Source organism: Carassius gibelio, chromosome A21, assembly GCF_023724105.1.
Source record: "Carassius gibelio isolate Cgi1373 ecotype wild population from Czech Republic chromosome A21, carGib1.2-hapl.c, whole genome shotgun sequence".
Lineage (NCBI taxonomy): Eukaryota > Metazoa > Chordata > Actinopteri > Cypriniformes > Cyprinidae > Carassius > Carassius gibelio.
Window position 1 is genome coordinate 10,836,119 of NC_068391.1, and position 72,089 is coordinate 10,908,207.

Consider the following 72,089-nt stretch of genomic DNA (forward strand, 5'->3'; position numbering starts at 1 on the left):
ATGACTTTGAAAAGTAAACTAACTTCATATAAAACTGGATATTTGTAGAAATATAATTTTAATAAACTCAAACTCTTGCTGTCGCAGCAAAACAAAGCCAAGCATGTGTGTCTAAGTTCTTTTTAAAGGTCTGAGGTAAAGTAGTCTACAACTCACGTTCACTTTTGTAGCAGAAAAAAAAAACACTTTTGTGAGCATGTCGTTGATTTTCTCGGTGTCATATTACCTGGCGTCGCACGTGCTATTTAGGCTGCTAAATAAGTCATGCACAATTTAATGTAACGCGTTAAGAGGCAGCTCCTGTTCGTTTCTTTAAAACAACGCGTACAGCTCAAGTTTTGCTAACTGTTAACAGGGCGACAGTTTCACTTTCGTGTTGTTATCATTTACTTTTATTATATGTTGTGCGTGTGCTATGGTTTGCATTATAACTGTGCTTGTAATTTGATCAAAGTAAGGGAAATACACGCGCACACATTGCACATTTCATTCTCCCTATAGTGGATATGGAGAGAATAGCCAAAAGAAGGAAGGACAGGGTAAAACAAACGATAATTGTTCTAGTACTACTTTATAAGTAACTCATAACCAAGCCCTCTATAAGACTCCTTCACTTAACATATATGCTTATTCTTGCCTTATTGTGCCTGTTTTTGTTGTCTAATGTAAATCTGTTCATCATATTTTTAGGATTTAAATCTAACAATGGACAAACCTCATAGGGGAAGCAAATCAAGACCCTTTCCACCAACAAATTTAAAACAGGATTTTTTTAAAAAACAGGAAATTTTCAAACAGGAGCCCCAGAAATCTGAAAGAATGCAGGTGACATACAGAATTCCAGCTTTCATCTATATCAGTGACGATCAAACATTCCTTGCCTTTACTGAAATGCGGAAAACTGCAGATGACACTGATGCAGATGTCCTTGTGATGAGAAAAGGAATATGGAAGGATCCTGTTGCGACTTATACTCAGGTGTGACTTATAGTGCAAAAAATACGGTAAAAGAAATAAACATTTGAAATATATCAGTCTGTGTGTAATGAAAATATATAATATACAAGTTTCACTTTTTGAATGGAATTAGTGAAATTAATCAACCTTTTGATGATATTCTAATTATATGACCAGTACCTGTACATTACACCTGTTCAAACAGCAATGACTCAGGTGGCTGGGGAAATTCATTCTAATGTTCATTCTCAACTGCCTTTCAAAGACACAATGCTGAACTCCTCTTCCATGCTCTTTTGCCATTCTTTTTTTGTTCTTTCAATGAATTGTACTCATCACACTTTCTTTTATTTTGTTATTTTGTCTGTTTTGTGCTCTGTTTCTAAAATTAGCTTTTGTTAGGTCAAGCCATGTGATATAATTTTGGATAAAAATGTGAAATTATGGAACTCATCTCTCTCTCTCTCTCTCTCTCTCTCTCTCTCTCTCTCTCTCTCTCTCTCTCTCGCTTTCTCATATACAGACCCAAGACTTTGCAAAGGATCCTCATTGTGTGCTTTGAGACAATGGTTAGTGGTCTAAGCAGTAAAAGTGTTTTTGCTTATTGCTCTTTATTGATGAATAAGTTCCATTAAGTGTTAAGTATTTGTTTGACTGTATTAATACATGTTGAATTTTAGTGGTTTACGTAAACACTGAGTGTTGAGGTTCAGCATTTTGTTATAATGAACAATGTATTTGGGTTAAAAATGTATTTGCTACTTTTTAAGCCATGAACATGAGAAAATGAGATTTGTTTGTGATTAATTTGAACCTATGTTTAACATTTGGAGTCACAGTGTATATCCTTGGTTTGAGTCTTTTTAGTTGAAATATAGCAGTTCAGGGAACATTAAATGTTGGGGTTTAGGGTCCTATCTTGCCCCAACACAGCGCAAAGCCAAACGCAAGTGTCTTTGCTAGTTTAAGACAGACGCAGTTGTTATTTTCCATCCAGCGACCACAGATGTCAGCAATGAACATGATATACAATATATTTCTGTGATTGGTCTGATCCATGTGTGCCTACATTTGTAAGTATTTACCTTTCAGTGTTTGTATTACAATAAAAAAAGTTAATTTCAACACAGAACTATTTGTTTTCTTTCACTTAAGTGTTATCTGATGGATTATGCCTGTTCTTGTATTAACTCAAGCTCTGTCTATAACAATCAGTGGTACACGTTACTATGCTAAAATTAATCAATAATATTTAATGGAAATAAAAGAATGGTAATTTAACAGGAAAATAATGGTACTGCTGCCTGTTGTTCCTGTTTTTTTTCTGTGATTCACAGTAAATTCCTTTTGAAAAACATTACAGGGAGTGCACTGTAAAAAAACATTAACAGGAATTAACTGTAAAAATAACAGGAAAATAATAGTAACCCTGCTGCCAGTAATTTCCTGTTATTTAACAAGGAAGTGTATGATCTAAGCATAAGCTGACAGAGACCGGACATGGCTGTCAAGCAAGTGTGTTGAGTTTTGCCCCTAATAAAGCAACTGTAATAAGATGTCTACTTTATTGCCATCCAACCAATCCAAGAAAGAGAGAATGCCATTGAACCTACCTAAATAAATCCCCGTGGGATGCCTCAGTTTGGGAGGATCATAAATTTATCATCTATGATGGTCCAAGTAGATACTCAGATTTGGCTCAATGTGGAGATGGAAAACACTTTGCCTGTCTTATGGAATGTGGAGAGATAAGTGAGGTTGAAGGGATAGCCTTTGTCCTTTTTAAACTCAGTGACGTCTTTTAGGCCAAGGGTGCTAAATGAGATGGCAAAATTCAACATTTTCTTCACTGAAGACTTGAGTAATGGCTGCTATGTTAAAAATTAAGCTTTGGCTTAACAGGGATAAATCGCATTAATAATAATAAAATCGAGAACAATATTTTAAAGGCATCTTATTTAAAATATTGTCACATTATATCACAATAAACTGTTTTTACTGCCTAATTGATCATTTAAATCTAACCGAAACTAAAAAAAATTTTTTTTTACCAAACCCAAACTTTTGAATGTCATCAAAACATCTAACCAAAAATATATTTTATGAAAAATAGTTTTGTGCCATTATTTCTGTTACATTTATGCTTTGTTTCTGTTTTCCCTGTGACCTAGTTTTTGTTGTCTGATTAGTTATCTTGTTCACTTGGTGTCTCATTAATTAACTCATTAGGTTCCTTTGTTTGCCAGTAGAGTTTGGTTGTATAGATGCTTGGTCTCCTAGTTTACCATTAAAATCTGTTCCTATTCTTCTTTGTTGTGTGCTTTGTTTAACTGCCGCATTCTGTATCAATTCCATTTCTATTGTTAATGTCAGGGTTTTTTCTTTTTACTTTTGCAAAAGTATATACTGTAGCATCTGCCTTCTTCACCACCATGACAGTTCTTCCTCCAACCCTCTGTCACCTCATCATATGCTTTATTTTTTTCTTTCATTACAAGACAGCAGTTTCATGACAGCTTGCCAAATCTGTTTCATCAAGGTTATATGAACATGCAAACGTGAAATAAAAAGTGAATCCTGAAGAGAAGTGAAAAGGTTTGATGCAGCAGAATGAGAAGCAACTGAATGTGCAATACTGATTCCCTACAGTTATTATTATTTTTTAAAGTGGTTAATGATTTCAAGAGGTAAAGTAACATTAGTGAAACTTATTTGAATTAAACTTGCACATTTGACTGCTGCAAAGAACCAAAAAACCCACACTTTAGTGTCATCTGCAACCCTTATGGATGCTTAACCATGACACATACTGTACCAACCAGAGGCATCCAATAAACGGTTAAAGAGTGTTTTTTTTTTTTGGTTTATTTGTTTTGTTTTGTTTGAAAGTTTATGATATTCTAGGCTTCTATCCACCCTGATATAGTTGTCAAGAACTGGCCCTGGTGCACAGTAAAGATAGGTATGTTTTTTTTAAAAACAATGTGCAGGGCTGTGCAACTTTAGGGGTGGAGACAATAATTCATTTTTGACATAGGAGATAAAGTTATCCCGGTGTTTAGTTCATGCACATAACATAGCTCATAAATCATTTAATAACCATTCTCTAAATGTTCCTGATACTCCGATGTCACCATCAAAAGCTCATTAAACAGTCCTCAACTCCTTTTGTATTTAGAGGTAAAATATTAGTGATAGCATCTGTCAATGCTTAACCCACCCAGACCAGTAAACATGATGGATCTGTCTGTATCTAAATCAGCAATAACTTGAAAAATCAATAGACTTTTGCCAGACAATAGCCAAATGGCATGCCAGATAAAGCTAGCCGATAGGAGTGTAATACATAACAGTTATATAAACACAATAAAAAAATAAAAGCAAGTAAAGCATATTTTTTATCCAACACAGCCCTTCAAGATTATGTCAAACACAAGAACTACAGCAGACAAATTAATTTGATTTTAATTTATTTTAATAAAATACTGGTGCTTATGCTTATAACACTGGTGGGATCAGGAAAGGCCAGAATTTGAGACATCTGAAGTGCAAAGGCCAACCAGAATACCTCTCTGATGAATACCTCTCCGATTTTGTGATACACAAAATTCTTAATCTTAGTAGGCTTTTAATTGAAATCATAAATAAATGAAAATCAATTATATGTGTATTTGAAAACAAAATGTAACCTGTGTAACAGTGCAACCAATGTAACAGGGCACAAATTGTTTTACAAATAGGCCTTTACAGTGATTACTTATTGATTATATTTTACATTATATATTTTTCTACTTTTTGCACACTTGAAAGGACAACAGTAAATGAAACAAAGAGATAGGCTGAACAAAGTTTTTCACTCTGCAGGCTGTCTTAAAAAAAAAAATAAGAAGAATAAATATTTATGACCACTAGTTGACTCTTTCTTATCATTCTGCTCTTTACCTTAGTAAATGTTTAATCTTGTTTCAGAACTTTCCTGTGTTGACAGGTTATTATAAATAAGGGATGCTCAGAATGTTTTGGTTACACCTGATTAGAGGTTTGAGAGGTGGTGACAAACCTGCTGTATAAATCTTTTGTTGCAGCTGCAAGAAAAACGATTTCTGTGAGTATTGCTTCATATAGAGATAATTGTTGACCTAATGAATGTAATTTATTGAATTTTAAGAATGAATGAGTTGTATATGTTGACTAAAGATAAAATACGATAAAGTAAATTAAAATAAATATAACCTGTCAGAATTGGGTAAAAAAAAGAGAGAGAGAGATGCTTTTAGGGATGCATGATTAGCACAACTTCTGAATGAAAGGGGTCAGCCAGTCATGACTTCTGAGGCTGCACAAAATTCTGCCGTTTTATGAGTGCAACTTTTTCCAGTGAATTACAGTGCATTTGTCTCAAATCAGTAACACTAATGCACCGTTTTTTATTTTCATACAGCAAGAATGATTAAAGTAGTATCCATAGGTTGCAGGTTGAAGTTCAAAAAAAAAAAAAAACTTATGTAACTTATGTCTGTACAGTGATAATATTATTTTTTTTGTTTGTTTGTTTTCAATGTGAGTCCAAGTGATTCTTGTACTTTGTCCTGTGCAGGCATGCTGCTTCTCATCCAGGGTGTGTCCCCCTTGACTCTTTTTATTCAGCAGTATTTTGCTTTTTGGCAAGGTTTTGATCATTTTTGTAACCAGTAGATTTTTTGAAAACACTCAGCAAGGAGAGTAAATTAAAAAATTAAAAAATAAAATAAAATAAAAGTCTATCAGCTATAACTTTGGCGGCTGTTCAAAATTCTAACATGCCATTTTTATTATTATTTAATTAATTTTTAAAATTCTATGTTCTTTACCCTATACATATTGGGGGGGGGGACTGAATTGTGATGACTTTCGCACATTTAAAAAAAGAAAATAAATAATTACATTGCATAATATGACTTGTCTATTGTCTTGTTAATTATAAAGTTCATTCTGTTTTCAGGGCTAAAATTTAACAATGGGTAACAAGACACCTTCAAGAAGCAATTCAGGATGTCTTAACGAAATAAACAAAACAACAATATTCAAACAGGAACAGCCCCAAACCTGGTGTTGCTGTTGTGAAAAACAGGTGTCATACAGAATCCCAGCTCTCGTCTATCTTAGTGTCGACCAAACCTTCCTTGCCTTTGCTGAAAAGAGAAAAACATTAAGTGACACAAACGCAGAAGTGCTTGTGCTGAGAAGAGGAACATGGAAGGATGCCAAGAATCAAGAAGTTGAGGTACAGAATGATTAAAAATTATCCATGACAGTTTTCTTAACAACTTAACAATTTCAGAGATGCTTAACACAGGCTGGTATGAACACAGTCATTATGCTTTTATATTTCAGTGGGACAGTGGGCATCAGGTGCTCTCTTCAGCTTGTCTACCAAACCACCGCAGCATGAATCCATGTCCGGTCTATGAAAGAGAATCCAAGACCCTCTTTCTGTTTTTTGTTTGTGTTCCTACTCGGGTCTCTGAATATGAACAAATACGGACAAACAAGAGCCAGGGACGACTTTGTTACGTTACCAGTACAGATGCTGGCAAAACCTGGAGCCATACTATAGACTTGACAGCAGATGTGATCGGTGAGAAGATGAAAGAATGGGCTCCATTTGCTGTTGGACCAGGACATGGTTTTCAAATGAAGAGTGGAAGACTGATTATCCCAGCATATGCTTATCGGTACACAGGCAAACCTGATTGCACATCATGTTGTTGCTTATCGTTTTGCTGTTTCACTCCTTATGCCTTAGCATTCTACAGTGATGATCAAGGAATCACATGGAAGGTGGGGAACCAAATGGATGTTGAGTCGTGTGAGTGTCAGATGGCTGAGATCATTGACGAGAAAGGTATGAGTACTCTGTACTGCAATGCCCGAACCCGTCTTGGCTACAGAACGGAGGCACTAAGCTACAACTCTGGAGAGGATTTTAGCACAGTTTTATCCCCAAACAAGCTGATAGAGACCGGAAAGGGATGCCAAGGGAGTGTGTTGAGTTTTCTAGAACAGAGTAGTCCTCCAAAGACATGGTTGCTCTATTCTCATCCGTCCAATCCAAAAAACAGAGTAGATCTTGGTCTCTACTTGAATAAAACCCCAGTGGATTCCTCAGGGTGGCCAGATGAACCTATAATGATATTGCATCATGGTCCCAGTGCGTATGCAGATCTGGTAGAGCATGAGCCTGGACGCTTTGCTTGTCTCATGGAGTGCGGAAAGGAACATGAGAATGAAGAAATAGCCTTTTTGCTGTTTGAACTCCCTGTGAAAAAGCTGTAAAAGTGTTTATTTATAGTAGTGGTAGTACCTGCAAATGAATACAATACATCTAATCACAACAAATCCATATTTTCTCTGTTTTTGTAGCTGAAAACTGCTTCTATAAATACTGATTTGGAAAATGGGATTTATATGGAACCAAACAAATGCAATATATATACAGATAATTAGAATAATAGTCATTATCAGATATTTAGAAGTTATGTATTATATATAATTATTGAACAGATCTAACAATTCACATTCAATTTATATAATAGACAATCTGATGAATATATGGATTTATATCTCTGATTTGCTTTCGATGCATTTGCGGCAGAGATATTTAAATAAACTTTCAAATAACATGAACATGGTGTCTCCTTATTTCAAAAAGTTATAAATATCTCATATTGATATTCTGCTGTGCAGAACTTATTGCTTTGTTTAAGATTTTGTTCCCCATAAAAAGGCAGTTAGATTAGAGTCTTGCTGTAATAAAATCTAGCATTTTAAACTGTATGCATGTGTAGAAAACACTAGCATTCAAAAACATCTGTTTCTCATGAGATACGTGCTGTACCACGTCCAAAGGTCAGTGAAAAACTCTTCCCACCCAAAGGAAGTATCTGATGATAACATTCCTTGGAGTCCTGCCTGGAATACAGAGGCTTCACAATTCTGTCTGCCCGTAACAATAGTACTGTGTACAGTATGTTTCACTTAACAAGTCATAGCCTACCTACTTTACTCCTATCTGAACTACTGCCTTCTATACTACTATCACTAACTCTTTTGTTTCTCCATACCTCCATTTAGTTAAGTCCATATCTTCATTCTCTCTCTCACTGTTACCATCACTACTTCCTTCCTGCAGATCAGCTTGTTGTCACTCCAGGTGTAGAAGTTAACAGGCACCAAGGATCTTAGCTATTTCTGCTATTAGAATATGTGGCATATTTGGGTGAATTAAAGGCTTTTTTTTTTACTGTTAACAGTTTAGTTGTACCTATACTTTATTAAAACATTGTATTAATAAATATACAGAGTTTGTGCTTTTTAATGTATACCACTGTCTTTTCTTCATTCATTGAGAAACGTATTTTCTTTAGCTTTTCAGTTGGGGTACAAAACACTTAGCGTGCAATTTAGTGCAAATGTGCTAATGTTCTGGGCTATTCTGCATTTCTGTAAATACTATATGTTTATTACCACAACCCCACGCTAATTGTTAAATGTAAGACCTAGATATAGAATAAATTGTATCAGATATGAGACAAATTATCAAATTATGCTTTTCTATATGTTTGTCTAATGGTTACAAAATGTAAGAAATTTTTAGAATAAAAACTCTCCAGGAGTTTGCAGCACAGACACGATTTGTTACGTCTTCGAAAGCAGGACAAAGTACAGGCTATCATGCCTCTTGTCCAAAAGGTTATTTTTTTGTCGTTTTGTCTTTTAAAGATATTGCTTGAGATTCCAATTATCAGATCAAATGAAGTGAAGTGAAATTTGCCAACAAATAATTTTAGACATTTTCTTAGAATTATCTAATATTAAAAATATTTTAGCCATTTTGCAATTACTTTCGGTCAGTTATTAAGAGGATGTATAAAGTCAGTTGTAGTAACTCTAGTAACTTGTAGTAAAAATTGAACAACTAATGTTTATTTCAAACAACATTTAAGTTGAGGTAACTAATTTAACATTTTCTGCCACTTGGAATTTCTTAGTTGTATTTACTTACAAAAAAAAAAAACAACAACAACAACAAAAAAAAACATCAAACATCCATTATAAAGGGTCAGTGTAACACTTCACAAATAAATTTTCAGACAATATGGAGCAAATGAAAAATGAAACCACATTCATTTTACCATTTTTTTTTTACAGCTACTTCACATTTTCTTTACTTTTTTATATTTTACTTTTGCTAAATTGTGCTTTCAGCAAGATCATTTTAATTAATAAAATCTAATCTATTTTCTATTTTTCCATTTCTTTTTTCTTTTTATTTATCTTACAATTTGCGCTGTGGACTGTAACATAAATGTAATAGTAAATAATAAATGTACTTTTTGCATGTTCAGAAGAAGTAAACTGCGCTTACAGAAATACAAACAGGTTGTGTACTGTAAGTAAATTAGGCAAATATAGGATTGGGGCCCTATACATTTACATTTACATTAATTCATTTAGCAGAAAATTTTATCATTTAATTTTTTAGACCATGGAATATTCATTGATTTACCATTGAGATACAAGTTTTAACAACAAAAAAAACTAAATAAATAATAAAATGATAAACCTCACAACTGAATCTTTTAACCTTTTTTAAGAAAAGTGATTAATGGGAAGTATAAATTATATAAATTATAATAAGGACCAGACTGCACAGCTGAATGACATGAATGCTCCTTCATCATTCTTCTTTGGTCTTGAAAAAAGTCCAAGGTAACAAAAGAGTTTTCATCAGTTGTAAATATCAGGTGGCGGTGTGATAAAAGATCAACAGGGAAATTCAATCTTATGCTCTTTCTTTTTATGAAGATTTATATCATGTGGAATTATGTGATGATACAGTAAATACTGAACTTATATATAACCTATCCAAATGAACAGAAGAAGAACGTAATTGTTGGATAGGCCTTTGACATTTGGACAGATTTCACAAGCTGTTCAGGAAATGTGTTCTGGGAAGTCACATGGATTAGACGGGCTCTTAGCAGAATTTTTTTAATCCATTCAGGAATCTTCTAGGACAGGACATGTATGAAGTTTTTATTGAATGCATCGATCAAGGGACCCTTCCTTTGAGTTGTCGAAGGGCAATCCTAACATTAATTCCAAAAACTGGGGATTGTGGGTGCCTAAAGAATTATCACCGGTATCACTGATATGTGTTTATTTTAAGATTTTATCTAAATCTTTGACTAATAGACGTAAGAAATATATGGCATCAGTCATTCATATAGACCAAACATTTTGATAATCTGTTTTTGATGAGGTATGTGATTACAGTGGCAAAAATGCACAATTTGGATATTGGGTTTTTCTTTCTTGTATTTCATAATACATTTATTGTATAAGATCCTCATAAGGATTTACTTTCTGGAGTTCAAAAAGTATTTGTTAATTTTTATTTTTGGGATGGCTGCCATTGGCTTCCTTTAGGTATCCTTTATCTTCCTGTGGAAGAGGGAGGACAAGGACTAATACATCTGGAATCTAAAGTCTTGGCAATGAGTTTGCAAACATTTACAAAAACTTCTGTATAGTCCAGATCCTGTGTCTTGGGGTGGGTTTGCATTATATATACTCAAGAATTTTGGAGGATTGGGTCTTGATAAGCAGTTGTTCTTAATGCAGAAGACCTTGGTGGAGAATGTTCATTCTTTACCTTTCAGTTTTTACCTTTCAATTTTAAGGCATCTTTCCCTCAGACTTTAATTTCCTTTATTAATAATGTTCTTCTAAATGGTTTTATTTCTCAGAACTTTCTTGTGTTCGAGGTAGTTCCTAAATATTTGGAATCTGATTCTAACAGTCTTATAGTGATTATAGTGCCTTGGTGTTTCACTTAGTTGGGAAAAAAAATTATGTTTGTGTATCCATGTTTGTGTCAAATCTGTACATTTGGGACAATTGAAGCAAAGACCAGATAATAAATGTAGGTCTTGGCTTTCTAGTTCAGATTAGATTTATCCATCATGGAGGTTAGTGTATAAGCCTCCTATCTAAGAGATGTGGGGATATTCAATGGAGGATGCTACATTGTATTATAGCCTCAAACTATTTTGTGTTTAAGATTAACAAGACTTTTTACCAGTAGATCCTATTTATAATGCTCTTGACAGTGTTTTTCATATGTTTTGTGAGTGTTTTAGACTTAACTCATTATTCAAAGTATTGAAGAAAATTATTGTAAGATTGGGTTTTACATTTACCAACAGTCTATTTATTCTGGGTTGCAGATATAAAAGGTCTTCTCTAAACTATAAAAGGGAATTTTGTTTTTAATTGTAATGTTTAATAATCTTATGTTTGGTTAGAATTTATTTTTAAATTACTTGTATTGATTATTATTAATTAAAGTGGTTTGAAAAGTCAAAGTCTTTCTCTCTCTCTGTGTCTATGTGTGTGTGTGTTACACACAGACTGTATAAAAACAGAGTCAACATCCATTCAGTTGAACTTAAAAATAAATGCAGATCGCTTGACGGAGAGTGAAACTCTGAAGCGCTTGGTCAGATAGTGTTCAGTGAGTGAAAATGCATCTGTGCTAAACTTATATTCCAACTCACACACTGGCAACTAAAATCGGAAAATGTATTAGTCATTGGCTAATATTAAATATAATTTAGTCATCCAGAGTGAAGATTTCGTCGCATATGCGAGTGCTTTATTCACAATGTAGGTTAAATAAAAATATGAATATGCAATATAGCACATATATTTATTGAAACACATGGAAGGTGGGGAACCAAATGGATGTTGAGTCATGTGCGTATCAGATGGCTGAGATCACTGACGAGAAACATAATGGATTTTGGCACAGATTTATCCATAAAAAAACCTGATCTAATCCGGAAAGGCATGCCAAGGGAGTGTGTTGAGTTTTCTAGAAAATGGTTGCTCTATTCTCATCCGTTCAATCCAAAAAAATTAGACAATAAAACCCCACTGGATTGCTCAGGGATGCACCTTTAATGATATTGCATCTTATTCTTCTAGCTGAATATTGAGCTTATGGATGCTGAATTGTTATTCTGAAGTATATTTTCTGTTTGATATGAAAATATTATTTCATACATAGATGCCACATTTTAGTTCTAAATTTTAAAGTGCTGTCATAATAACATTGGTGTTTCAGAAAGGTTTATCTAATTGTTTTATTTTGTATTTATATATATATATAATTAAGTAAAACAAGATTTTAAAATGCCATCACTCATCCATGCATGGGGAAAAATCTGAAAAAACATGAATGGGTGCAAGTAATGCTGAGATGACCAAATCTGGAAAATGTCCTCCCTCTATTTATTTAATGGGTGGGTAAGACTATAAGGGCTTGTGTGGTGTTAGTGGTGACAGACTTTCTGAAAGACTCAGCTGCTGATGCTGCATAATTGCTGTGAGTATTACTTCTTGTATTTTACTGGAGAATTATCGTTGGAAGATATAGACTTACATTTAGATCTTTATTTGTATTTTATGTTAGCCAATATGTTGTCATGTTGTCCAGTCAAAAGCAAAAAGTATTTAACAAGGCTAAATATATATTAAGTACAATGTATATAAAATGATTATATAAATATTATAAGCTACAGCTAATTTCAAGGTGAATCAAACAATTTACTTAATGTTTTGTTTAACGTTAACTTAAAATAGCCTAATCAGTTAGCCAGTAAATAAATAAACCAGTGAGAGGTAGTGTACTAATATGTTGTTAATGTGCAACAAAACAACAGAAGAAATAAGGAAGGTTAGCAAGGGCAAGAAGCAACATTTTCTTTTGTGCATGCTTGCTGGTGTCCTTTGGCTCAGCTTAATTGCTTTAATTTTTACCACAGGATAAAGATTAATTGTGTTTGTACAATAATAATAAGGTAAGTTTAAATGCATTTTTCTGTCTTCTGCTAATTTTATCTGACTTCAAAACTGGACGCGAGTGGCTCGACACAACACAACAAAATGAAACACACACGAAAGTAGTATTTTTCCCCTATACCCATATATTAAGTAAATGCTTACCATAAAATCGAATCGAACCGATTAAATTTATGTTAGAATAAAATATAATTGACATGAACGAAAAATCATAACATACATAGTTGGGGGCGGAGTCGGCGTTATAGGAAACACAGCGAACAACACTCTTTCCCAGAGATGCGTAGAACAATTGTAGTGTCTTTTGTTTAACTTTAATATTCACATCATACAAAAGTCCATATCGATATTTGATTCATTGATATATTAATTCAAAAATAGCCAAATTCCGTGACGTTCTGCTTTATACAGCCAGTTCCATTTGTGACTGGATTCCACAATTCTATCCATGTCGCTTCGCAAACACAGACGGGGTGAATTCATGAATGAAAGTATAAAAGTTCAGACACAAAACGTCTCGGTTACCTATGGTAACCCTGGTTCCCTATCTGTCGGTCACTACGAGTTATGTCGACCGACAAATGGGGTCTCACTTGGGAGGCCAATCATCTCTGATTTTAAGAGAAAACGCCAATGAAATTGGCAAGTGGATTAACACACCTGAGCCACTCCCCGTGCCAGCGGGTATAAATAGGGCGACAGGTGCATCCACTCATTAGATTTTTGCTTCGGAGCCGAGTAGTGGATGAAGAAACCTCTACAAAGCCATCATCTTTGTTTTGTTTTAAAACTGTTCCTGGTCGGTGTGACGGCGCATTACATCGGTGTCCCTGCGAGTCGGCGATTCCCCTGGGCGCTTCGGCTAAAAGAGACAGTTCTAAAAGAGCAAATCACGGACGATTCGCGTCTTTTTCAAGATGCCGTTTCGTCCGTGTCCTTCTGGATGCGGTCGTTTCCTGTCTTCGGTTGACGGTCACGAGCGTTGTCTGCAGTGTCTGGGCGTCCAACACACTGAGGCTGCGCTCGTGGATGATTCATGCGTCTACTGTGGGCGTATGAACATGGCAGCGCTGCGATCGCGTCTCTCACTCCTCAAGGGGAGTGCAGCAGACCCCTCTATCGCCACCCGTCCCGGTCTCTCTGGCTCGAGCAGAGGGCCGCCGGCTGGCGCTCTGGGAGATCTGAGGATCACAGTGAGAGCTTCTCCGCCGGGCCACGCCCCACGGACCTCTCACTCCTCACGCAGCGACTGTCCCGTGCAGCTGCCGATTGATTCTGCTGGGCCGTCTCACAGCGGTCCCAGCGTGTCTTTCGGTGCGCCGCCCGAAGACCAGATGTCGATTGCTGCATCGGGGGATGGGTTATCGACCTCTGAGGATGAAGGTTCGGCGGGGCTGCCCCCCTCGGGTGTTGTCGCTGCTGCCGAATCGGACTTGGAGTTGTCGGCCATGCTTGCCCGGGCAGCCGTGAGTATCGGACTGGAGGTGACTACACCACCCAGTCCCGAGCCCTCACGGCTGGATGATTGGTTTCTCGGCGCGGGACGCGGCTCACAACCTCGTTCTGCTCCGGTGCCTTTCTTCCCGGAGGTGCATGAAGAGGTGATGAAGTCGTGGACGGCCCCTTTCACGGCCAGAAGCTGCTCTTCTCCCTCTTCCATCCTCACCACCCTCGATGGCGGGGCAGCCAGGGGGTACGTAGAGGTTCCCTAGGTGGAGAGGGCGGTTGCGGTGCACTTGTGCCCACAAAACGCCGCCACTTGGAGGAATCGTCCGCGCCTCCCGTCCAAGGCCTGTAAGCTGACGGCCGCACTCGCTGCCAAGGCTTACAGTGCTGCGGGCCAAGCTGCCTCTGCCCTGCATGCCATGGCTATCCTGCAGGTACACCAAGCCAAGGCACTCAAAGCCATGCACGAGGGTGGTACCGACCCGGGGTTGATGCATGAGCTGCGCACGGCGACTGACTTCGCCTTACGGGCAACGAAGGTCACGGCGCGGTCCCTCGGGAAGGCGATGTCCACGCTGGTGGTCCAGGAGCGGCATCTCTGGCTGAACCTGGCTGAGATGAGGGACATGGACAAAGCGCGCTTTCTCTACGCCCCCATCTCCCAGGCAGGCCTGTTCGGCGACACTGTCGAGGACTTTGCCCAGCAGTTCTCGGCGGTACAGAAGCAGACTGAGGCCATCCAGCACATCCTGCCCCGACGTGTCTCTCCGGCTGCCACCTTTCTGTCGCGGGTAGCGCCTCAGCCTGCTCGTCGCCGTGGGCGCCCCCCTGCGTCCTCTACGCCAGCTCCGCCCCGTGCTGAGAGTTCTTCGAGGCCGGCGCGTCGAGCCCCGCGCAGGAGAGCGGCGCCCCCCGTGTCACTCCCGGCTGCGAAGTCCCCAAGGTTCCCACCACTCCCTTCCGAGACCAGGTGGTGAACCTGCAAGCGCTGCCCCTGGAGGAGGCAGATCCAGCCTTGTCGTTGCTGTGTCCCGTAAGAGCGCTTCGCATATACGTGGACCGCACCCAGAGCTTCAGAAGCTCTGAGCAGCTCCTGGTCTGCTTTGGAGGTCAGCAGAAGGGGAAGGCTGTCTCTAAGCAGAGGTTGGCCCACTGGATAGTGGACGCCATCGCCTTGGCTTACCATTCCCAAGGCGAGCCGTGCCCCCTGGGGGTGAGGGCCCACTCCACACGGAGTGTGGCCTCCTCCTATGCGTTGGCGCACGGCACCTCTCTGGCAGACATTTGTCGAGCTGCGGGATGGGCGACACCTAACACCTTTGCGAGGTTTTACAACCTCCGTGTAGAGCCAGTTTCCTCCCGTGTGTTGGGTAACAGGTAATTGGCGGGAAGGGCTGGCTGGGTGTCTCGCTTGCTGCGCCATTCCCCCTAACACGGGTATGTGAGCGCCTTCTTCTCCCAGTAGAGTTCCCCGGTTGGCGTACCCTGGTCGAGCATCCTCCAGCACCCTCGGCGTCAGACTTGGCGGAGCAGTCTGTCGCCAGGCCCAGTACTGGCGTTAGCATGCCCGGAGCCGGTCAGCCCCTGTACTGGGCTAGGTGTCCATATGGCTGGGTTCCCTGCGGGTAATCCCATATGTGTATTCTTCCACGGTAAGGTTTCCCTCTTGGCAAACCCGTGTCTTCCCTTGACAGATCGCTCGGTCAGTCTCTTCTGGCAGCCGTTCCATCCCTACTCCAAGGTAGGACCTGCCTCAGAGACCCTTTCCATATGTAGTACTGCCCCCTGGGTCAGTCCATATCGGTATATCCACATGTCACCTCCCTACGGGTAGGATGTGGTCTCCGTAGCGACCTTTCCTAAAGGCTCGCTTCCCCATTGTCTTGCCAGCTGAAAGAACAAATAGGGAAGATTTGAAGCAATCTTTCACTGAAGGTTGAAATCCCTTCCATTTACTTTATGTGGGCGGAACAGCAGCATGGCCTTCTCCAGCAGCGATGTACTCACCCTTTGGCCCCTTCGGTACCAAGGTCAGTGAATTTGCGCTGGGGCTTTGGGAAGGTTACGACCTTAAGCGTAGCTTTTGTGGCACGCCAAGTCTTGTCAACAATTGCAGCGCCACAGGGTTGTGACGAGGTTCAGGTTATGGCGTTTTCCATAGGACCCCATTTGTCGGTCGACATAACTCGTAGTGACCGACAGATAGGGAACGTCTCGGTTACGTACGTAACCCTCGTTCCCTGATGGAGGGAACGGAGACGTTATGTCCCCATGCCACAACCTTGAACCATTCGCTGTTGCTGTGACACGTTCTCGGCTCCTCAGCGAAAAACCTAATGAGTGGATGCACCTGTCGCCTTATTTATACCCGCTGGCACGGGGAGTGGCTCAGGTGTGTTAATCCACTTGCCAATTTCATTGGCGTTTTCTCTTAAAATCAGAGATGATTGGCCTCCCAAGTGAGACCCCATTTGTCGGTCGACATAACGTCTCCGTTCCCTCCATCAGGGAACGAGGGTTACGTACGTAACCGAGACGTTCCCTGAAGGAGGGAATGGAGACGCCACGTCGGTGACCGATGAATATGGGATGTCGCTTAGAGTCTAAACTAAACGAGCCAATGCACATTGGCATGCAATTATTGCATCCAGCTGCCACTGATCACTGCATGAGTATAAGAAGGCAGCGGGTGCAATGCATTCCAATTTTTCACTGAGGAGCCGAGCCGGGGACCCGGCAGCTCAGCGTGGGTACAGCAACCATGGTGACGGGACGTGGCGTCTCTGTTCCCCCCTTCAGGGAACAAGGGTTACCATACGTAACCGAGACGTTCCCTTTCAGTCAGTCATTCTCGACGCCACGTCAGTGACCGATGAATATGGGATCCCTATCAAAGTGCCATGGGTGCTGCCCCTTCCAGTGCACTGTGCGAGCTGCCTGCGTCCCTATTAGGTGTAGGCCGGGGCTCAGAACAAGTTTCTCCACTCACCGTTGTCAAAGTACTACCTCACTGAGTGAGATTGGATAACGCTGGGAAAACGTACCCGGTCCGCTTGGAACTGGGACGCTGCTGAAGCCCCACACTATACACTATACCGTGGACTATACACATCCGAGTACCGCTTAGGTCTCAATATGGAACCCACCCTTCCATGGTTCTCACGGATACATCATGAAGGCCCCCAGCTCTACAAATATCTGTCAGCGAGGCACCACAAGCCGGCTACCAGGAGGATGCAACACTTCTAGTTGAGTGAGCTCGCAACCTGAACTGGCAGGGCACATCCTGAGCCTGATAAGCCAGGGTTATGGCATCCACAATCCAGTGGGCCATCCTCTGCCTTGAGACGGCACTCCCCTTCTGCCGCCCTCCGTAACAGACAAAGAGCTGGTCTGAGGTCCTGAAGCTTTGTGTCCGGTCTACGTAGCACCTTAATGCTCGGACGGGACAAAGCAAAGCCAGGGCTGGGTCTGCCTCCTCCAGGGGTAGGGCTTACAGTTTCACCACTTGTTCTTTGAAGGGTGTAGTGGGCACGTAGCCAGGCTGGGTCCTCAGGATTACCTGGGAGTCAGCCAGCTGAAACTCTAGGCACGAATCGTCGACCAAAAATGCATACAGGTCCCCTACCCTCTGGATGGAGGCCAGTGCAAGAAGGAGCAGAGTTTTAAATGGAAGAAACTTTAGCTCAACTGAATGCAAAAGCTCGAATGGGCCCTATTGTAGTGATTTAAGCACTAGAGACAGGTCCCAAGAGGGTATACAGGGGGGCCGGGATGGATTTAACCTCCTGGCCCCTCTAAGGAACCTGACGATGAGGTCATGCTTACCCAAAGACTTCCCATGTGCAGGGTCATGGTACGCAGCAATAGCAGCAACCTGGACTTTGAGGGTGGAGGGAGACAGCCTTCACTCCACCCCTTGCTGCAGAAAGGAGAGCACGACCGCAATTGGGCATCTTCAGGGGTCTTCTCGGCGAGAAGAACATCACTCGACGTACAGGTTCCACTTCAAGGCGTAAGCGTGTCTCTTAGGCGGTTCTCTTGCCGAAGTGATGGTGCTCGCTACCTAGGGGTAGGTCACTCAGAACCTCCGCGTCCCGTCCAGGGACCCGACATGGAGTTTTCAAAGGTCTGGATGCGGGTGCCAAATGGTGCCCCATCTCTGAGTCAGTAGATCCTTCGTCAGAAAAATTGGTCAAGGAGGGGCTGTCACAAGGAGCACTGGTTCGGGGAACCAGATCCACATGGGCCTCTGGAGAAGCAAACAGGTCTACCTGAGCGGCTCTGAACTGCTTCCAAATCAGCTGGACTGTCATGGGATGGAGTCACCATTCTCCCAGGTGCATTGCTCGAGACAGCACGTTGGCTGTATGACTGAGCAGGCCTGGAATGTGAACGGCACGAAGTGACCTTAGAACCTTCTGACTCCAAAGGAGGAGGTGGACCAGCAAGCGTACAAGTGGGACCAGCGGAACCACAGCCGTACCCGCAATGGGGCAGCAAGGTGTAACACAGACACCCAACTCGGGCGGCTTGTGAGCAGGCCGGAGTGTGGTGCGAGTGTGGGGTGCAGGTCTCACCTGGTTCCACAGGTTGGCAGAGGATGCGTGAGTAGGGCCTTTGTTAACGCTCTCGAACCGCCCGCTGCTGCCATCTAGTGAAGGAGGAGGATGAGTGAGGTCCGGTGCTTAGCTTTCCGCAACTCTCCATGCCCTCTTGGGACCCAGAGAGGGAGAAAACTGCTCTCCTGTCAAGATTTCCAGATTCTCCGCCTGGACATCATGGACGGCCGGCAGCGAGCTCGCCCTCCCCGGCAACTCACTCCAGCCCTCCGCCTCGAGCGTCCATGGTGGCACACTTCCTTGCCTGCTCGATGGCACCGCGGATTCACCACAGCGGTGAGGGATCTTCAGCAGCACGTCCCTCCTTCTCCCGGGCTTCGGCACCAAATGTAACAATAAAAACTCCATAATCATCGGGAAGAAGGAGGCGGGAACCGGCGGACAATGAAATGAAACGTTAATAATCCAAAATAAACACAAAACAGCGCAACAGCCCCTCGCGGATGACTGTTGTGCGCAAATAAAAAGCAAAACTCAACTAAAAGCCCAGGCCTGGTCCTCTCTCATCCGTAACTGTTTTCGCTCCGGTTTTATATCGCTCCATCTCCTCCGTGGGACTCGAGACCGGTGGGTCGAGTAGGTGTCACTCATTTCCCAATCACCCCACCAGCCTCGCTCAGGTTCCCACGTCTCTCGACCCCGCCCCACTCGTCACAGTAATAAATCAATGTTATACGTCATCAGCGTGAAATGACAACATCCGTGAATAATCGGCGCTGTGACCCGTCATCTGTTTCGTAATATATCACGTCATAAGGGATTTTCCTAATGACGAGTGTGACGAGAAACCTGTTTGAAAAATAGACACCGGACCTCCGGTACGTGACCATTCAGCGACAGGTGTCCTTTATGTGAAAGATAAATCTTGTCTGTGCGTGACCATCCAGTGATCGGTGATCGGCAAAAGATTTTATGGTCTGTCCCTTGTAGGGCGGGGTTTCCCCACCAGCTGCGGCATCGGATTGGATTTGCTTAGATAAATAGGATCCCCCTCAGATTTCTGAGGAAAGCAGAAAAAGAGCTGTGAAAAATACATAGACATGGACTTCTTATACTCACCTACAACCCCCGGGAAGTGAAAATACGGACAGCGTGCAAGAAAAATGAATCAAACGAAGATAAGGTTACTTCATACTATAATACGAGTTTCCGTACCCTCAAAAATAATCTGTTGAGTGTATAAACAGTAAAATACAGTAAAAATACTGAACAGTAAGTATCAACGTGCTTTTTATATTTGCAGTGTTGTATGTGTGTGTGTGGTATATTTTACACAATGTTTGAGGGGTTGTTTGCATGTGTTTGAGTGCCGTGAAGTGCTGAGTATGTAATTTGTGGTGTTGTATGCTTTTTGACTTGCATGTGTAAGTTTTACAATGTTCTGTGGCATTAAAAATGCATTACAATTTGTATCGATTGCTAACCCACCATTCATGAGACAGTTCACCGTGTTTTCACATTTATAAACACAACCTCAAAACTACACACCAACTTGTGCAAACTTAAAACTTCCAAGTCAAAATCAAACAGTTTTGTCAAAAACATGTTCTTTTTGTCAGACTCAAACTTTGGCCGCCGATGATACACAAACCTGAAGTTCAAGGTTTCAAAACACTGTTACAAAGACCTCCTTTGGGGAAATAGGAATCCTTTTGCTAGTCAGTGACTTACAGTATAGGACATAAATAGAAGGATGCAGATACAGTAAAATACAACAATAAACTTTAAGAAAAGTTACTTTCAGTACACTAGTGTAAAGTGATCTTACAGTAAATGAAAAGCACTACGTTAAAAGTGCTAGAAGAGAAAAGGCCGAAGGCCAAACAACTGAAGGAAAACACACATTGGGGGAATACTGCCAGTTAAATATATTGTTTTAAATAAAGAATATAATATGGATAGTAAAGATACTTTTAATATAAAATTTATAAAATAGAATTACAGCTTAGATGTAAAGGTGGTCATTTTAATATAGATTATTTTTGCTTTTAAATTTGGAAAAGCTAAACAGAGGCCCTGCAAAATGTCTTTTCTGCTGTGTGTCTGAAAGTATCATAGATATGTGTAAGGTTTACGACCATAGCAAAGCACAGTTCTCAGATTACATCTTTAGGATGCATGGGTCGGCAGAGCCATCTGTCCTGAACCATCTTTAATGGCTGAATACAATCGAGGGTCTTTCTCTGAAATAATTTGTGAACATCAGATGTAGTGGGGGTACTGATTATTTAAACATTATATTAATGTTAGCTTTGAAGTAATGTACCCCACTTACTGAGATCATATGGTCTGGAACTCCACCCTTGCTGTAAGGGGTTTGTGAAGCACCCCCTCAGTTTCACTTACCGGAGAACACCGTTACAAGGTCCTGTGAGATTTTGTTTATGATTTTGGGGATATTTCATTCAGGTTTGGACATCTCTTAGCAGTCTAAAAATGTAAGGGATATTTTTTAATTTATACTTATCATCAGAAATGTTTATTTTATATAGTATGCTATATATATCACAAATATATTATCAAATGTTTGGTATTAAAATAAGATAATTTTTATTTTTTTAAAGAAGAGAATTGTGTGTTTTATAAGTTCGATTAACTTAAATGTTGAATAAATTTTTTTAATGAATGAATTGCTTTAGTAGCATGATGTCATTATATAATTATTTATTTCCATATTTATTTTCTTTAACCCCTGGAGTCTGAGTGGGTTTTGGGGGAATCTGGATCATTTTGACATCCCCCTACGTTGGTGTTTTTTCTTTATCTTAAAACTTATTAATGGCTAAAGTCTGAATATACATAAAATATGTGGGCAGCATGAATATACATGTCTGTAATTTTGAAAAGGCAGCGTCTATGACCAGTTTATGTTTAAAATACGTTTAAAATGTGTTTGTATATGTCGAATAAGCATATGTTGAATACATGATTCAAATGTATGATAAATGATTTGCTGTGGTTTAGTAACATGCAGGGACGTCGTTAGGCCTATTTTAGGAGGGCTGAAGCCACCCCAAAGTGTTCCTAAGCCTCCCAAAATGATAATAAGAAAAACAGTCAATAACAATTCGATTTATCAATAACTTTCTCCTCATTCATATTTAGACACAACAAATTATATATATATATCCAGCTACAAAAAATAGGCGAAAAGTCAGAAGTTGGACGAAAGTACAAAGAGTTGTTGTGCTATCAAGATGATGCACCGCACTGTCTCGTTATACTGGTGTGAACTGGCAGCTTTCAGAGCGTAGCAGACCGGAGCACTGCTAGTAACTGGAGGATTCATCACGTGTCATCGTTAGTTTGGTCTCGCTATGCAACCTCCCGCACAGTGTTGCCAACTTAGTGACTTTTCAGACCCCCAAAGCGACTTCCTTGGACAAACATTATTTAGTCTCTGAGACTCTTCAGTACTGCCACACGAGCGCGAGCTCTCTCTCTCTCCCAGCGTGCACACGCCTCTCACTCTGCATCTGCTCTGGTCAGCGAGCACAGAGAGGAGCAGCACTTTCAGTAAAATTTTCTGGACTATAAGTCGCACTTTTTCTCATAGTTTGGCTGGTCCTGCGACTTATAGTCAGGTGCGACTTATTTATCAAAATTAAATTGACAAGAACCAAGAGAAATGAACCAAAAGAAAACATTACCGTCTACAGCCGCGAGAGGGTGCTCTATGCTGCTCAGTGCTCCTGTAGTCTACACTGAAAACATAGAGCGCCCTCTCGCGGCTGGAGACGGTAATGTTTTCTCTTGGTTCTTGGTTCTAAATAAATGCGACTCCAGTGCGACTTAAATATGATTTTTTCCTCATCATGACGTTTTTTTGGACTGATGCGACTTATACTCAGGTAACAGTTACAACTTATAGTCCTAAAAATATAAAATATAAATATAAGCATTTGTTGGCAGGTCTAGTCACTATGCACAGCCTAAACTAAATTATTTCATTATATTTATTATATATGCTAGCTATATTCTAACTAGGGCTGAGACGATTATGATTGTGATTAATCACATCCAAAATAAAAGTTTGTATTTAATTAATAAATGTGTGTGTAGGCCTACTCTCACTGTGTATAATTCTTTTATATATATAAATACACACACACATGCTTGTATGTGAGTGCAAAGATTGTTTCACACTCATAATGTCTCTTTTTAACTTATGTTTATGTGTATGTCTGCTTGTTTATATTATTTATCAGAATACAAATTTGTATAGTGGCATAGATATTATACTGATATTGTTGTTTATGATTACATTTATTGAGTAGTCAATTCAAATCATTTAAAAACTAAATTTAATTAAAAATATATGTGCATGCAGAATTTTATTGTGTGGTGGTATGTGTACAGTAAAAAATAAATAATTATACAGCTTTTGAAAAAGATCAGTTATACTACGTGATCTTTAGAATGGTTACCATGTTGGTAGGTTTGGGGGTGGGGGTGATACAGTAATCATTAATATGATGTGAATATGAATATAAAAGGTTCTAAATGTAGAAAATGTGTTTTGTTAATGTGAATTGAATTGAATTGAATTGTGTCAATGTATTTTCATTTAAAATAAGAAAATAAGACTTGGAGACGAATTAATGTGTACACATACATGAGAGGAAGTGAGAGAGAGGGGGTGCAGAAAGAGACATGAATGCAACATAATACCCGCGCCACATGGTTCACAGATGCATTTCGATATGAGAGGGGATTTCCATTTCATTATTAGGATTTTTATTTAAAACTTTTATTATACAGCTTCTTTATTGATTGTTTTATTTCCATTTAATTATTAGGATTTTATTTAAAACTTTTATTATACAGTTTTATTTCCATTTAATTATTAGGATTTTTATTTAAAACTTTCATTTTATCACTGTGAAACTATTTATACACTCAACAGATTATTTTTGAGGGTATGCACACTTGTTTTATAATATGAGGTAACATTATCTTCGTTCTTGATTCATTTTTCTTACACGCTGTCCGTATTTAAACTGAGACACAAATTACTGTTTTATGGCTTTCTCAGTGCCAGAGTCAGTCTTTCGATCATCTCTTCGTCCAATTCCTTCTCTGGGGTTTTAGATGAGTATAAGAAGTCCATGTCTATGTATTATTCACAGCTCTTTTTCTGATTTTCTCAGAAATCTGAGGGGGATCCTATTTATCTAAGCGAATCCAATCCGATGCTGATACAAACAGATGTCATAGCAACACCTGTGACCATTAAAAGGTCATAGGTCAAGGTCAGGTGGGGAGGAGGGAGTGGGGAAGGGTTCAAGTACAAAAGATCAAGGTCAAAATGTCAAGGACGAGTGGGAAGGGGTCAAGGACAAAAAAGCAAGGTCAAAAGGTCAAGGTCATGTGGGGGAGGGGCCAAAGGTCAAAGCCATCAATCAAATTTCAACAGCTCGTGCAGACTACATACTACTGATGAAGTGTACCTGAAACCAATTTTTTTTTTTTTTTTTTTTTGGATTTTGTAGTTCTAAGAGTACACTTTACACTCTTCAACCCCTAAAAAATATAAGTGATGAAAAAAAGTGATGAGACATCCAAAGTGAACACACACACCGTGAACACCCGGAGCAGTGGGCAGCCATTTATGTTGCAGCACCTGGGTAGCAGTTGGGGGTTCAGTGCCTTGCTCAAGGGCACCTTAGTCATGTTATCGACTTAACTCCCCCCACCTACAATTTCTGATGGCCCGATACTCGCAACCACATATGTTGCTGCCTAAATTGTTTTCAGTATTTTAGAATAAAAAGTGTCAGTGAATTTTTTATTCACACTTTGACAAACATATTTGTCCTGTAAATGTTGAATGTCTCAAATTTGTTTTTATTTTATTTTTTACTTCTAGAACCCAGATTTGACAGCACTGCACAACCATCTGAGGCCTACCTGTTTACTCTGATACTTCTACAACTAACTTGCTTTGTAAGTCTCAATGTTACACATATTTGAGAAGCACATAATTGTTCCATTTGTATTTGGTGGTATATTATTAAGATATTTATATAAAGATTAATGATTATATTCCTAGTTCACCCATAAATAAAATTCTGAACCCTGAAAAATTAAAAATCTTCTAAACCCTGTCTTTTGATATTGTTGTTTAAGGCAGTATTGCAAATAACAGAATCTACCTCAACCATTTGCTTTCAGACTGTCATACGGTATGTTTGAATGACCCCAGTGCCATACAAAAACACTTATCGGTTCATTCAAAGTGTGAAATGTGTTGAATGAAACATTGTTTTCATTAAATTATAATGGATGTTTAAAGTACTTAAGTTATTGGAGTAGCACTTGTTTTTTTTTAAGAGAATCAGTTTGCGTGTTTTAGCAAGTAAATTAGAATGCCTTTTAAGTAAATACAACTAAGAAATTCCAAGTTGCAGGAAATGTTAAATTATTTAGCTCAACTTAAATGTGTTGTTTGACATAAAAACATAGTAAATTGAACTTTATAATTAATTTCTTGAAAATAGTCATTCTGAGTTACCAGAACTGACTTCATACATCCTTTTGTGCCCTTGAGCAAGGCATCGAACCCCCAACTGCTCCCCGGGCGCCGCAGCATAAATGGCTGCCCACTGCTCCGGGTGTGTGCTCACAGTGTGTGTGTTCACTGCTCTGTGTGTATGCATTTTGGATGGGTTAAATGCAGAGCACAAATTCTGAGTATGGGTCACCATACTTGGCTGAATGTCACTTCACTTTTAAAATTTAAAATAATTACAACATGGCTAAAAGGCATAAAGATAATTAAAAATATATATATATATAAAATTATTTGTTGGCAAATTTCACTTCATTTGATTTGATGATTGGAATCTCAAACAATGTCTTTCAATACAAAAACATTGTTCAAACAAGTGTGAAAAATCTAACTAAAAGAGGAATGAGAGCCTGTACTTTGTTCTGCTTTCGATGATGTAACAAATCTTGTTCATGCTGCAAACTGAGTTTTTATTCTCACATTTAAAAAAAAATTGTCACCATTATACAAAAATACAGAAAAACAATTCAATATTTTATCATATTAAAAGTATAATTTGATAATTTGTCTCATTTGATACTGTTTATTCTATTTCTAGGTCTTACATTTAACAATGGGTGACAAAAGAACAACAACAATATTCAAACAGGAACAGCCTCAAAGTTGGTGTTGTTGGCCAAGTTGGTGTTATTGGCCAAGTTGGTGTTGTTGGCCAAGTTGGTGTTGTTGGCCAAGTTGGTGTTATTGGCCAAGTTGGTGTTATTGGCCAAGTTGGTTTTGTTGGCCAAGTTGTTGTTGTTGGCCAAGTTGGTGTTGTAGCAAGCAACAGGTGACATACAGAATTCCAGCTCTTCTCTATATCAGTGAAAATAAAACCTACCTTGCCTTTGCTGAAAAACGGAAAACACCAAGTGACACAGATGCAGACAAGCTTGTGATGAGAAGAGGATGGAAGGAAGACAAGAAAAACATAAAGGTATAGACATGTTTAACCAAAATCATAGGATACTATTACTTACTATTTTCTTACAACTTCACTATTTTATAAATTATTTTCCCAGTCTTGCATTCATTAGTTAATAGAAGGCATTAACACTGTCATGATGTCATCAATTTATTTCAGTGGGACAGTGGGCATCAGGTGCTCTCTTCAGCTTGTCTACCAAACCACCGCAGCATGAATCCATGTCCAGTCTATGAGAGAGAATCTAAGACCATCTTTCTGTTTTTCATTTGTGTTCCTTATGGGGTCTCTGAAGCTAGTCAAATTGAAGCAAAAAAGAACCAGGCACGGCTTTGTTACATAACCAGTCAGGACAAAGGCAATATCTGGAGTGATATTACAGAACTGAAAGATGTGATCAGTGAACATGAGAAAAACTGGGCCACCTTTGCTGTTGGACCAGGACATGGTATTCAAATGAAGGACGGAAGACTGATTATCCCAGCACATGCTTATCGGTACACAGGCAAACCTGATTGCACATCATGTTGTTGCTTATCGTTTTGCTGTTTCACTCCTTATGCCTTAGCATTCTACAGTGATGATCAAGGAATCACATGGAAGGTGGGGAACCAAATGGATGTTGAGTCGTGTGAGTGTCAGATGGCTGAGATCATTGACGAGAATGGTAAGAGTACTCTGTACTGCAATGCCCGAACCCGTCTTGGCTACAGAACAGAGGCGCTGAGCGACAACTCTGGAGAGAATTTTAGCACAGTTTTATCCCCAAGCAAGCTGATAGAGACCGGAAAGGGATGCCAAGGGAGTGTGTTGAGTTTTCTAGAACAGAGTAGTCCTCCAAAGACATGGTTGCTCTATTCTCATCCATCCAAACCAAAAAAAAGAGTAGATCTTGGTCTCTACTTGAATAAAACCCCAGTGGATTCCTCAGGGTGGCCAGATGAACCTATAATGATATTGCATCAGGGTCCCAGTGCGTATGCAGATCTGGTAGAGCATGAACCTGGAAGCTTTGCTTGTCTCATGGAGTGCAGAAATGAACATGAGAATGAAGAAATAGCCTTTTTGCTGTTTGAACTCCCTGTGAAAAAGCTGTAAAAGTGTTCATTTATAGTAGTGGTAGTACCTGCAAATGAATACAATACATCTAATCACAACAAATCCATATTTTCTCAGTTTTTGTAGCTGAAAACTGCTTCTATAAATACTGATTTGGAAAATGGGATTTATATGGAACCAAACAAATGCATTATATATACACATAATTAGAATAATAGTCATTATCAGATATTTATAAGTTATAAGTATATAATTATTGAACAGATCTAACGATTACACATTCAATTTATACAATAGACAATCTGATGAATATATGGATTTATATCTCTGATTTGCTTTCGATGCATTTGCGGCAGAGATATTTAAATAAACTTTCAAATAACATGAACATGGTGTTTCCTTATTTCAAAAAGTTATAAATATCTCATATTGATATTCTGCTGTGCAGAACTTATTGCTTTGTTTAAGATTTTGTTCCCCATAAAAAGGCAGTTAGATTAGAGTCTTGCTGTAATAAAATCAAGCATTTTAAACTGTATGCATGTGTAGAAAACACTAGCATTCAAAAACATCTGTTTCTCATGAGATACGTGCTGTACCACGTCCAAAGGTCAGTGAAAAACCTTTCCCACCCAAAGGAAGTATCTGATGATAACATTCCTTGGAGTCCTGCCTGGAATACAGAGGCTTCACAATTCTGTCTGCCCGTAACAATAGTACTGTGTACAGTATGTTTCACTTAACAAGCCATAGCCTACCTACTTTACTCCTATCTGAACTACTGCCTTCTATACTACTATCACTAACTCTTTTGTTTCTCCATACCTCCATTTAGTTATTTAAGTCCATATCTTCATTCCCTCTCTCACTGTTACCATCACTACTTCCTTCCTGCAGATCAGCTTGTTGTCACTCCAGGTGTAGAAGTTAACAGGCACCAAGGATCTTAGTTATTTCTGCTATTAGAATATGTGGCATATTTGGGCGAATTAAAGGCTTTTTTTTTACTGTTAATGGTCTAGTTGTACCTAAACTTTATTAAAACATTGTATTAATAAATATACAGAGTTTGTGCTTTTTAATGTATACCACTGTCTTGTCTTCAGAATTAAACATTTTTAAAAACGTATGATAAAGTGCAATTTCCAATGTTTATTTCAAACAATATTTAAGTTGAGCTAACTACTTTAACATTTCCTGCCACTTGGAATTTCTTGGTTGCATTTACTTACACAGCAATCTAATTTACTTTGTAAATCATGCAAACTGATTGTCTTAAAAAAAAAAAAACAACAACAACAAAAAAAAACATCAAACATCCATTATAAAGGGATAGTGTAACACTTCACAAATCAAATTTCATACAATATGGTGCAAATGCAAAAATGACACCAAACATTATTTTTACCATTTTTTTTACAGGTACTTCACATTTTATGTCCTTTTTTAAATTTTACTTTTGCTAAATTGTGACTTTAGAAAGATCATTTGAATGAATAAATCTAATCTATTTGTATTTTTCCATTTCTTTTCTTTTTTTATCTTACAGTTTGCGCTATGGGCTGTACCAAATGTAATAATAAATAATATATGTACATTTTGCATGTTCAGAAGAAGTAAGCTGCTCTGTCTTGCGGAAACACAAAGAGGTTTTGTACTGTAACTAAATTGCTCAGTGCAAAGAAAGAGAAGTAATAAGAACATGGTATTTCTGTTTTTTTTTTTTTGTTTTTTTTTTATGTGTGTCTAATAGACAAGTTCTTTGAAAAACATCTGAAACTTGTCTACTCTTCATGCTCTATTAACTATGGTTTCACTAATATTTAAAATATATAACATGGGGGGGGGGGGGGGTAGTGAATTGGAGGCCCCAGGCAAATATAGGATTGTGGCCCTATACATTTACATTTATTCATTTAGCAGACACTTTTATTTTTACACTTTCATTTTTAGACCATGGAATATGAATTGATTTACCATTGAGATACAAGTTTTAACAAAAAAAACTAAATAAATAATAAAATGATAAACCTCACAACTGAACCTTTAAATCTTTTTTAAGAAAAGCGATTAATTGGAAGTATAAATTATGTAATTTAAAACGGATTTATGTGAGTGAATTTTAGCATTGGTCTGAACAAAAACTGCAGACTGGATTATAGAAAATGCACATTCATTCTCTGCCAGTAGGAGGTGTTTTTGGAATGTCAGAAATATAGAGGTTTCTCAGGTAATGAAAAAAGAGTGGAAAAATATAGCCTATATTGACGAGGAAAGTCCACCGATGAATTGCCAGCATAAGCCTACATTTTATTTTAGTAATTTTAACTTAAGGCTGTCAATCAATTACAATATATAATCGCAGTTTATTGCATGATTATCATGAGTTAACTTGTGAATAATCGCAACAGCCCTTCTAAGGACCAGACTGCACAGCTGAATGAGATGAATGCTCCTTCATCATTCTTCTTTGGTCTTAAAAAAAATCCAAGGTAACAGAAGAGGTTTCATCAGTTGTAAATACCAGGTGGCTGTGTGATAAAAGATCAACAGGGAAATTCAATCTTATGCTCTTTCTTTTTATGAAGATTTATATAATTCGAAATTATGTGATGATGCAGTAAATACTGAACTTATATATAACCTATCCAAATTAACAGAAGAAGAATGTAATGAGTTGGATAGGCCTTTGACTTTTGGAGAGATTTCACAAGCTGTTCAGGAAATGTGTTCTGGGAAGTCACAGGGAAGTCAAGAAATATATGGCATCAGTCATTCATATGGACCAAACATTTTGATAATCTGTTTTTGATGAGGGATGTGATTACAGTGGCAAAAATGCACAATTTGGATATTGGGTTTCTTTCTTGTATTTCATAGTACATTTATTGTATTAGATCCTCTTAAGGATTTACTTTCTGGAGTTCAAAAAGTATTTGTTAATTTTTATTTTTGGGATGGCTGCCATTGGCTTCCTCTGGGTATCCTTTATCTTCCTGTGGAAGAGGGAGGACAAGGACTAATACATCTGAAATCTAAAGTGTTGGCAATGAGGTTACAAACATTACAAAAACTTCTGTATAGTCCAGATCCTGTGTCTTGGGGTGGGTTTGCATTATATATACTCAAGAATTTGGAGGATTTGGTCTTGATAAACAGTTGTTCTTAATGCAAAAGACCTTGGTGGAGAATGTTCATCCTTCACCTTTCAGTTTTTACCTTTCAATCTTTCCCTCAGACTTTAATTTCCTTTATTAATGTAAGACTGGAGCCGGACCATCTGGACTGAGGGACGACTTCTCTCTAAGAAAACAAAGAACTTTCCTGATAATTAACATTTGAACACTCTCTTGAATACCCTCCATCATAAGTTACAGTGCCATCGAAGATGCACCACACCTAGTAGTTCACACCTCACCATCACACTCCCTCCACTTAAGGCGGGCGTACATGGTGCGAATTCGGATGGTCGGAAGATCGTATGTACACGCACACGGCACAAGTGAGTTTATCTGAAAATCGTACGGACGAGATGATATACGACACGATTTTTACAACCTGCGAATTCTAGAAGCAATCGCACGAAGTTGATAGACGCCTTCGACTTGAAGCACCGCTGCACACACACAAGGATCACTGTATGAAATTAAGTACCGCGAGAGCGATAAGACAGCACACATATCCAATGCATTCGAATTGCTCTCGCGGTACTTTGATGTCATACAGGTTATCATTCTTTGCAGCGCTGCTTCAAGTGGAACGGACCTAATATAACTGCTCTCCCTCTCTCATAACTGCATATAAAATATTGATACGAACCGTGACTGTTTCCTACACGTGCAGGTTATTTTTCATCAATAGGAAACCGGGACGTTTGGTTACCCTGTGTGTGTGTTCTTGTATATGGTTTATAAATATCTAAAATAGGTATTACAATGTAAACATGGTTTGTGAGGACAATTCCTGTGCCCTCGTAAACCAAATGGCTTTAAAAAATACTATACGGTGTTAATAGAAATTTTAAACATGCATTTTCCGTGATGGATTGAGGTAGTGTATGGGGATATACATTATAGAATACCGTTACGTCTATGGAGAGTCCCTGTAAATTACATATGCGTGTGTGTGTGTGTGTGAGAGAGAGAGAGAGAGAGAGAGAGAGAACTAAAATGGCATTGGAATACGTTGCTAGGAACATCATACAGCGCTTGCTGTTCCTGTCAGACTTCAGCGAGTTTATCCTCCTGGCGCTGCCATCTTCGTCTTTCTTCTTCTGTGGTTTTCCTAGTTTGTGATTGGTCAACTTCAGATAAATCAACAAATCGGCTCGTTCAACTGCACAAATGGCACAAATTCAAACCGATAGCTCACAAAAATGTTTAAAAATGAACGGGAGGTCGGGAAGTGCTCGTAAGCTACTCTGCTTAATTCATCGCAAATGATACGAGCCGCGACCATACGAGAATACGCAATTTCCACACGATTGAAAAAAAACGCATGCGAACTCGTATGACAGCAAAAATCGCACCGTGTATGCCCGCCTTTAGTTTCCCTCAGAATTGCCAATAGTATAATATTCTGCATTAATGCAAGTGATATTTACAGTCATGTTTGGTGTCATTTGAATTGTCTCAGGGTGACTGGTACAATGTTCTCAACCTTAGAAAAGTAGATTAAAAGATAATACAGATCCTAAGAGTAAAGAGATATTTTGATTACTGTAATGGGAGTGCCCTTTTCCAGGGTCTTCCATGTAAATTACCCTCTGTTCCCATTGAGGTGTAAACTACCCTGGTCTTGGACCTGACCTAATCAAATTCCAATTGTAACTTTCTGTCTTCATCTCGGGGGATGTTTGCCTTTGTCTGAGGTATTTAAAGGATTGCAGCAAAAAGATCAGGGCAATTCTGTAGCCAGAAAGCCAGTAGTGTGGTGTGTCTCTTCACTTCATACTATGTATTTTGTATTTATAGGTCAGGCATGCATATTTTACTTTGATTAATCTTTGACAATTTGATGTTTTCTAATTCTATTATTTGATATGTTTCAATTGGATATGTAATTGGCAGAACACATATTTACCTGACTGATAATAAATTGTTACATTGGATTTTATTCTGTTTTACTCTGTAATTATTGACTCTAGTAGATTACGTTGTATCCTTGTTAGCAACATGAGCACCCCAATTAACAAGTTGATATAAATGTAGGAGTTAACTACAATAATTGTCAGAAGAGTACTAATTAAAAAGTGACGTGAATTTGTTCTCTTCATTTAACCCATCCGAAGTGCACACACACAGAGCAGTGAACACACACACACACACTGTGAACACACACCCGAAGCAGTGGGCAGCCATTTATGCTGCGGTGCCCGGGGAGTAGTTGGGGGTTCGATGCCTTGCTCAAGGGCACCTAAGTCATGGTATTGAAGGTGGAGAGAGAACTGTACATGCACTCCCCCCACCCACAATTCCTGCCGGCCTGGGACTCGAACTCACAACCTTTCAATTGGGAGTCCGACTCTCTAACCATTAGGCCACAACGTCCCCGCAAAAAAAAATAAAAAAAAAAATAAAGCCATACTACCAATTTGCATTTCAACCTAAATTCAAGGTCATACTAAAATGGAGTCAGATTAAATAATGAAATGGAGTCAGATTTGAGTTTAGCCTAAATTGAATAACTGAAAAGACCGAACACGCAGGAAACCTTCATCCAGCACCGGATACCTTCCTTGGGCCGAGTGCCTGGACCTTACGTTAATAATGTTCTTTTAAATTGTTTTATTTCTCAGAACTTTCTTGTGTTTGAGGTAGTTCCTAAAGATTGGGAATCTGATTCTAACAGTCTTATAGTGATTATAGTGCCTTGGTGTTTCATTTAGTTGGGGAAAAAAATGTATACCATGTCTGTGTCAAATCTGTACATTTGGGACAATTGAAGCAAAGACCAGATAATAAATGTAGGTCTTGGCTTTCTAGTTCAGATTAGATTTATCCATCATGGAGGTTAGTGTATAAACTTCCTATCTCTAAGAGATGTGGGGATATTCTATGGAGGATACTACATTGTATTATAGCCACAAACTATTTTGTGCTTGTTACAGTGTTTTTCATATGTTTTGTGAGTGTTTTAGACTTAATTCATTATTCAAAGTATTGGAGAATTGTTGTAGTTATTGTAAGATTGGGTTTTACATTTACCAACAGTCTATTTATTCTGTTTTGCAGATATAAAATGTCTTGGCATCAACAGTGTACACTTGACTGTGTGACTGTGTGTGATTCAGGGCATTTGGTTTTTAATTGTAATGTTTAATAATTTTATGTTTGATTAGGATTTATTTTTAAACTTGCATTGATTATTATTAATTAAAGTGGTTTGAAAAGTCAAAGTCTCTCTCTCTATCTGTGTCTCTATGTGTGTGTATGACACACAGACTGTATAAAAACAGAGTCAACATCCATTCAGTTGAACTTAAAAACAGCAGACAATGAAGATCGCTTGACGGAGAGTGAAACTCTGATTAAGCAAAAATATGAATATGCAACATAGCACATATATTTATTAAAATGCTCCAAACACATGAAAGGTGGGGAACCAAATGGATGTTGAGTCATACGCGTATCAGATGGCTGAGATCACTGACGAGAAACATATGACTCTGCAATGCTTAAAGACGCTACAGAACAAAGGGAGTAAGCTACAGCTTTTAAGAGGATTTTGGCACAGATTTATCCATAAAAAAACTGATAGAATCCGGAAAGGCATGCCAAGGGAGTGTGTTGAGTTTTCTAGAAAATGGTTGCTCTATTCTCATCCGTTCATTCCAAAAAAATTGGAGAATAAAACCCCACTGGATTACTCAGGGTGACCAGATGCACATTTAATGATATTGCATCTTAATCTTCTAGCTGAAAATTGAGTTTATGGATGCTGAATGGTTATTCTGAAGTATATCTTCTGTTATATCCTCTAAATTTTAATGTTCTGTCATAACAACACTGACTGGTGTTTCAGAAAGGTTTATCTAATAATTATTATTTTTATATATATTATTAAGTACAACAAGATTTTAAAATGCCATCACTCACTCAAAATCTGACAAAACATGAATGGGTGCAAGTAATGCTGAGATGACCAAATCTGGAAAATGTCCTCCCTCTATTTATTTAATGGGTGGGTAAGACTATTAAAGGCTTGTGTGGTGTTAGTGGTGATAGACTTTCTGAAAGACTCAGCTGCTGATGCTGCAGGGAAGATAATTGCTGTGAGTATTACTTCTTGTATTTTACTGGAGAATTATCGTTGGAAGATATAGACTTACATTTAGATCTTTATTTGTATTTTATGTTAGCCTATATGTTGTCATGTTGTCCAGTCAAAAGCAAAAAGTATTTAACAAGGCTAAATATATATTAAGTACAATGTATATAAAAATGATAAAATCCTATATTTACTTTACTTCAATATCATTAGTTATCCATACTTTGTTGATGTACTCACTGGGTTTTATTATAAGCTACAGCTAATTTCAAGGTGAATCAAAGAATTTACTTAATGTTTTGTTTAACGCTAACTTAAAATAGCCTAATCAGTTAGCCAGTAAATAAATGAACCAGTTTGTAAAATAATAATACAGTAAGTTTAAATGCATTTTTCTGTCTGCTTGCTAATTTTATCTGACTTCAACACCGGACGCGAGTGGCTCAACACAACACAACAAAACACAACGATTCCCATAATAAATAATAATAATAAAAGTTTAATAGAACTAATATCAGTTCCTCTAAAACATGGTCCTCTCTTTCACCCCTCTTAAAGTCTCTCTGCGTGTGAGTTTATCTGTTTGTGTGTGTGTGTGTGTGTGTGTGTGTGTAGCTCCTGACAATTTTGCGAGATTCAACCCCCCATCTCTTTACACTCTACCTTTGTGTTAGAACATGTGAGGTATCCATACGATGTGACCATTTGTCGTTTTTCCAGGTAATTGTTGGTGATTTGTCAATGTTATCCGTAGCACTCTCTATCCGCTCTCATGTCGAAATGCATCTGTGAACCACGTGGCGCGGGTATTAGGTTGCATTCATATCGCTCTCTGCAACCCTCTCTCTCGCTCCCTCTCATGCATGTGTATACATTCATTCCTCTCCAAGTCTTATTTTCTTCTTTTAAATTAAAATAAATACATTTTACCTGGATCGGGGGGAAAATATATACAGTACAGACCAAAAGTTTGGACACACCTTCTCATTCAAAGAATTTTCTTGTCGGGTCTCAGGGCTAATCACCTGCCTTTTTTGGTGTGTGTGTTTATCACTTGTCAGCTCACCGTGTCTACCTGTTTGAGTTTTCCCCGCCCTCCTTGTTTCTGTGTTGTGAACCTTAATTGCTCGCCACCTGTTTTCTATGTTCTTCTAATCTTACACCTTTATCATTCCCTGTGTTTCTCTGCCTATTGTCAGACTGTTGTTACTCGTTTCAATAGCTCGGATCTTCTAGCTGTTCTTCACCTTTGTCGTGTCTTGTCCTCAGGCTCCAGTGTGTTTAGCTGATTTCTCTGCCCCCTGTTCTTACAAAGCGCAGAGCTCTTGGAAGCTTCCTGTCCTCATCACTCCGGTCTCAGCGGTCATACGAATTGCCGTGGAGTGTTACTCATCGGCCGTGATTCATATGCTTCGACTATTCATCCAGTCGCTACGAGTAATCCAGTGATCGTGACTCATCTGCTCTGACTCCTCTGCTTTAAATAAAGCCTTGTGTAAACCCGCATTTGAATCCTGCCCATTTCTCCTGACATTTCTTTATTTTCATGACTATGAAAATTGTAGAGTCACACTGAAGGCATCAAGGGCTATTTGATCAAGAAGGAGAGTGATGGGGTGCTGCGCCAGATGACCTGGCCTCCACAGTCACCAGACCTGAACCCAATCGAGATGGTTTAGGGGTGAGCTGGACCGCAGACAGACGGCAAAAGGGTCAACAAGTGCTAAGCATCTCTGGGGAAATTCCTTCAAGACTGTTGGAAGACCATTTCAGGTGACTACCTCTTGAAGCTCATCAAGAGAATGCCAAGAGTGTGCAAAGCAGTAATCAAAGCAAAAGGTGGCTACTTTGAAGAACCTACAATATGACATATTTTCAGTTGTTTCACACTTTTTTGTTATGTATATAATTCCACATGTGTTAATTCATAGTTTTGATGCCTTCAGTGTGAATCTACAATTTTCATAGTCATGAAAATAAAGAAAACTCTTTGAATGAGAAGGTGTGTCCAAATCTTTTGTTCTGTACTGTATAATTGAAAAGAACGAAGGATATGGGCTATTGAAGAACCCGGACATGTCATTGACACAATCCAATTCAATTCAATTCACATTAATGGTCGCAACACATTTTCCACATTATATTTAGAACCTTTTATATTCATATTCACATCATATTAATGATTATTGTATCAACCCCCCACCCCAAACCTACCAACATGGTAACCATTCTAAAGATCATGTAGTATAACTGATCTTTTTCAAAAGCGGTATAATTATAATTATTTTACTTTACACATACCACCACACAATAAAATGCTGCATGCACGTATATTTTTAATTAAATTTAGTTTTTAAGCAATCTGAATTATGGCTACTCAATAAATGTAATCATAATACACATGTACCTTGTAATATTAGTATAATATCCATGCCACTATACAAATTTGTATTCTGATAAAGCAGACATACACATAAACATATCAAGTTAAAAAGAGACTTGTCTCTATTTTAAACAATATGAAAAAAATAAATAAAATATTAAATTATATATGACAACATGTTACTAAAGCAGAACATCCATTTAAAGTATTCACCATCTAAGTTTATCAAACACATCCCAGTAACAGACATGTTACTAAACCAAAGCAAATCATTTATTATACATTTTAATCATGTATTCAACATATACTTATATGACATATACAAACACATTTTAAACGTATTTTAAACAAAAACTGGTCATAAACGCTGCCTTCTCGAAATTACAGACATGTATATTCATGCTGACAACATATTTATGTATATTCAGACTTTAGCCATTAATAAGTTTTAAGATAAAGAAAAAACACCAATGTAGGGGGATGTCAAAATATCTCCATTCCCCCAAACCCACTCAGACTCCAGGGGTTAAAGAATATGGAAATAAATAATTATATAATGACATCACGCTACTAAAGCAATTAATTCATTTAAAAAAAAAATAAAGTATTCAACATTTAAGTTAAACGAACTAATAAAACACACCATTCTCTTCTTTTAAAAAAGAAAAATTATCTTATTTTAATAACAATTATGTGATAATAAATGTGATATATATATATATATAACATACTATATAAAATAAACATTTCTGATGATAAATATATAAAAAAATATATCACTTACATTTTTTATATTTTCACTTACATGTCGTGGGGGTACTGATTATTTAAACATTACATTAATGTTAGCTTTGAAATAATGTACCCCATTTACTGAGATGATACCGTCTGGAACTCCACCCTTGCTGTGAGGGGTCTGTGAAGCACCCCCTCAGTTTCACATACAGGAGAACACCATTACGAGGTCCTGTGAGATTTTGTTTATGATTTAACTTTAATTTTTTTATTTATTTTTTACATTTTATTATTTTATTTTGGGGATATTTCATTCAGGTTTGGACATCTCTTAGCAGTCTAAAAAATGTAAGGGATTTTTTTTATATATATACTATATTTATCATCAGAAATGTTTATTTTATATAGTATGTCATATATATCACATATAAATTATCACATTTTTGGTATTAAAATTATATATTTTTTTCTCTTTTAAAAGAAGAGAATGGTGTGTTTTATAAGTTCGGTTAACTTAAATGTTGAATACTTTTTTTTTTTAATGAATTAATTGCTTTAGTAGCATGATGTCATTATATAATTATTTATTTCCATATTCTTTAAACCCTGGAGTCTGAGTGGGTTTGGGGGAATGGAGATATTTTGACATCCTCCTACGTTTTTCCTTATCTTAAAACTTATTAATGGCTAAAGTCTGTATATATGTGGGCAGCATGAATATACATGTCTGTAATTTCGAGAAGGCAGCGTTTATGACCAGTTTTTGTTTAAAAATACATTTAAAATGTGTTTGTATATGTCGTATAAGTGTATGTTGAATACATGATTAAAATATATGATAAATGATTTGCTTTGGTTTAGTAACATGCAGGGATGCGTTTGGTCTATTTTAGGAGGGCTGAAGCCACCCCAAAGTATTCCTAAGCCTCCCTGAATGGTAATAAGATCAAAAGTCAATAACAATTAGATTTATCAAATAACTGTATCCTCAATCATATTTAGACGCAACAAATTATATATATATATATCCAGCTACAAAAAATAGGTGAAAAGTCGGAAGTTGGACGGAAGTAAAAGAGTTGTTGTGCTATCAAGATGATGCACCGCACAGACTCGTTGCCTTGGTGTGAACTGGCAGCTTTCAGAGCGTAGACCGGAGCGCTGCTAGAAACTGGAGGATTCTATAAGCATTTGTTAGAAGGTCTAGGCACTATGCATAGCCTAAACTAAATTATTTCATTATATTTATTATATATGCTAGCTATATTCTAGCTAGGGCTGAGACGATTATAATCGTGATTAATCGCATCCAAAATAAAAGTTTGTATTTAAATAATAAATGTGTGTGTACTCTCACTGTGCACGTGGTTTTCAACCTGTGGTCCGGGGTGGTATTGCAGGTGGGCCACCAATTATTTTCTGTTCATTTCCAGTCCATTCTAGGGCTGTGCGGTTAAAAGAAATCATCATAAAATCACGATTTGAGCGTGGGCGATTTCTAAATCGCTTTATAGCACGATTTTCCGTGGCCCGGACCTCCCGTAGTATGCTATCCGATCCAATCAGAATGCATTGTGCCTAGCGTAAAACAGAACAAACTGGGCATATGCCTAACTCCAGGTTCACACACTGTCTGTGATGCGCCTTTTTGTGTGTTCACACGGCACTCGGTAAAAGGCTAGAAATCAAAACGTGCGAAAATGATTAATATCTAACACACGAGCATAGAGAGAATTGTGACAGAGTTTGAGTGAGAGGAGACACGTGTGTAGCTGAGCAAGCACGCCTGGTTTTGTGACAGAGCAAAGGAAATCTGCATGCGAACAGAGAGATTCGCTCTTGTGCATCATTTTAATGTGCTTTCGTGTTATATTTATGCGCTCTTGCTGCTGACCGCATACACATGCTGTATACACACTGCAAACACCTGAGGCACCGCTACAATTAATGAGCTCTATGAACAATGCATGACACAAAATAAAATAAAAAGTCCCTGTACACGGGATTTACAACTCTATACATTCTGTTACATCTTTACTATAGAGATAATTTAGACTTTTGTCTGCTCTAGAGATTTTACAACTTTTTGATAAAGCTCTAATTGGTTTTCTTTTGGAAATATGTTTCAAATTAATCCTGAAAGCATTTATGACTGTAAAAGCATATCGGTGTGTGTCACAATCGCAAAATTGATCAAAGAAATTGCGAGTTTTTTTGTTTTGTTTTTTGTCCATATCGCACAGCCCTAGTTCATTCAATAAAACAGTTAACAATCTAGCTTCTGAGTACTAAGTTATTAACCCAACAATAGCGGGGTCAGTTATTTTATTTTTTTTAAGTGGGCCGCGCAAACATATGTGTGTTGTTGTGTGGGCTGCGAGTTGAAAAAGGTTGGGAACCACTGATATATATAAATACACAGATGATTGTATGTGAGTGCAAAGATTGTTTTGCACTCATATTGTTTAAAATAGAGATAAGTCTCTTTTTAACTTGATATGTTCATGTGTATGTCTGCTTGTTTATATTAATTATCAGAATACAAATTTGTATGGCATGGATATTACACTAATATAATTACAAGATACATGTGGTTTATGATTAAATTGATTGAGTAGTCATAATTCAGATCATTTAAAAACTAAACTGAATTAAAAATGTACGTGCATGCAGCATTTTATTGTGTGGTGGTATGTGTACAGTAAAAAATAAATAATTATACCGCTTTTGAAAAAGATCAGTTTTACTACATAATCTTTTGAATGGTTACCATGTTGGTAGGTTTGGGGTGGGGGGGTGATACAATAATCGTTAATATGATGTGAATATGAATATAAAAGGTTCTACATATAATGAACTGAATTGTGTCAATGACATGTCCGGGTTCTTCAATAGCCCATATCCTTCGTTCTGTTCAATTATATATATATTTTTGTTCCCCCGATCCAGGTAAAATGTATTTATTTTCATTTAAAAGAAGAAAATAAGACTTGGAGAGGAATGAATGTGTACACATGCATGAGAGGGAGCGAGAGAGAGGGTTGCAAAGAGAGATATGAATGCAACCTAATACCCGCGCGACATGTGGTTCACAGATGCATTTCGACATGAGAGCGGATAGAGAGTGCTACGGATAACATTGACAAATCACCAACAATTACCTGGAAAAACGACAAATGGTCACATCGTATGGATACCTCACATGTTTGAACACAAAGGTAGAGTGTAAAGAGATGGGGGGTTGAATCTCGCAAAATTGTCAGGAGCTACTCACACACACACACACACAGATAAACTCACACGCAGAGAGACTCTAAGAGAGGGGTGAAAGAGGGGACCATGTTTTTGAGGTTTCAGCTGTACAATATTAATCTAGTACTAAAAGTAAACTTTTATTATTAGAATTTTTATTGAAAACCTATCATTATAAAGTTTCTTTATTGATTTATTTCCATTTCAGTATTATGATATTATTTTAAAAACTTTATTATACAGCTTCTTTATTGATTGTTTTATTTCCATTTTATTATTAGGATTTTATTTAAAACTTTTATTATACAGATTTATTTCCATTTATTTATTAGGATTTTTATTTAATACTTTTATTTTATCACTGTGAAATGATTTAAACACTCAACAGATTATTTTTGAGGGTACGCACACTCGTATTATAATATGAGGTAACATTATCTTCATTCTTGATTCATTTTTCTCGCACGCTGTCCGTATTTACACTGAATCAAGGAATCAAGATCAAAAGGTCAAGGACGGGTGGGGGAGGGTTCAAGGACAAAAGGTCAAGGTCAAAATGTCAAGGACGAGTGGGAAGGGGTCAAGGACAAAATATCAAGGTCAAAAGTCAAGGTCATGTGGGGGAGGGGCCAAAGGTCAAAGCCATCAATCATATTTCAACAGCTCGTGCAGACTACATACTACTGATGCAGTGTACCTGAAACCAAGTTTTTTTTTTTTTTTTTTGTTCTAAGAGTACAATTTACTTCAACCCCTAAAAAATATGAGTGATGAAAAAAACGTGATGAGACATCCAAAGTGAACAGACACATCGTGAACACACACCCGGAGCAGTGGGCAGCCATTTATGTTGCAGCACCTGGGTAGCAGTTGGGGGTTCAGTGCCTTGCTCAAGGGCACCTCAGTCATGTTATCGACGGTGGATATAGCACTGTACATTAACTCCCCCCACCTACAATTCCTGATGGCCCGAGACTCGCAACCACATATGTTGCTGCCTAAATTGTTTTCAGTATTTTAGAATAAAAAGTGTCAGGGACTTTTTTATTCACACTTTGACAAACATATTTGTCCTGTAAATGTTGAATGTCTTAAATTTGTTTTAATTTAATTGTTTTGACTTCTAGAACCCAGATTTGACAGCACTGCACAACCATCTGAGGCCTACCTGTTTACTCTGATACTTCTACAACTAACTTGCTTTGTAAGTCTCAATGTTACACATATTTGAGAAGCACATAATTGTTTCCTTCTGTATTTGGTGGTATACTATTACGATATTTATATAAAGATTAATGATTATATACCTAGTTCACCCATAAATAAAAATCTGAACCCTGAAAAATCTTCTAAACCCTGTGTCTTTTGATATCGTTGTTTAAGCAAGTATTGCAAATAACAGAATCTACCTCAACCATTTGCTTTCAGACTGTCATACGGTATGTTTGAATGACCCCAGTGCCATCCAAAAACACTTATCGGTTCATTCAAAGTGTGAAATGTGTTGAATGAAACATTTTTTTCATTAATTTTAAATGGACGTTAAAGTACTTAAGTTACTGTAGTAACACTTGTTGTTTTTTAAGACAATCAGTTTGCATGGTTTAGCAAGTAAATTAGAATGCCTTTTAAGTATATACAAGAAATTCTGAGTTGCAGGAAATGTTAAATTAGTTAGCTCAACTTAAATGTGTTGTTTGACATAAAAACTTCATACATCCTCTTAAAATTATATGTATAAATATGTATAAAAATGTATAAAATTATAAGTAATTACAACATGGCTAAAAGGCATAAAGATAATTTAAAAAAATGTCTAAAATTATTTGTTGTCAAATTTCACTTCATTTGATTTGATAACTGGGATGTCAAGCAATATCTTTCAAATACAAAAACATAATTCAAACAAGTGTGAAGAATCTAACGTTTTGGATAAGAGGCATGAGAGACTTTACTTTTTCCTGCTTTCGAAGACTAAATCTTGTCCATGCTGAAAACTGCTTCAGAGGTTTTACTCTCACATTTAAAAAAAAAAATGTCACCATTATACAAAAAGATAGAAAAACAATTTCATATTTTGTTTTCTTTTTCTTTATAATTTTATAATATTATAGTATAATTTGATCATTTGTCTCATCTGATACTGTTTATTCTATTTCTAGGTCTTACATTCAACAATGGATGACAAAACACCATCATTTGATCTAACAGACATAAAAACAACAATATTCAAACAGGAACAGTCTCAAAGTTGTTGTTGTTGTTGGCCAAGTTGGTGTTGTAGAAAACGACAGGTGACATACAGAATTCCAGCTCTTCTCTATATCAGTGAAAATAAAACCTACCTTGCCTTTGCTGAAAAACGGAAAACACCAAGTGACACAGATGCAGACAAGCTTGTGATGAGAAGAGGATTGTGGGAGGATGACAAGAATAACATAAAGGTATAGACATGTTTAACCAAGATCATAGGATACTATTACTTACTATTTTCTTACAACTGCACTATTTCATAAATTATTTTCCCAGTCTTGCATTCATTAGTTAATATAAGGCATGGACACTGTCATGATGTCATCATTTTATTTCAGTGGGATAGTACTCATCAGCTGCTTTCTTCAGCTTGTCTACCAAACCACCGCAGCATGAATCCATGTCCAGTCTATGAGAGAGAATCTAAGACCATCTTTCTGTTTTTCATTTGTGTTCCTTATGGGGTCTCTGAAGCTAGTCAAATTGAAGCAAAAAAGAACCAGGCACGGCTTTGTTACATAACCAGTCAGGATAACGGCAATATCTGGAGTGATATTACAGAACTGAAAGATGTGATCAGTGAACATGAGAAAAACTGGGCCACCTTTGCTGTTGGACCAGGACATGGTATTCAAATGAAGGACGGAAGACTGATTATCCCAGGATATGTGTATTACTTTGTTCAGCCGAATGCACCCAAATCACATGCAGTCACATTTTGCAGTGATGATAAAGGACATACTTGGCATGTAGGAAAACATATGGAAGGTGAATCTAATGAATGTCAGATGGCTGAGATCACAGATGACAGTTATAATAGTTTACTGTACTGCAATGCTCGAAGTAGATCTGGCTACAGAGTCGAAGCTCTAAGCACCAGTAAAGGAGAAGCTTTTGAAAAACCTTTTACTGTTCAAAAGCTGAAAGAGACCGATAAGGGTTGCCAAGGTAGTGTGCTATATATTCCTTCCCCTCCATTGCTGCTCTATTCTCATCCAACCACTGAACACAAGAGAAAGAATCTCGGAATCTATGTGAATAAATCACCATCAGATCCAAGTCAATGGACCTATAATGGAACAATCAATAATGGTCCAAGTGGATACTCGGATCTGGCCGAGTGTGAGAATAGAGAGTACATTGCTTGTCTCATGGAATGTGGACAGAAAAGAGAAATTGAAGAGATAGCCTTCAAGTTCTTCAAAATCAATAACGCTGTGGAATCTCCATAGCAATGTTATTTTGGAAAAACTAAAACTGATTTGATTTTTTTGCTAGTTCACTTGTTTGCTCATTACAATTGCTGAATGTTAAAATTCAAATTTGAAATGCATTAGTTTTTAATTCAAACAGCAAATAATCATAATCAGGCAATATGCTTTCCATATTAGCATGCCAAAAATTCTGATTGAGGTATTCAATATGTAGGAAACAGTAAACATGCTTTAATTAGTTTAGCTTTATTTTAATCGTAAATGTAGAACATTTAACTCTCACTGAAACCTTTTTTTTTTCTTTTTTCTTATGGAAACTGGAATCAAATTAAACAGAACACACCATGTTAATCCTGAGACCTTGCATTATGTTCCGTTCCATTTCACATTTTTCAATGGATAAAAGAGTTACAGTATTGTTCAAAATAATAGCAGTACAATGTGACTAACCAGAATAATCAAGGTTTTTCGTATATTTTTTTATTGTTACGTGGCAAACAAGTTACCAGTAGGTTCAGTAGATTCTCAGAAAACAAATGAGACCCAGCATTCATGATATGCACGCTCTTAAGGCTGTGCAATTGGGCAATTAGTTGAATTAGTTGAAAGGGGTGTGTTCAAAAAAATAGCAGTGTGGCATTCAATCACTGAGGTCATCAATTTTGTGAAGAAACAGGTGTGAATCAGGTGGCCCCTATTTAAGGATGAAGCCAACACTTGTTGAACATGCATTTGAAAGCTGAGGAAAATGGATCGTTCAAGACATTGTTCAGAAGAACAGCGTACTTTGATTAAAAAGTTGATTAGAGAGGGGAAAACCTATAAAGAGGTGCAAAAAATGATAGGCTGTTCAGCTAAAATGATCTCCAATGCCTTAAAATGGAGAGCAAAACCAGAGAGACGTGGAAGAAAACAGAAGACAACCATCAAAATGGATAGAAGAATAACCAGAATGGCAAAGGCTCAGCCAATGATCACCTCCAGGATGATCAAAGACAGTCTGGAGTTACCTGTAAGTACTGTGACAGTTAGAAGACGTCTGTGTGAAGCTAATCTATTTTCAAGAATCCCCCGCAAAGTCCCTCTGTTAAAAAAAAGGCATGTGCAGAAGAGGTTACAATTTGCCAAAGAACACATCAACTGGCCTAAAGAGAAATGGAGGAACATTTTGTGGACTGATGAGAGTAAAATTGTTCTTTTTGGGTCCAAGGGCCACAGGCAGTTTGTGAGACGACCCCCAAACTCTGAATTCAAGCCACAGTACACAGTGAAGACAGTGAAGCATGGAGGTGCAAGCATCATGATATGGGCATGTTTCTCCTACTATGGTGTTGGGCCTATTTATCGCATACCAGGGATCATGGATCAGTTTGCATATGTTAAAATACTTGAAGAGGTCATGTTGCCCTATGCTGAAGAGGACATGCCCTTGAAATGGTTGTTTCAACAAGACAATGACCCAAAACACACTAGTAAACGGGCAAAGTCTTGGTTCCAAACCAACAAAATTAATGTTATGGAGTGGCCAGCCCAATCTCCAGACCTTAATCCAATTGAGAACTTGTGGGGTGATATCAAAAATGCTGTTTCTGAAGCAAAACCAAGAAATGTGAATGAATTGTGGAATGTTGTTAAAGAATCATGGAGTGGAATAACAGTTGAGAGGTGCCACAAGTTGGTTGACTCCATGCCACCCAGATGTCAAGCAGTTTTAAAAAACTGTGGTCGTACAACTAAATATTAGTTTAGTGATTCACAGGATTGCTAAATCCCAGAAAAAAAAATCTTTGTACAAAATAGTTTTGAGTTTGTACAGTCAAAGGTAGACACTGCTATTTTTTTGAACACACCCCTTTCAACTAATTGCCCAATTGCACAGCCTTAAGAGCGTGCATATCATGAATGCTGGGTCTCATTTGTTTTCTGAGAATCTACTGAACCTACTGGTAACTTGTTTGCCACGTAGCAATAAAAAATATACTAAAAACCTTGATTATTCTGGTTAGTCACATTGTACTGCTATTATTTTGAACAAAACTGTACGTGTGAATGGACTGCTGTAGTAAGTAAGTTGTCCTGGAGTACGTCAGAAATATAAAGGGCTGGGGAATCAGTTTACTGTAGGGGATTGGTCTCAATCCAGCATCAGTGATATTAATGTTTTCTCTTTGTTTTGTCCTGTCACGCTGTAGAAATGGTGTTAGGCTACAATATAATTTTTTTTGATGACTACACAGCTACTCACCATAATTTGATATGAGTTGAAATATCACACTGCTGAATGCAGCAACTGACCAATTAGAATCAAGTATTCCAGAGAGCCGTGTAATAATATAGTTTGCCAACACTCTTTGACTGCAAATTATTATGCAAATCGGTAAAAAAAAAATAATAAAGGATATGCTTGTATGATTACACAATAGTTTGTCTATTAATTATATAATGAACATCAACATCATCGGTCAGTGATTTTATCCACCCAGTCCCATACATGTAGAGATCCATCCGTAGCTGCTGAGAGAACAGTTTTTGGTCGTGACTGATGCCAAGAATGGATGGTAACCACAGGCAGAGAACCACTGTATTTGGCTTCATCTGACATTTCATGACCTCGGTGTGAAAAAACTGGCTGTGGGCTCTGTCCCTCTGTACTCCAATTCATTGTGTTGTAGATGTGCACGGTTCCATCAAACCCTTCCAAATTTGAGAAAGAAAAAAATGGTCAGGTCATTGGTGGAATAGACTAAGGAATATTCTATCTAACTCAACCTTACAAAACTAAAAGTTTATGTTCCTTACTTGAGACAGGAAAAAATGGAAGCATTCTTTACTTACCCGACACAGACAGACATCTGTCGAGAACAGGAGCCCAACAAACATTCAGGAAGTCATTCTCTGATGTGTTGTGTGGGACATTTAGTTGGGTTTGACAAAACGGACGTTGTACATTTCTTAGATCAGACAGCAGCATGTGACCAGAGGACGAGAGTCTTGCTACAGTACAACAGGAAGGTTCTGACTGAGAGTTGTCAGTCCTCAGTCCAAATGCCCAGTGCAAATCACTCTTACTGTCTTCCAGAGGATAATGACAAGTCGAGGGATCTCTTGTGTCACCCATGAGCAGACTGCCATCATTCGCACATATGAGAAACACACAAGCATTCACAAACTGTAAGCCACTCACTGAATCAGAGGACTCTTTTGCTGTAAAAAAATAAATAAATAATAAGTCAGATTAAATGAGCTGAACTGATAAAGCATTAAAAAAACAAAAGGTTTGATATTACCTACTGTATACAGAACCCGTCCTGTTGCTATCTCTGTCAGCTGAACTTCACTTATACAAGAACCATGAAGGACTGCTGGTTCGTCTGTTAATCCAGGTGCTATTTTACTGCTTTTTGCTGATGTGCTCTTGAGGTTTATGACTCCAGTCTTTTTTATAACATCTGTATTGAAAAATCAGGTAAAATACTACATGAAATGCTAAGGATTTGCAAAATGCTCCATGAGTTCAAAAATATGTCAGATTATTTTTGAATAATTTTATATACACACACAAACACACACTATATATATATATATATATATATATATATATATATATATATATATATGAAGATAATTACACATAATTCATCAAATGCATGTAGATGATTTGTTTGCTTTTTCATTGCTAATTCAATTTGTAATGAACTACACAGACATGAATCCTACCGCTGTCATCGCCTCCAATATCCCATATCTGCAATGTCGAACTAGAACTTCCACTCGTCACCACACACCTGTAAAGAACCATATATCAAATAATCATATAGTCACGCAGATGGCAAAATAAATAGGGCTCTACATTTTTTAAACTGAGACGAACTTAATATTTCTCAATATCTTGCTGTAGTTGGCATCACGTTGAATTAAACTAAGCAGTAATTTGCAAGTAAATAGGCTGAAATAGATTGTTGCAAATTTCGATAGAAAAGGCTTCTGAACTTCTGAACATATCAAGATCTAGTTATTACCTTGTTCCAGGAATATGTATCAAACTCTCAATAGGTTCCTCAGAGAATCCACCATGCTGTACTTTAAAGTCTCTTTCTGCACAAAGGCCCTGAAGTTGTGACCAATAAGTAGTTAATTAAATGAACTGCACATTCAAAAAACAAATACTAGTGTCTTCATTCACCTGGTTTTCTCCGGCATATAACTTAAGAGGCAGAAGTAACTCTAAGATTTCACTTCTTGCTCCAGTGTATCCTGCAACACAAATATCTGGAATACAGGTGGAAAAAAACAGCCTTTTTAGAATCCAGTGGATTTTCTACTTTCTACTAATGATTTTGAATTTAGAGACGCTTTACTTTTATCACCCGTCCACTCTATTACTTTTGTCGGATGCTCGAGTTGAAATACATGCAGGTCTTTGTATCTGAAATGAAAAAGAAGCAGATTTACTGGCTAATGAAAAAGTTCCCTGCAGCTCAAGGAAAAGCTGTCTAACGTTAACGTTAGGTAGGCAATGCAATAAGTGCTAAGACACAACTATTAACATGCTTTCAGATGCAACTCTACTGCTGTCAGACTCACGTGTTTAGAGACTCCATGAACCAGTCATCAGATTCATCAGAGGATATGTCCATGCTGAATAACGGTTCACGTATTTTACAAATATGTACAAAACCCCACTCCTACATGAGTTTATTCCACAGACAGTCAGAAGATATTTAAAATCGGTTAATGTTTCGATGTTTCCGGGACATGTTCTTCTTCTGTACTCCTGCTGTGTTTCAACAGTATAAAGTTCCATTGTCGCCATCTGGCGGCACAAGGATAATATATCGAACGTGACGTTTTGGAATTTTATGTTTTGCAATTTTCTTTTCCAAAACAAAAAGTAATTAAATACAATAACGTCCCAACCCAGCTTTATGTCAAATATGGACTAACCCAACTTTTGGGTTAATTTTTTTGTTTGTTTCTGTTTTATGTAACCCAGTTATTGGGTTAGTCCATATTTGACCCAAAGTTGGGTTGAAACAACCCAGCATTTTTTAGAGTGTAAAAAGGTGGCTGTACAATGCAGAGCAAAGCCAGCTTCACTTAATCCATCCTTTGAATTTCATAGACACAGACCAAACAGAGTTAAATGTTGGAAATGTGCGGCATGCCTCTCTTGAAAAAGAAGCATGTATTAATTGTAATCCAGGATTTACGGTGGTGAAATGCTTTAGCTGTCCCATCAGCTTTACTCAGTTTGTGATCTGCCTCCCTTATGTTGTATGCTAAAATACCATCCCCTTGTGTAATTGCAATGTTCCACATCATTACTTCATCAGCTTTTTATTTTGAGACTCTCAAAAGAACACACTTCTTTTTCAAACAGCACTTTTAGAGGAACATTCTTTCCACCTGGAGAAAAACATTCTTAAATGTCAACACTCTAATTAATATGAATGAATTATATGATGAGAATTAAAGTTTTTTTTTTTCATTTGCCTCATGCAGCACCGAAATCTAAATAAAGATGTCATTCTGTGTAGTCACAGAATGACAGGATGTAGTTCAGTGTAGTCCTGCTAAGATCTGGCTAAACGAGTTATCTGGTCTTTAATAATGTTTGCTTTAAATCTAATATAAATGTTAAATATTAAATAAATATTTAAATATATTTAACACTTTATTTATACATCAGTCATTGAAAAAAAAATTCTGAAACACTAGTTGGACATTCATCTCACATTATATATAACTACTTGTTACAGAAAATTCAGAAAACATGCAAAAGTAATGTTCACATAATATTTCCAAAATGATCAAATGGAATTTGCATAAAACATTTTTTAAACATTTAAAAAACTGGATATTTTGAACATTCAGCAATAACCTGAATGTTATAATCTTAAACAATTTTTTTTTATTTATTTTTTTTTAAGCTGGGTGACAGAAAATTATTAACAAGCCGTAGGTGAGTACAGGAATATCAGAAGGATTTTTATTATTATTCCAAGGAATTACAATTGGATAGTCTTTCTATTCTAAGTGTTGTTGTATACAATATTTAGGGGTCATATTCATTCTGCAAGTAGAACTTGTTAATATTTGATGGATCTATAAGGATAAATCCTACAAGTCACAAAAAAGTTGGTGTACAAACTATTTTCACCACAGGTATTGTTCAATTTCACAAACCGTTACAAATAAATAGGAAGTAACGCATTGAATTAAAAGTTACATTTTTAAGTAAAAAAACTGAAACAGTATTTTCTTCTAAAATGTGCTACGATAATTAAAAAAATAATAATAATTTACAGAAAAATCAGCAGGACCAGAGTACTGAAATAAACTATAGGCCTTCAATCTTTCTTGGATCCAAAAATGTGATTTGATCTGATGAGTGAACCAGCAGATGTCGCTGTAGCATTAAAAGCCATCGAGCAAATATCCTCCAATATTACTAAATTATGGCTAAATTAATTTTCTCTCTCGAAATTCACTTTATGTCTCATATGTTTAAAAAAAAACATTCCTTTATTGGAATACAAATTGCTTGAATATAAAATATGTTCCTTAATAAAGCTGTCTTGATATATTTTAAATCTAATCTTAGCATACCTTTTGGGCCTATTTCTTTATCTGCAGCCAGGAATTTCAGTTAGCTTCCTTGAAGTGTTCATGATAGCAATCAAACAGTCTGTTATTAAAGCAGATTATTCACGGTTCTTCTCACATTGTTCAGAAGACTGGGGGTAAACCCACATATTATGGGGAAATGTAAAAAGCGAGTTGAGTTAGTAAAAAATAGAAAAAATGGCTCACGGCATCATTAGCCTTTTTCTAATGTGCGTCATCTAAGGCCATTATGAAGGGTCCGAAAAAAAAAAGGAAAAAAAAGCATTATTCCCCCTGGAAACAACGGGAAACATTAGAGAGATTTAAAATAATCTCACTGTATCAAGTTTGTGGTTTTAGGACTGAAACCCAGATTCAGGTGTGGTTTAAAACTTCCATGGTGCACATGCATTATGGTTCCAGTGCTTTCAGTAAGACTTCGCCTTACTGCTGAGGAAAATTACACATCATACAGATAATTATGCTATGTGACAGGCTTTTAAGCTGTCTGTTTCTGCAAATGGTCACATTTTCTGTGTTTTTAGTCCACCTTTATTTCAGATGGGAGAAACCATGGCGACTGTTCACACATTCTGCATAAAAAAAAAGAAAGAAAAAGAAAAGAAAAAGAAGAAAAGAAAATGTAAACAATGGCTCCCTGTTATAGCCTAGTGCGGTGAAGGTTGACACTGAGAGCACGATTAACCTTGCTTTTAAACTTGAAATCCCTGTCAAATCTGTGGGTAGACGCTGAATGGTCTCACGCAGATGATGAGGACATTTAATGACATGGTAATTGATGTATATCATGTATATATATGGAATGAAAGACACTAAGTACCACATGAAGCGCTTTTTATTCTTACACAAAAATACAAAAAGGAAGAAACAGTAAAAACTGAACACAATCTTGCTACTCAAGCGGTGTATGAACATTTTCCTAAATATATTTATATGCTGCTTTTCCATTTTGCATTTACTTTAACTTTCAATCCTTAAGTACGTTTACATGCAGTAATTATGACTGTTTGAAATGATGTAACAGAACTGTTTGTTGTTTTGGCTCTAGAGCTCCTGCAGCAGTATTGTCAAAGCAATGATGAAAAGGTTACAGTTCAGAGATCTCACAAACATAGGCTACTTTTATGCAACGCACAATAATAAAACTGCTCTGACGTGTCCTCCATGATGATTGTCTCTGCTGCTCATTGTCAGTCTTCATTTTCCGCATCTCATGTAGCCTAGCTAATAAACACACAACGTCTGCATTCACATCTTCTGCAAGATGCATATTTTAGTGTATATTTTGTGCACATATGACAAACGTGCAAATGTGCGCACGGCTACAGTTTTTGGGCTCTAAGTAAAAATTGTTGTATCAAAAAAATCATCATAAAATATGTTTTACAAATAAGTAGAATGTATAATATTATTCAGTTTTGTATATAGAGTAGCCAGACAACCCAAAAGCAAGACAGCCCAAAATATCAAAATTGACCAGTGCATGAAAAATGGATTGGGGGAGAAAAGGAGGAGAGAGATGGTGTAAATTGGTCGTGTGAAACTAAATTATTTATACTTGTGATGAAAAAAGGGATAGGATTTGTGAAACTTAATTATGTGGCAGAACTGCAGGAATTGACTGGGTTGGAATGAGAACTCTGTAATGCAAATATTTGATCAATCCAAGCAGTAAGAGAAGACATTATCATCTTAAAAATCTGTAGGCATTAACAGAACAGAACGTTTTCCTGTATCTGGGTCATCTAATACACAATGCAAGCATTCCACGTTTGAATTTTGCATGGGGTTGCATCCATCTTTGCTATGTTATGTCATATTAAAATGCAATTTCAATATCAATTTTTGAAACAGTCAGACTGGACTGGACTGTTTTATAATAGAGTGAAATGACACTTTTGTGATCAGGCACATAGAAGTGTCATATGCTGTCCTTCCCATAAAACTAATTTAGAGAACTAGAACTCAAGGGTCAAACCTATTAACCCCTTAAGTGTCACCCCCCCTTTTTGGGGGTAGAGCTGAAAAGGACATGTCCAGATTCAAATTAATGTAATTCTGGAACGGTTTGGAATATGAACCTAATTTTGGGCTCGTTTTTAAAAACACACTTGGAAGTTTCTTGTACATGTGAAAGAAGTTGAATAAAATGTAAAATAAAAAAGTTATAGGTGTTTAAGTTTGTTGTAATAAAAAATAATAATTTAATATTTATTTATATTTTATTAAAAAAAAAGAAAAAAGTATGTGTTGAATTTAATTTCATGTCAAATGAAAAGCCTAAAATCTAAAGAAGTTGTGTTCCAAATTTGACATTGATATCACAAAAAATGAGGTTTCTGTGTTATTTTTAGTTGCTATACCAACAATGTCCACTAGGTACTAGTCATGGTCCTTGTATGAATTGTAATGGACGACTAATTAGATTTTTTTTTTATTCAAACAGCAATAAAACATTCTAGATAGGTTGTAAATGATTTTTTAATCAAACATAGCTACTAGAGTGTTGTTACAGAAACTTCATACATGATCATGATCATATTATCACATCATATTATGATCATACATGAAATTGACATTCATTTAATTTTTTACTGAATACTTGCAACATCAATCATAGATATACAAATATACATATTCAATTTATTCTCAAATTTTTTTATAAAAACTAGAAAAGATGTTTTGTCTGAATTATTGGCAGCCAAAAAAATATAAGAAATATATACTTTCGTGATTGTATATGTATGTATCAGCTTTTTGTAACAAAAGGCAACTACTTTTTTTTTTTTGCTAAATTTTCTTGTCACAAATTTATGAATTACTGTCACTACATAATTTTAAATATAAAACAGTGGTCAAATATAAAAAATACAACCTCTAAGGTCTCCAATGATATATAGTTTGTCAAGATTAGTTTAGGTTTAGTATAGAATATTACGGTTTTAAATATGCAATGGCTTTGGGCCCACCGGTGGGCCAGTGACACTTAAGGAGTTAAAGCAGGTCACATGATTATCTGATGGACTGCCTGAAACCCGTACAGAAAATGTTCTTCACAGAATAAAATGTCAAGTGTCTATCACGCTATCGTGGTTTCACAGCGGTTACAAAGAACTGCATACTACATAGATACTTAAAACTATACTAGGAATATTCAAACAGTATCTAAAAGGTCTATATTTTTGTATTTTTCCAGCAATTATAATTTTAATTTCAGTCAGGGCTCTCTTTATAAATCACACAGAAGAGAATGAAATGGTCTAAGAAACACACTTTGAAAATGCTGGTTATTTTGTAGCAGGAATATTTAGGAAACCTATTCAGTTCTTATCTATAAGATTATTACCAAAAGCAGTGCCTAAAAATTCCTCCATTAAGTATATAAAATAATATTTTCTAGATTCATCAGTAGCAATTTAAATGATATAGGATGAGAAGTGTTCAGCTAAAATTGGATTGCCCCTATGCAAACTCATTCACAAATCAAAGGGAAGGTCTCTGAATGTTTTTTTTTTATATATATTGCTCCACTTTGATGTCTCTCTCTCCTTTTCTCTCTCTCTCCCATTATGAATGCTGGTATAGCAAAGTGAAAATTCCATTCCTTCATCCGCTGAGATTACCCAGCAAACTAATTCCCTCTCTAACCTGCTACTTTGAAGTATTCAAGGGAGCCAAGAGCTTCATCCATCCATCCATCCATCCTTCCATCTACCTACTGTCTATCTATCTATCTTTTTTCACTTTATCTAGCTCTTATAGTCCGATAACCATCCACTCTTGATTTATAATGTTATCATTCCATTTAAGCTATTCATCCACTTTGTTCATTATGGCTTGGTTGCAGGTCAGCAGCAAATGACACCCGGTCCACAGTGATTACTTTCACCTTAGTAATCCACTGCTCCATCTAAGCCATTGCTGTTCAATATCAGGAACAAACTTTAAATTATTGGCTAATTTGAAATAAACATTCAGACCCTTTTAAGGCTTTTTTACACAATTTAAGTATGGAGAAATTGGTTTTTGGTTCTCAGAGGGCAAAAAAGAGCTTTGATCTTAGTGAGCTGGCTTTCTTTTTCCTCTCTCACAAATTAAGGAGGGAATTTGTAACACACAATATGGAGTTCAATGTGTCGAGGGGCATTAGTCAGAAGAATGCTGGCTTTTCTAAAGGGAAGGAGGGAGGGAGAGAGAGAGAGAGAGAGAGAGAGAGAGAGAGAAAGAGAGAGAGAGATTGAAGGAATTAAGCTGTGGCTGGGTTAAGAAACTCCCAGAAAAAAAAAATAATATTCTCAGAGGTACTTATGTGAAACTGCCATTAGGCAAAAAAATAAAATAAAAAAATTTGCAAGCCAGGGCAGAGTGCTGAGGATTATTTAATGGTATGATTTTAAAATACATACATTTTTCATAGTGCAAATTTATAAATAACTCATTCTTTAAATACCCTGTACTACAGATTTCAGGGTTGTGCTAAATGTAAAAAAAAAAAAAAAAAAAAAATTATATATATTAGCTCCCTTGCTGTTCATGAGTGTGGCCACATGCAACAGGACATTGAGCTGGAATTTAAATTAAATGAAAAGTTATTTTACATTGGTCATAAAAAAATATTAATAATATATAAAATAAATGATGAAATGTAGCAACTAAATAATGTATAATTTTATACTATACATTTCTATAGCTGGAATTTGAAACATTTTATTTTTATTTATTTTACAAAAAAAAATTTGAAAAGGGAGTTGGTTCAGCCCATTGGTTGACTGCATGGAGGCAGATTATACATACATACATATATTACATACAACAATTATAATTTTCATATCAACTTGAAGTACTAAAATAATTACTGTTAAATAAAGTAAATCTACTAAATGCAGATTAATAAAAAACGTAAACTAATAAAAATGACAAAACACACTACAAAATTACTAAAAAATTAAATTGTTAAATCAGAAAATATTTGTATGTTTTTACAATCTTTTATAGTTTTCAGAAGTATTTTTAGTTTTTCATTTAAAAATACTAGATAAAAAAATATGAATTGTGTCAGGAGCATGACAAATTCAAATAACTTTTAACATTTGTAAAAAATATATATATATATATATATATATATATATATATATATATATATATATATTTATTTATTTATTTATTTTTTTTTTTTTTTTTTTTTTTTGTTGTTGTTAGATTGACAGAGTTAATTTTAATATAAAACATTGGCAGTTTATGGATTATTATCTTCACACTAGTCCCACATGCTTCTTACTTAACCTTCATAAATAAAAATGCTTATTACACTGTCTGACAAACTGCCTGTCTTTGATTGTCCTTTTGAGTTGAATCCGCTGCAAACAACAAACAACTGAAAATACTTATTGTCTCACTGGCACTAGTAAAGAGCTGTATTTGTGAAATAGAATGTGGTTTGTAGCGTGTCCAATGCAGAGGGCACAGCTCATCTCTGGCTTCACCAATGGCTGCCTGGTGTTTGATAACCCCCGGATTTGTAGGAAGACATGGTTTGCATTTGTAATCAGGCCTTCTGCACTATGTTCTGATTGCTAATTGTATCCTTTGGGCCCTGCATGCTTCCTGCATGGTTATTACTGTCCTTACTCCCTCCCTCTCTCTCACATGTGTTACTTTTCACTCTTAAAACCCCACATCCCCCACACCCCCTACTATGCTTTTTATTCAAGTAATTTTCGCCTATTTAACAAACCACCATGTGAGCTGCCAGTCACACTGGGCATTCCCCATTCAGTAATCAGAGCGGTTCAGCTGCACATGAGTTTTACTGATGTGCTGTAATGGCGAGCTCTCAGCAGGATCTAAGTCTTTCGGTAAGGCGCTAAAAGCTCATGTGTCCCCTGGATGTCTCAGCAAAGTAAAGGCAGCAGACTGTGTCTTAAAGTATGCTGCAATTTTATTGACATTGCATTTATGTATTTATTTGCAAATCAAGTGAGTGAGTGAAGTGATGTGTGGCCAAGTATGGTGACTAGGGGTGTAACGATACGCGTATTCGTATTGAACCGTTCGGTACGACGCTTTCGGTTCGGTACGCGGTACGCATTATGTATACCGAACGGTTCGTTGGAGTAATTAATTATATTTGAAAAAAAAAAAAAAAAGAGAGAGAAAGAAATATAATGATATGCGTTCAACAAGGTAGCCCAATAACCCAAACAACGTAACAGGCAACGCCCCTGACACTCCCGAAGAAGAAAAAAACACCATCTTATATGTTTATGTTAGGCTACTCAGCAGGCGCTCGCTCACTCAGTACGCGCTGAAGGCTCGTTGCAAAATAGCCAATGCGTTTAACAGACTAGAAATGAGAAGATCCTCCAATAACCAACAGGTCTGGTGTTTGGGTGCACTTTGGATTCCCTTTAAGCTATAATGGTGATGGCAAGAGAGTGGTGGATAAAAAAAACAACGGTATGTCACATCTGCAACATGACAGGGTACACCAGCGGGATTACAAAAAAAAAAAAAAAAAAAAAACAGCGGGAATATCTGGGATATATGCGTCAGTACTATCTGGGAAAAGACGAAAAAAAGGAGAAACATGCACGCAGCAAACTATCCCTGCAGCATTTAGACACTATAGCTTACAGGGAATCCAACCCAAACACCAGACCTGTTGGTTATTTTAGGATCTTATATTTCTGGTCTGTTAAATGCATTAGACATTTTGCAACGAGCCTTCAGCGCGTGCTGAGTGAGCGAGCGCCTTAGGGGCCGTTCACATATCGTGCCTAAAAATGCATGGAAAACGCTAAGCGCGTCTTTCTCCTGAGGCGTCTGTCTTTGCTAAGCAACAATGACGTGCTCTCTCCATGAGACGCGGAAATTTCAGCGAAGGATAAATGGATTTGCAGCTCTAAAAATCGCTTGCAGTAGCTCTGCTACTGAATTTATTTCATAATTGCAATCCATATACAACTATGATCAGCTGTTCCTTCATCTTGGCTGAGCTCTCAACGTTGTTACGGGAAAGGATGAAGCTGATTGGTTGGTTCTTGTCACATGACCCGCGGTGCGCTTGCGGCATTCTGAAAAGTTGAGATGTTTTTACATTTTGCTGTATCTAAAACGTATCGAACCGAACCGAACCGAACCGTGACATCAGTGTATCGTATCGAACCGAACCGTGAATTTTGTGAACCGTTACACCCCTAATGGTGACCATACTTGGGATTTGTGCTCCGTGTTTAATCCATCCAAGTGCACACACACACGCACACACACACACACACACACACACACACACACAGTATTGAACACACACACACCCGGAGCAGTGGGCAGCCATATTGCTGTGGCACTCGGGGAGCAGTTGGGGGTTTGGTGCATTGCTCAATGGTCTCACCTCAGTCATGGTACAATTCCTGCTGGACCTGAGACACGAACCCACATCTTTTTCTGTCACTATACTGGTAAACATTTGGAATAATTAAGATTTTATTAACATTAACAAAAAGTATCTTGTGTTCACCTAGGCTGCATTTATTTGACAAAAAATAGAGTAAAAAAAAAACAGTTTTCAACGTTGATGATAACAAGAAAATTTATTCATGACTGAGCGTTAATAATAACTGATAAAAGTTAAGCATCAGCATGTTAAACAGATTTCTTATAGCTCAATATGACACTGAAGGCTGGAGTAATGGCTACTGAAAACTCACCACAGAAATACAAAACACATTCAAATATATATTTTTTTATTATTATTTTAAATTGTAATCATATTTCACAGTATAAAATTATTACTGTATTTTTTTATCAAATAAATATTGTCATAGTGAGCAGAATAATCTTCTTTTGAAAACATTAAAAAAGTTGAACTTTTCACTAGTAATGGACTTTTCTTAATTCAAGTCATAAAAAATTAATAATTTTTGAAGCAATCAAAATTATGTATCCTTGTAACCAGAATGCAGCAAAAATAATAATAATAATAATTGTTTATTATTGTTGTTGCTGACATCTGCTATGTAGAGTATTCCTCTGTTTTCTTTGAAAATGAAGACTGTTGCAATGAAACACTGCATAATAATAAAGAAATAAAGAGAAACCATATTACTGTTGTTTAATAATATTTTACATACAGTATATACTCCAATGTTTCATATTGTAATATCCAACAGACCTGTTTAATTGATTCTAAAAAGGTAAAATGTGCAATAGATATTTCCAGGCAACCAACAGTCTTACAAGACAGAAAGAATTGTACAGAAGAATCGATCGCAGTGACTGTGAAAGCATGTTGGAGTTACGCTTGCTGTGCGAAATGAGCCTACATATTTAAGTGATAAAAATTATAAGGAGCTGAATTTGAGACTCAAGGGATTTGTTTAGGCTTCTGTAGAAGATGGGTTATGACTGTATGTGCTGATGTCCTGTCTTTTTTATTTACTCCCCTCCTTTAATCAGGAGAAAATCCAGAAGAAGCATGACAGGTTGGTGGAAACAGCTCCAGACCGCTCAGGGACTGTGTCAGCATCTTCAAAAGGACAAACTTTGCATTTCCACTGGCCATACTGTGAAAGCATCGCTCAGGCCTCCTCCTTCAAAGCCTTACATGACATTTCTGCAAGACACTGATGCTGTTTGATGGCCCATCAAATCTAACAGAGGCCTTTTTGTCCTTCATTTGAATATCAATCGACTACCTTTTCGATAATTTAAAAGGATGACAAGAACCTTCTGAGGTTGTTTATTGGCCATGAAGAGCCTGTGCTCCATAGCCTACATTTTAAAGGGGTCATCGAATGCTACATGCACTTTTACAAGTTGTTAGAACTGAAATATGTGTTGGCTGTATGTGTACACGTCCACCCAATAATGATAAAAATCCACCCAGTGTTTTTATTTTATTTAATCTTGTTATATTTTCCCCTTTCTCAAATCGAGTTGATCTCAGATGACTGTCTGTGTGACCCCTCCCACAATTGTTTGATTGACAGTTTCATTCAAGCACAGACTGGACTGGCGTCTTACCTTACAGTAGGCCTATCTTGAGTGAGCTGTCATCAGTCCCCCTCTGGAGCAGAAGTAGACAAGAATGTCTCCTAAGTAATTGAGGTGTTTTGTTGTTGGATGTAATAATGAACGTAGCGCTCATTTACTCCCAGTCATTTACTCCCAATATCTGACCCCCTGAAGACGCAGTGGATTATGTTTGTTTTTGAAGGGAATGTACCCACGAGCTACCTAAATGCGTCTATTTTAATTAATCTTTGAAAATCGCCTCTCCTAATAATGTGCTAATTAGCATGCAGCTAAAGTAAACAGTCCCTCAGAAAGCAGCTTGGAAGAGAGGGGCGGGGTCAGCAGAGCTCATTTGCATTTAAAGGAAAATTCTACAAAACAGCTTGCTTTGAAAAGAGCTGTTTTTGACAGGGTAAAAAGGGTGTTGGGACATTTTAACCAAAGTATTCTAAAGACTTTCATTAAGACCCTATCATATCATATCAACTTGATGACCCATTTGAAAATAAAGGTCCATTATTAGCATCTATGGTTCCATGAAGAGTAATTAATTCCATTGCACAAAACGTGGTTTAAACAGGAGAAAGGTCCATTAATGATCCCATTATAATCAACAAAGTATAATCTACACTTTGGAAAATAACTAGTTTGCTTGGTGTTGGAATTATTCTTTTCTCTTTTTTTAATCCATGTATATACCACAGTATAAAAAGCAGAAATTCAACTGTTAAAATTTATTTTACTATCTTGTGTCACACAACCTAGTCCTACTTTGCTCTCTTTGCACATAACATCACATAATACGAGCAGCAACAAGGGTGAGGATGCAAAAGAGTGAAAGATGGGGGAAAAAATGTTAAATGTTTCACTTGCAGTACATTGCCAAGAGTCTTATGTGTATAATTTATTATCCTCGACTACTGAAATATTTCCTTTATGGTGTTCAGGTTGAATAAGAACAGAAAAGTCGGTCATGTTGAACCACTGTTTTGGCACTCTTCTGGCACATATTTACACCTCCTCACAGATTTCCCTGTACTGGAGCAAACCGGCTTTTGTTGAAACTCTTTGCTGAATCACAAACAGACAAAAATACCAGGCTCTTTTGCATACTGATTCCCCCTTTTTTTTCAAGTTCTGGTTCTTTTTTATACTCTGCCTCATGGGGGATCATTATGAGAGGAGAGCATAGAAACAAAGCAGAGAAAGCAGGGTAGCACTGAAAGGAATAAAAGGGCGAGTTTTGCCCTTGAACTCAATTTTACAGTCCTGCATCCAATATTGAATGGTAATTGTTATATTCTGATTTCATATATATAATAATATGAATTTTTAACTACACATCACATAACATGTCATTAACAAAAATGATTTAACTCACTCAAGCCTTATGGAAAAAAAAGACTTGTAAGAGTCTATTTGTTCAAAAAGAACCAGCTCAGAATCGTTGGAGTACTGTATTTTAGGAATACTGTTTGTACCTTCCAGGAAATACAGAGAGAGACAGAAAGAGTTGTCAGCGATGTGTGATAAAATCAATGACGTGAACAGCATTACCTGGATGTTTTCCACGAATTCTGGTTCCCGTCTTTTCCTTAAGATTATTATTAAAAAACCTCCTGAATAAAGGATCTTATCTCACGCAAATTAAGTGACAGCCAGAATCCCCTCAGTTCAGTCATGATGAATGTTTAAGTGAATCCACGAATGTACTAAGAGCCTGGGTAGAAAAGGAACAGATAAAGAAGCAAGCCTGGAGCAAATTAGAAGTAGCCATGTTTAATTTAAAATATGTGCCTCCATGAAATCAGTTCAGTTGCGGTGGTGAACAAGCTTAAAAAAACAGCATAAATCCAGCCAGAGTAAGAGCTGGTGAGCCTTGCCAGCCATAGTGTTCCACAGCAGCTGGAACCTGGTGCAAGCAACTGATAAGGTCACAAAAAAGCTGATAATAATTTCAAGTGAATCAGTGAGTCATCAGTGTTGCTGGCAAGAATGAAATGGCACTGCAATTTGACAATTTAAATTTTTTTTAAAGGTTACATATCACATTTCTCATGAATCTCGCTGATCGTATGACTCAGAGTAAGATCATTGGATGCTCTGGTCACATTCATAAAAGGAATGATTGCCATTGATTCCAAGAGGTAATGTGCATTGAAACTAATGTTGTCACAATAACAGATTTAAACAAATCATGCAATATGTTCGCGCCAAACAATTTCCGTGCTCTCTTATTATAATGAGTTAATCCTTCCAGCTGCTGGCTCATTGAGGGATCTGACTTGGCATTATAACATCTGACTGTTAGACCAAGAATCAATCCATTTTAGCTGGATGGAGTCAGTGGTGCCAACAGCAAACCCCACCGCCATCACAAAAACGAGCCAGTGATAGATTCCAGAAAAAATAATGTGATTAATTTTTACTTTTATAATATGTTTACAAAATATATTTAATAACATACAGGCAGTATGCATGTTATTTCATTATCTTATTAATGTATTGTGAGTGCAATTTTCTAAGTGTTCCTTGTATAATTCATAAATTATAATGTATTTATTTTTATTTGTATAACAAACTTATTTATTCATACATGAAGATGAAATATAACATATAAGTAACTTCTTATTGACACATTAGTGTTTGCAAGTGGCTACGTTTTAGAAAGAAACCATTCCCTAATATTCGTCAGAAACGTCTTATTTGGTAGAATTCATTATCTGTTTTGACATGAGTATTCATGTCTTTTAGGATAAGGTATTTTGGTTCGGACACATGCGTATTTTCAATAAATAATTGAGGACCAGCTAGTTTCACAGTAGGTCAAGTATTAGAATAATACATTGATTAAGGTACATGTATATTCTAGAAACTATGTCTTCATAAATAAAGGTTTTAAACATTTTGTGGTGTAACTCTGGCTGTGGTTGCCATCCTGACCTTGCCGTTCATACGAAATGATTTGCTTTTAAATATACAATATTTATTGAGCTTGAAACATCAGTGAAGTACAATAGAGGACTACTAAGAAAATATGAACTTTTTTTCTTCACTCATGCATTAATATACAGAGCAACTTTGCTTATAATTGTTATTCCTAATGAACTTCACAGCTGTGTAGCGAGTTCAGCTCAACCTGCATGTGTATCTGCAGACCGTGGAAGTAATGATTTCTCCAGGCTACAGTTACTCAATCATTACCCATACTGCCACGGTTTTAACGAGGTTGGGATTGTCGTTTTCTCTGAAGTGTACATCCCCTTGAGGCAGTATAAACCTTTCCAACAGTTTTGTTGTCTCGGGAGACACAGAGGCACAGCTGTTTTGTCTCAACAACACGAGCAGAGCAGCAAGTGTAACTATGCTCAGAATAATCAAGGTCTGACTTACATGGTGGGTCTGGTGCCTCCCCCAGAGAGAGAGTGTTTTTAACTACTACTATCTTTTGGTGGGACAGTTCACACCTCCATAGGGATTTAATTCTGGGTTGTAAGTTGTGATGGCTTACCTGATCTGTCGGTTCCTCCTTTGTGAGCACTGCCTGTGTGTAATTGGTCCATCTGCTAAACGTGTTTGAGGTATTGCCTTTCCTGGGAGGAGAATAAAAGTTAGTTTTCCCCCCACGCTCTGCTGGGCCTATTTGACTGACAGTAATGGGAATATTTTGTGTCAGTTTATGACTGTAATCACACTGTGTTTGAAAGTCACCTATATTTGGAGATTGTAGAAATAAGTAGTACTGCTTTAAATGTTTATTTATATGCACTTAATGGTTCTTATTGGTTTAAGATCTATCTGTTTGTTTTCCTGCTTGTTGTTGCAAATTGGTATTTGTTATATTAGTATAGTCCAGTAATAACTAAAGTGAAAGTGACGTGACATACAACCAAGTATGGTGATCTATACTCAGAATTCATGTTCTGCGTTTTACCCATCCAAAGTGTTCACACACACAGCAGTGAACACACCTGGGGAAGTGGGCAGCCATTTTATGCTGCAGCACTCGGGGAGCAGTTGGGGGTTCAGTGCCTTGCTCAAGGGCACCTCAGTCGTGGTATTGTAGGTGGCAAAAGCACTATACATTCTCTCCCCCCTCTTATAATTCCTGCTGGCCCAAGACTTGAACCCACAACCTTTGGATTGCAAGTCCAAATCTCTAATCTTTAGGCCACAACTTCCCTAACTATAGTCAGAAAAAAACTAGTAGGCAAATTAAGTGCACTTTGTTATTTTTCAAATTATTTAACTATAGTGGCTAATGAATTGGAAATTAGACACATATAATTTTTTTATATGTAATTATTACTATCACAATTTTTCCAAATGCTGAAGCATTTTCTATTTCCAAAACCTAAGCTGCTATATATAATTTTTAAAAATGTTTTGTGTATATATATATATATATATATATATATATATATATATATATATATATATATATATATACTCATTGGCCACTTTATTAGGGACACCTTGCTAGTACCGTGCTGGACCCCCTTTTGCCTTCAGAACTGCCTTCAACACGGTGTTGGAAACATTCCTCAGAGGTTTTGGTCCATACTGACATGATAGCGTTACACAGTTGCTGCAGATTTGTCGGCTGCACATCCACGATGCAAATCTTCCGTTCCACCACATCCCAAAGCTGCTCTATTAGATTAAGATCTGGTGACTGTGGAGGCCATTTGAGTAAAGTGAACTCATTGTCATGTTCAAGAAACCAGTCTGAGATGATTTGAGCTTTAAGCCAATTTCCGACCCTACCATCTGAATGTTGCAGCAGAAATCGAGACTCAGACCAGGCAACATTTTTCCAATTTATTATTGTCCAATTTTGGTGAGCCTGTGCAAATTGTATCCGCCGTTTCCTGTTCTTAGCTGACAACAGCGGCTCCCGGTGTGGTCTTCTGCTGCGGTAGCCCATCTGCTTCAGGGTTCGACGTGTTGTACATTCAGAGATGGTATTCTGCATACCTTGGTTGTAACGAGTGGTTATTTGAGTTACTGTTACCTTTCTATCATCTCTAACCAGTCTGCCCATTCTCCTCTGACCTCTGACATCAACTAGTCATTTTCGTCTGTCTACACAGCTGGTGCTCACTGGATATTTTCTCTTTTATCGGACTGTTCTCTGTAAAGGTTGTGGGTTGTGCATGAAAATCCCAGTAGAACAGCAGTTTGACTAGCCCTTCTGGCACCAACAACAATTCCATGTTAACTTAAATCCCCTTTGTTCCCCATTCTGATGCGCGGTTTGAACTTCAGCAAGTCGCCTTCACCACATCTAGATGCCTAAATGCATTGAGTTGCTGCCATGTGATTGACTGATTAGCAATTTGTGTTACCAAGCAATTGAACAGGTGTACCTAATAAAGTGGCCGGTGAGTGTATCTGTGTGTGTGTGAGAAAGAGTATAATTCTATGGGATTTAGGTAATATAGTAACTAGGTAGTATCAACCTTTTGCATTACTGACTAGAGAGCTGCGAAGGAGCCCTCGAGAGCAGATCGGTTGTGCCTTTGCTGTTTTTCCAAGGTCTCTGTCACTGTACCATCATAAAATTCTGGCAGTTTTGTTATGCTGTCATTCATAAAAGATCTTCGCTGTCAATGTCACGTTTTCTCCACAGGCATTGTGATGTCTGAAAGCAATATGTCACTTTGATAACTGGATGTCACTGTCTTCATTTAGTGCAAAGATGAAATTTTTAGATGAAATAGCATAGTATTTGAACTCCTCATTCCTTTCCTATCACTTCCTATCCTCTCTGAAGCGTCGATCTGTTCTAAGTGCAGGTTTTTTAATGAGATGTGAGCCTGAGACAGCATCATACCAGCAGTAAGAGCCGCTCGTAAGTTACTGATTACACAAACTCGGGGCTCGGACCCCTCCTCAGAGCTGTGTGTCTGCTCATCAAACTGCAACATCTGCTTGCTGTTGTTCCAATCATGCTGGGATTTAATGAAAGCTCGGTATGCACAAAAGGAAAACAACTTAATTTTTGTTTAATTTAGCTTTTTATAAAGTTGTTTTATAAAGTGCTTTTGAAGTCAGAAAGAGCTTTAGTATGTTTACACACAAAATAAATTTGTCTTGGCGACAGTAGCTTCCAGTGCATAAGAAAGTACAGACATAGATGATATTGCAGACATATAGTATAATTACACTGTCATGTATTTTTATGGGAACACAAAATCCCGCAGGTCATATAATTTCAGTCATCTTGCAGTACTCAAACAAATGCATTTCACATTTTATGATGACTTTTCCTCTACTCAATAAATGCATGACCAAGACTGCAATTTTAGCTATTTTTGATTGAACGATTTAAACTAATCTCTTTGTAATCATAAAGTAATGTTCTGGATAAAGCATTTGAAAGTGAGATTTATTGGAAGATGAAGGTTAAATAACCTTTCAGTCATGCTTAGATTAATCAAATGTGAGCCCAGAATTACATAGAAAGTTTACATTAGCATGAAGTCAGCACCTCTGTTATCTGATTCTAGAGACTCTGGTTTGAACGTCTTTCTTGACTGTGTTGCCATTACCCAGGGCCAACTGCAGTCACAACTCTATTTAAAGAGCGGCACAGTGCCCTGGCAGTGACTATTGATTCATGCCCTTGAAAATCAGTCCAGTCGCGAGGAATTACTGCATGTGACAAGTGAGCAGGATTAGCGTTATAAGTAACTTGGCTCGGGAATGTGCGATTTTAATCAAATAAAATCTAAAATAACAGCATGCACACTCCATGTGACAAACTGAAATATCCCTTTAACACGTTGAAACTTGGAGTTGCAATTAGTGTTATACGCTACAAAAACATGGCTATGTACCATACCTAAGTGGTCAGTGCAAATCTTACAGCAATGCTAAGGAGTTAAATATTAGCCATGTATTCTGGTGGCTTTTTTATTATTATTCTACACAGTATATTGCTAATATATTGCAACCCAGTATATTGCACTGTATATTGCTAATATTAAATGAAGTTTGATTTGTTAATCATTCCAAATATAAAAGAATAACTGAGAACACACAACACCACAACTATAACAATAACACTACAGAGGAATTATATTGTTGGAATCACTTTCACAGCAATTTTGCCATCCATCAGAATCCAACCTGCTCAAGCCTTTAAAGTGGCAGACAATAGATCTGGAGTGTGCGCTCAAAATAAAAGTTTTGTTGTGCGTTATGTGGACATGGATATAGTTATTATTCTTGGTGTGAACGGGCCTACAGTCCACCCAAAAATGATAATTCGGTCATCATTTTCTCACCCTCATGTTGATCTAAATCTGACTTTCTTTTTTCTATGAAGCCAAATCGTTTTGGTTCCCATTGAGTTTTACTGTATTTTTTGTCTATTGGAACTCAAATGTTTGGGTTACCAACCTTCTTCAAAAAAACCTTTTATGTTCCACAGAAAAAAATAAAGTCATGCAGGTTTGGAATGACATAAGGGTTAGTAAATTACTACAGAATTTTCATTTTTAGGTGAAGTCAGTTTTACGCATCTTATTAAGTCCATATATCACCTCAATATTTCTCCTGTAAAAAAAAACTAACATTTCAAGTTTTGCTCAGGAAAGCATGTTGAAATAAGGTGAATTCAAGTGTTACCTTTTCTGCCATGTGGAATTTATTTATCTTATGACAGCTTTGTATAGCCTTACATCATTCCAAAATATCCAGAGGCAGTGATAATCAATCTTTCTAAGCTTAGAATAGAATGGCTATGTGGATCTTAAGATCCGTGGGAAGAATCTGTTCTTCTGGCTTAAACTGTGAAGTGAATAGCTTGAATGGTTACTGTCTCAAGGGAAGATTACAATAGACCTGGAGGATGTGTAAGTGAAAAGAAGAGAGGGCCCTTGTATAGTGTTACAAGCACACTCAGAAATGTTACGTTGTGCCTGCCAGTCTTTCTGAGATCTAGGAACTGCACTGTTCATAGCTGTCAACATCTCTCTGTTTAAATCCTTTCCCTCCTCTTGGTGGAGTGTACAAGAACTTGGAGGATAAACAGAAGAGAGAGCAACAGCAAAGGCACCAAATTGGTCCTCAGAATGGGCTAGCACTAGCTACAGAACCTTTAGCTTATTAGAAGCTAGCAGCTCTTCATTACAATCCTCTACTATTGAACACTTCATCCTTAAACAGCTGATGGCACAACTGCTATTGACTTGAGTTTCTCTTAAGTGGTTCTATGAAGAATATTAACATCCTGGAATCTTTCAAATGCACAAAAGGTTCTTTAGATTAAATGATCTCCACATTAAAGGGGTCCTATTATGCTCTTTTACAAAGTCTTGATTTTGTTTTGGGGGTGTACTAGATAAATAAAATATCTCCTTTTGGATTGGACTAACTAAAGTTGAAAAAGTGAAAAACATAATAGCACCCCTTTAAGAAAAAATGGTTCTGGGGGAAGTCGTGGCCTAATGTTTAGAGAGTTCGACTCCTAAACCTAAGGTTGTGGGTACAAGTCTCAGGCCGACAATACCATGACTGAGGTGCCCTTGAGCAAGGCACTGAACCCTGAAAAGTACACTTTTTTTTAATATTCAGACAGTCATCATGAAACTGAAGGAGTTCAACAAAGAACACAGACATATCCTTTTGTACTGTGACAAAAAGTGTTATATCATGAAATGCAGCATGACCATATATTATGTTTCTAATTATTATATGCTAATGGAAACTCAATCTTTTATTACAATAAAATAGTCTTATGCCTTGTTTTTCATGCTTTCATTGTATATTAACTTCAAATGTTTGGGGTCATTAAGTTTTTTTTTGTTTTTTTAAGGGTTTTAAAAGAAGTATGCTCACCAAGACTGCATTTATTTAGTCAAACCTACAATACAGATAGTAATACTGCAAAATTGTATTAATATTTATAATTCCTATTTAATTACTTTAATATATGCTATCATTTAACTTATTCCTGTGATGGCAAAGCTGCATTTTCAGCTTAGTCTCAACCTCATAGCACTGACTGAGACTTGGATCAAACCTGAAGACACTCCCACTCCTGCAGCCCTCTCCACTTATTTCACTTGTTTCCACACTCCTCATACGACTGGGAGGGGTTGAGGTACTGGTCTCCTTATATGAAAATAATGGAAATTTGCTATTCAACCATCACCTACAGGTAACGGTTCATTTGAATCACATGCAATTACTGTAACCCACCCTGTTAAAATTCACTTTGTGGTCATTTATCGTACCCCAGGTCAATTGGGAAACTTCTTGGAGGAGTAGGATGTGCTGCTATCAAACTGAAGATTGTACTCCTCTGGTACTGCTTGGTGACTTCAACATCCACCTAGATAAACCCCAGGCTGCTGACTTCAACACTCTGCTCGCCTCCTTTGATCTGTTGCACCATGGACAACTCTTTAGTTGCTCCACTGCACACCTCAGACCACAAACTCAGGGCTGCAGAGAGGAAATGGCATAAATCAGCAAACTCTACTGACCTCAGTGTGTATCAGTCTCTCCTCTCTTCCTTCTCTGCAAATGTCTTCACTTCTAAAGCATCCTACTACCACAACAAAATTAACAACTGTTGTGATGCTCGGACACTCTTCAAAACTTTCTCTTCTTAATCTGCCTCCACCTCCTTTTCATCAACTCTTACAGCTGACGACTTTGCAGTTTCCTTCAAAAATAAGACAAGAAACTTATCCTGTCCAATCATCCTACTACTTGTCCACTTGATCCGATCCCCACTCACCTCCTTCAAGCGATCTCTTCTTCAGTAATACTTTCACTTACTCACATTATCGACTCCTCTCTTCACTCTGGAACATTTCCCTCAGCATTTAAGCAGGCTCGGGTAAGCCCGCTGCTGAAGAAACCATATCTAAATCCAGCACTACAGACTGGTATCCCTTCTTCCATTCATTGCAAAGACACTTGAGCGTGCTGTGTTCTACCAGCTCTCTATGCTCCTTGTACAGAACAACCTCCTGGACAGCAACCAATCTGGCTTCAAAAGTGGCCACTCAACTAAGACTGCCCTGCTCTCAGTTACTGAAGCCCTGCGACTGGCAAGAGCAGCTTCAAAATCCTCAGTACTCATCTTACTGGACCTGTCTGCTGCATTTGACACCGTTAATAACCAGATTCTCCTGTCCACCTTCAGAAAGATGGGCATCTCTGGAATCGCACTCCTGTGGTTTAAGTCCTACCTCTATGATAAATCCTTCAGGGTGTCTTAGAGGGGTGAAGTTTCTAAGTCACAACAACTTGCTACTGGGGTTCCTCAAGGCTCAGTACTTGGATCACTTCTCCATCTACATGACGTCATTAGGATCTGTCATTCAGAAGCATTGCTTTTCTTATCACTGCTACGCTGATGACACTCAACTCTACTTCTCATTCCAACCAGATGACCCGACGGTAGTTGCTCGCATTTCAGCCTGTCTGAGTGACATTTCTAGCTGGATGAATGACCATCACCTTCAGCTCAACCTTACTAAGACAGAACTGCTGGTGGTTCCAGCTAACCCATCGTTTCATCACAACTTCTCTATACAGCTGGGTTTGTCAACCATAACTCCTTCCAGGACAGTCAGAAACCTACGAGTTGTGATGGATCATCAGTTAAGCTTCACAGACCATATTGCTACAACGACCCAGTCCTGCAGATTTGCCTTATACAACTTTAGGAAGATTAGACCCTCTCTGTCAGAGCAAGTCACCCAACTTCTTGTCCAAGCTCTTGTTTTCTCCAGTCTGGACTATTGTAATGCTCTCCCGGCAAGCCTTCCTGCATGTATATCAAGCCACTGCAACTGATCCAGAATGCAGCAGCGAGGGTTGTCTTCAATGAGCCAAAAAAAGCTCACGTTACTCCTCTCCTCATCAGGATACACTGGCTACCAGTAGCCGCTCACATCAAATTCACGGTACTGTACTTGCCTACAAGATGACCACTGACAAGGCACCAACATACCTAAACTCACTAGTTCAATTTTGTGTGCCCTCCAGAAGTTTGCCCTTTGCAAGTGAACGACGCCTTGTGGTGCCATCCCAAAGAAGTTCAAAATCACTCTCACGGACCGTTTCCTGGACTGTGCCCAGCTGGTGGAATGATCTCCCAATCTCAATTCGTACAGAAAATGAGTCTTTACTCATTTTCAAAAAACATCTAAAGACTCATCTTTTTCACCAGCACTTAACTAATACTAGCACTTTCCTTTTCTTGTCTTTTATATTCTTATTAAAAAAAAAAGACTAACTGAGACTTGTCATGGCACTTGTATACTGTTGTTGTTCTCTTGTTGCTCTGATTGTTTCTATTGTTCTCATTTGTAAGTCGCTTCAGATAAAAGTGTCTGTTAAATGATTAAATGTAAATGTAAATGTTGTCTTCAATGTCCTGTGATCCTTCAGAAAACATTATAACATGCAGTTTGGGTGCTCAAAAATATTTCTTATTACTATCAATGTTGAAAACAGCTGTGCTGCTTAATAATTTTGTGGAAACCGTGATACATTTTTCCCAGGATTCTTTGTAGAATAGAAAGATCAAGAGCATTTATTTGAAATATAAATGGATTTTCATGTGTGTGTGTGTGTGTGTGTGTGTGTGTGTGTGAAAGTGTGTGTGTGTGTGTGTGTGTGTGTGTGTGTATATATATATATATATATATATATATATGCATGTGTTTATATACAGTATGTATGGGTTTGTGAGTGTGTGTGTCACGTTTGATCAATTTAATTCTATAAAAAAAACAATTCTCTTAAACTCCTAGTGACCCTAAATCGATTTATAAACATGACACCCCAGAGCATGATGTATTATTAAAGGAGGCCATTGTACTGAAACTCTAAGACTGTTGATTGTAAA

At 37.4% G+C, this 72,089-nt stretch overlaps 3 protein-coding genes across 12 annotated transcripts; 2 read left to right on the top strand and 1 right to left on the bottom strand.

The window, feature by feature from the left end:
- Positions 1 to 4,950: 4,950 nt before the first annotated feature.
- On the top strand, positions 4,951 to 8,210 carry LOC127941607 (sialidase-4-like). Its single transcript, XM_052536868.1, has 3 exons — positions 4,951 to 5,062; positions 5,939 to 6,220; positions 6,331 to 8,210. Exons 2-3 carry the CDS (start codon positions 5,954 to 5,956, stop codon positions 7,270 to 7,272), a joined length of 1,209 nt encoding a protein of 402 aa, XP_052392828.1. The 5' UTR covers positions 4,951 to 5,062; positions 5,939 to 5,953; the 3' UTR covers positions 7,273 to 8,210.
- A 4,109-nt stretch (positions 8,211 to 12,319) lies between these two features.
- Positions 12,320 to 45,024, top strand: LOC127941604 (sialidase-4). 10 transcript variants are annotated; one of them, XM_052536865.1, is made up of 7 exons: positions 12,371 to 12,388; positions 24,802 to 24,878; positions 25,062 to 25,117; positions 26,042 to 26,103; positions 26,212 to 26,272; positions 43,400 to 43,549; positions 43,697 to 45,024. In XM_052536865.1, exons 4-7 carry the CDS (start codon positions 26,057 to 26,059, stop codon positions 44,588 to 44,590), a joined length of 1,152 nt encoding a protein of 383 aa, XP_052392825.1. In that variant the 5' UTR covers positions 12,371 to 12,388; positions 24,802 to 24,878; positions 25,062 to 25,117; positions 26,042 to 26,056; the 3' UTR covers positions 44,591 to 45,024. The 10 variants fall into 10 exon arrangements, with proteins under 10 accessions (XP_052392815.1, XP_052392817.1, XP_052392825.1 ...); XM_052536857.1 differs by lacking the exons at positions 43,400 to 43,549; positions 43,697 to 45,024 and adding an exon at positions 26,567 to 27,854 and having other exon boundaries at positions 12,339 to 12,388; positions 26,042 to 26,419; XM_052536859.1 differs by lacking the exons at positions 12,371 to 12,388; positions 43,400 to 43,549; positions 43,697 to 45,024 and adding an exon at positions 26,567 to 27,854 and having other exon boundaries at positions 26,212 to 26,419.
- Positions 45,025 to 46,883: 1,859 nt separating this feature from the next.
- On the bottom strand, positions 46,884 to 49,379 carry wdr73 (WD repeat domain 73). The gene is made up of 8 exons (XM_052536869.1): positions 49,157 to 49,379; positions 48,931 to 48,998; positions 48,756 to 48,841; positions 48,592 to 48,680; positions 48,290 to 48,357; positions 47,860 to 48,021; positions 47,408 to 47,776; positions 46,884 to 47,266 (listed from the first exon to the last, which is right to left on the bottom strand). Exons 1-8 carry the CDS (start codon positions 49,207 to 49,209, stop codon positions 47,028 to 47,030), a joined length of 1,134 nt encoding a protein of 377 aa, XP_052392829.1. The 5' UTR covers positions 49,210 to 49,379; the 3' UTR covers positions 46,884 to 47,027.
- Positions 49,380 to 72,089: the final 22,710 nt, after the last annotated feature.

Coding starts and splice junctions, on each gene's coding strand:
- LOC127941607 (XM_052536868.1), top strand. CDS start 5,954: ATGGGTAACAAGACACCTTCAAGAAGCAATTCAGGATGTCTTAACGAA. Junction 6,221..6,330: donor CCAAGAATCAAGAAGTTGAG/GTACAGAATGAT, acceptor TTTATATTTCAG/TGGGACAGTGGGCATCAGGT.
- LOC127941604 (XM_052536855.1), top strand. CDS start 26,057: ATGGGTGACAAAAGAACAACAACAATATTCAAACAGGAACAGCCTCAA. Junction 26,420..26,566: donor AAGACAAGAAAAACATAAAG/GTATAGACATGT, acceptor AATTTATTTCAG/TGGGACAGTGGGCATCAGGT.
- wdr73 (XM_052536869.1), bottom strand. CDS start 49,209: ATGGACATATCCTCTGATGAATCTGATGACTGGTTCATGGAGTCTCTA. Junction 48,358..48,591: donor ATACATATTCCTGGAACAAG/GTAATAACTAGA, acceptor GGTTCTTTACAG/GTGTGTGGTGACGAGTGGAA. Junction 47,777..47,859: donor ACGGGTTCTGTATACAGTAG/GTAATATCAAAC, acceptor ATTTTTTTACAG/CAAAAGAGTCCTCTGATTCA.